Raw genomic sequence first — 69,655 nt, 5'->3', positions numbered from 1 at the left:
ATGTTTCTCCCTGCCCAACTCTCCAGCCTGTCTAAGTCTCTCTGAATGGCAGCACAGCCTTCTGGTGTGTCAGCCACTCCTCCCAGCTTAGTGTCATCAGCAAACTTGCTGAGGGTACATTCTATACCCTCATCCAAGTCGTTGATGAAGATATTGAACAACACCGGTCCCAGTACCGACCCCTGAGGGACTCCACTAGTCACACACCTCCAACCAGATTCTGCCCCATTGACTACAACTCTCTGACTCCTTCCTTTCAACCAGTTCCTGATCCACCTCACTACCTGATCACCAAACCCATACTTGATCAACTTATCTACAAGGATGCTGTGAGAGACGGTGTCAAATGCTTTACTGAAATCAAGATAAACCAAAAATGAGCCCAGCTGAGGTGTGCAATGGCTTTAAAATAGGCAAGATTTTAAAATAGGATGTGGTTCTGAAGCATGGGGTTGTCAGGAATCTCAGGGATCCTTTTCTCTGTCCCTCTCTCCCCAAAGAACAGGGGGGTGGGTGAGTGCTGAGGGTGCTGGCACCTTCCTCTCCTTCCTCTCCTCCTTGGGGGGACCCTCACCCCATCTGATTTCTCAAATTACTTTCAATTTGTCTCATTCTACCAAATCTCACTGAGCTGGCAGTAAGGAACCAGAATCTTTTTTTTTTTGCATTTGCTCTTAAAAAATAAAGAGATTTTGGGTGGGTGATGGTGCCAGGAAGGCACCAAACTTGCTGCTTTTAGTCCAAGCCTGGAAATCTTGTGTTTTCCCCCAAAAGAACCAAGTTTTTTTTCCTATAAAGAAGCAGAACTTCAGCTTCACATCTCCAAGCAGAGAGCTGGTTGCCTACAGCCACCAAACTGTGTTTTACTTAGGACTGAATTTTACTCAGAAACCCATTCAGCCAGGGGGAAAACTCCTCAATTCATGATAAAAAAAGGAGAAGGTTTATTAATTTGGAGGAATTCAAGTCATCTGAGGACATTTGACTCCTCAATTAATGCCCAAAAGGGATCAGCTTTATTAATTTGGAGGAATCTGAGGATGTTTGAGCTGGGTTGATTCGGAATCCAGGCCAAGAAATTCTGTGTGAATCTCTTAGCTGCTTGCAAACCTCTTGGTGCTGAAGCACCCTTCTATGGTGGCTCTTTTCCAGCAGCAAAATGCCCAAAATCAGATGTTTAATCCCTAAATCTGCTGTTCCCAGCCCATCACCTTGGTCTGGTCCCCATGGCAATGGGTTGGAAGGAGCTGAGCTGTAAGGACCCTTCTAACCCAAACCATTCCATGTTCCTATAAAACAAAACCTCTGGATAATTTATCCCTTCAGTGGAAGTGAAGTTAACCTGCAGGTTAGCACAGCCACCTCCTCTGCAAGAGCTGCCTGGAAGTCAGTTGCTAAGGCAACATTTTATTAATTTTTATTTCTTTTCCCCCAAAACTGGGATCTTTGCAGCTCCTCAGCTCATCCCCATCAGCTCAGAGCTCTCCCAAACCAGGTCTGAGCAAGAAAGAGCTCAGCTTTGCTCCCCAACCTCCTGCCAGGGAGGAAAAAGGGCAGATTGTCCCCAGGGCTGATATCCCCAAAGGGCCAGGAGGGTGGCAGAGAGCCCAGGTCCCCAAACCCTGGTGGTGCCACCCATGGGAGAAGTGAGAGCCAAGAGCTGCTGGAATTCAAGGCTCAGGCTCCTCATCTGAGTAAATTCAGGGCTGATTTGGTGTGAAATTCCTGCCTGGAATAAGAAAGGGAGATGGATACTGCACCTGGGAAAGCCAAGTGGTGGATCAAAACTCATTTAGCTCAAATTATCCCTCCTCTCAGGGCTTGGGTTCCAAACATCCTCTGTTTAATAAGTTCCTCCCCAGCACTTTGCAGGCAGCAACTGAGGGAAAGCAATAAAAGGGCTGTGGTTGGAGCCATCCATTCTGCTCTGCAGGCACTGGATGGAGGAGGAGGAGGGAGAAATTGCTGCCTCTGGAAATAGATATTTCTCTTCTAGAGAAAGAATGATCATTTGGTTTGTAGATAAAGCCCCAAGTTTCCTCTTGGTCAGGCCACTGCGTCCAGCTCTGTGTTTGCATGAGGAATGTGCAAGTAAAATGCTCTTCCAGAAAAAACTGGGCTGAAAATCCACTTTTTTCTTACTTTTATTGGTAGGGACAGGTGTCAAGATCTGCCTTGAAGGTTCCCATGGCTTGGGGACTGCTCTGTTAAGGGGTTTTAGCCCCATTTGCAGTTCTTTGGTATTAACATCCCAGGGACTGAAGCAATCCAGGGTTGGTTTTTTTTTTTCCTAAGAAGCAGCTTGTTGTTGGAGACTTCCACAGTCAAACTGTCCAGCTTGACTTCTTCAAACTGTCTTGTTTTGGCTAAAACTACTTTCAAATTGTACACATATTGAAGGAAAACATTCCAGCCAGAGAGATCCTCCAAAACTCTGAGCTTTTTGGAGAGGAGGGAGCAAGGAGAAGCACAGGAGCCCAAATCCTGCACCTTCACTATCTCCAAAGATAATGAACATTTCCAAACCCTTCCATTTCCCAAACCTTGGGTGGGATGTTCTGGTCCTTTTATCCAGGTTGCTGCAAGATCTTTGGCATTTGTGAGTCCCTGGAGTGAGAGCAAAGAGGATGTTAACTTGGGATACAACCCTTGGGATGCAATACCAGAGGAGTGGTTTCCAACTTCATTGTGGAGCTTTAAACCTAATTGTGGAGCTTCAAACTTAATTGTGGAGCTTTTTTTTTTCAGTTTTTGAGGTGGTTTTGTCATTTTTCAGTGTTCTCTGGCATTCTCACCCCCAGCAGCTGCCTGAGGAAATGGGTACAACTCTTGAAATCACCATTTCTGGGTTGGTGTTCCCTTGGGGAACACATATTGAAGGAAAACATCCCAGCCAGAGAGATCCTCCAAAACTCTGAGCTTTTTGGAGAGGAGGGAGCAAGGAGAAGCACAGGAGCCCAAATCCTGCACCTTCACTATCTCCAAAGATAATGAACATTTCCAAAACCTTCCATTTCCCAAACCTTGGGTGGGATGTTCTGGTCCTTTTATCCAGGTTGCTGCAAGATCTTTGGCATTTGTGAGTCCCTGGAGTGAGAGCAAAGAGGATGTTAACTTGGGATACAACCCTTGGGATGCAATACCAGAGGAGTGGTTTCCAACTTCATTGTGGAGCTTTAAACCTAATTGTGGAGCTTCAAACTTAATCGTGGAGCTTTTTTTTTCAGTTTTTGAGGTGGTTTTGTCATTTTTCAGTGTTCTCTGGCATTCTCACCCCCAGCAGCTGCCTGAGGAAATGGGTATAACTCTTGAAATCACCATTTCTGGGTTGGTGTTCCCTTGGGGATCCATTATTTCCCTCTGCTGGAACCCCAGAAGGGACCTGGGAAGGAGAAAGATGGGTCCTGGCTTTAGGAAAAAGGAGAAGGAGGGTTCAGGTTTGGCCAAAGTGGGCTCAGACCCCCTGTAGGAATGGATGCTTCTGCTCCAGGAAGGCTTGGGCTCTTTGCAACACCTTCACAGAGTCTTTTCCCCTGAGCCTGATATATTTTGGAGCAAGGAAATAAAGTGTTCGTTCCAGTACACACTGGCTGTTGTTGCTAGGGAAAGTCCTGTGGTATCTGGCAAAAATAAATAATATTATTGTGAACCATAAAATTGTTAGAAATGTTCACCAAATCCAAAACTGATGGAAAGGCAGCTGTAAAGTTGTCCTGGAATGGAATTCTCTGGAGAACAGCCATGCATGGTGAGGTCTGCCATGTGCCCTCTCTCCTCTTGCAGCATCTTTGGGGCACAATCCAAAATCGCCCTTCCCAGGGTGGGCCCTGCCATGGTTTAGGATTGGACTTGGCAGGGTTAGGGCTTGGATTTGATGCTCCTCAGGGTCTCTTCCAAACAGAATATTTCTGTGGTTCTCTCAGCCCTCCAGCCATGTCAGGATAATCATGATCATAGAATCATAGAATTGTCTAGGTTGGAAGGGACCTCAGAGATCATCGAGTCCAACCCTTGAACCACCGTTGCAGTTCCCAGCCCATGGCACTGAGTGCCACATCCAGGCTCTTTGGAAAGATCTCCAGACACGGAGAATCCACTACTTCCCTGGGCAGCCCATTCCAAGGGCTGATCACCCTCTCCAGAAAGAAATTCTTTCTCATCTCCAACCTAAACCTCCCCTGGCACAACTTGAGACCCTTTGTGCCCTCTTGTCTTGCTGAGAGTTGCCTGGGAAAAGAGCCCAACCCCCCCCTGGCTCCAACCTCCTTTCAGGGAGTTGCAGAGAGTGATGAGGTCTCCCCTGAGCCTCCTCTTCTCCAGCCTCAACACCCCCAGCTCCCTCAGCCCTTCCTTCCTCCCAGGAATTCTGCTGGATCCCTTCCCAGCCTCCTTGCTCTTCTCTGCACCTGCTCCAGCACCTCAAGCTCCTTCCTGAGGGACTTGCTGAGGGGCCCAGAACTGGACACAGGACTCAAGCTGTGGCCTCCCCAGGGCTGAGCACAGGGGCAGAATCCCTTCCCTGGACCTGCTGGCCACGCTCTTCCTCAGCCAGCCCAGGATGCCATTGGCCTTCTTGGCCACCTGGCCACACTGCTGCCTCCTCTTCAGCTTCCTGCCAAGCCAGACTCCCAGCTCCCTTGCTGCAACCACTCCCTGCCCAGCCTGCAGCTCCCCAGGGGCTTCTTGTGGCCAAAGTGCAGGACCCGGCCCTTGGAATCTTCAACCTCATCCCCTTGGGATCAGCCCAACTCTCCAGTCTCTCCAGGTCCCTCTGCAGAGCCCTCCTGCCTTCCAGCTGATCCACACTTCCCCCCAGCTTAGTGTCAGCTGGGAATTTCCTGAGGATGGACTCAATGCCCTCCTCTAAATCCTCCCTCAAGATATTAAACAGCACTGGGCCCAACACTGATCCCTGGGGGACACCACTAGTGACCGGCCGCCATTTTGATGCAGCCCCGTTCAGCACCACTCTCTGGGCCCGGCCCTCCAGCCAGTTCCTAACCCAGCACAGAGTGCTCCTGGCTGAGCCATGGCCTGACAGCTTTTCCAGGAGAATCCTAGGGGAGACGGTGTCAAAGGCCTTGCTGAAGTCCAGGCAGACCACATCCACAGCCTTCCCCTCATCCCCCAGGCAGTCACCCGATGATAAAAGGAGCTCAGGTTGGTCAGGCAGGACCTGCCCTTCCTAACCCCGTGCTGGCTGGGTCTAAATGATATTTCATCTGACAGGCATCAGTGACAGCAAAGAAATAGTTGTTGAGATTTTTAGCATCTTTTAAAGAAACTGTTTAGCATCTTTTAAAGAAATTATTGTAGCATCTTCTCTGCTCCCAGGGCAGCATCACCAGAGCTGCCACTGAGGGGCTCTGCTTGCTGCAGCTTTTTAGTCCTGCTCAGCACTTCACCTCCTCGAGGCTTTGGGGTGTCTAAAATGGAGAGGTGACACTGAAAGTGACATTAAACCAACCTGTACATGCAGCTGGTGGCCTTATCCCCAAAACACACAGCTGGATTTCCATGGGAAGAAGGAGGATGGTAAGGTAAACCAGCAGGAAGAGTTTTTTTACAGCTAAATCCCTTTTTTTCACCTGTATAAAACTGCAGAAAAAGGCAGACAGTTCACCAGAGGCTGCAGCCCCACAACCAACCTGCAGCTCTTCTCTCTGAGGAGCAGCAGGGGGAGGTGGTGGAACTGGAAAACTTGGTTGGAAACAATCCCTTTTCCTTCTAATCCCCACGACACAGCTTTAGTTGAGCCAGCCTCCACTTTCCTGCAGATGGAGATGCTGATCCCAGCTTGCATTCCCAGTTGGATCTTCAGGGGGTGCTCCAGAGGGAGTTTCACAACGTTAGTTGGAAGAGCTTGGAGCAATTAATGCAATTATTAATTTCCTAACTTAGAGCACACCCTAAAATGTGGAAAAGATACCAACCCCTGCTGATGCAAGAAGGTTTTGATGTTAACAATGGATTTCTGTCTGGTTAGAAGGAGGAGGTGATTACTTTGAGGGGAAGGAACCCAAATGATGGAACCCATGATTCCAGGTGGAGATTTGCCTCCTGAAAGAGTCCTGGAATTTGCAGAACCTTTCCCTCTCCAGAAGTTCTCAACTCTTTTAATGTTATTGGTGAAAAATTCTGGGATTTTCAGTAACTTTTCAGTTCTGAAAGCAGACCTCTGCCTCCTTTATGTCCTAAAGTGATGATACGATGCCAGAGTTGTGTGAGGAACCTGAGGAATTCTCTAAGAATCATTTGGCTTTTTAAATCACCAGTTTTAGCTTGCTGGAGGAACAGAATGATCTGGTTTTAGTCTGCTTTGAGGCTCAGGTGACAGGGATGGGATGAGATACCTCATTCCCTGAGCTGGATGAAGCCAGTTTTTATACCCCAATGTTTCCATGGGGGAACAGATGGATTCTTGACTTTCTGCTTCAATCCTCCAGGCTGATTTTTCCCTGTTGTCCTTCATGGCTCTGGAGAAATATCCCACAGGCTCCTAGGGCTCAGCAGCTCCTCACTGGTGTGCAGCAGATGAGGGATGGGGAGGTTCCTAGTGAGCAGGAGGCTCAGGGTTGTCCTAAATCATCCAAACCACTTACTCCAACAACTCCAGCTCCTCCTTCTGCTTCCCCAGACACGTCCCCCCCAGCCCAAGGACATTCCCAGGGCAATGTCTGCTGAGGAACCTCAAACTCTGCTTTTTCTCTTTTCCCAAGCTTTGATTTTATTCTTCCAGGCAAAGCTTTTAAGGAGAAAGAGCCAAGGTGGGAGGCAAGAGGTGGCTGTGAGGAGAGGTTGCTGTGTCCCCACAGCCTCTGCAGGGCTCAAGTAGCCAGAGGGCATCCAGCAGCTCTTCCCAGTGGGCTGTAATTTGAGGATAATCTTGTTAAGATTAATTTTTAGCAGGGATAAAGCACTCCACCTCCTCATCCCTCCCCTCTCTCAGCACCCCAGGCTTGCTCAGCACATTAAGGGCCACTCTGTCTCCAGGTTTTTACAGATTAATTTCATTAAAACCTTTTTAGCCTACGTTAGGATGTGGGTGATAAGAGGCACTTTTGGTGCAAAGAAAGCTTTGGATTTTTTTTCTAATGTGATTCCTGGCTAAAACATCTCCTGTTTGGTGCTCTGGATGGAGTTGATGGCACAAAGCTGGGGTTTTTTTTTGGTGGGGACCAAAAAAATTGCACAAGCCATGGTGCCACCTCCCTGAAGTCCCCCTGTCTCTGTGACTGAGTCCCCAAGTCCCCCTGATTGAACCCCTCTTACTTCAGAGCATCAGTCTTGTGAGAGGTGTTCAGGAGTCTGGAACTTTTATACCATCCCCAGGTTCTCTCTGTTTGGACCTTCCAAGTCCATCCAGTCCAACCCCAGGGCCATCAGAACTGGATCAGGTTGCTCAGAGCCCTGGAATGACCTGGAATGGTTCCAGGGATGGGGCTTCTTCCACCTCTCTGGGAAACCTGGGCCAGGGTCTCACCACCCTCAGCATAAAAAAAATTCTTCCTCACATCTTCTTCTACCTTATCCTTGTGTAGGATTACAATGGGATTCTTTTTCTCCCTTATTCCAGCAGAGATTCATCCCCCAAAAGCCCACCCATCAAACGAGCAGCTCATTTTCCTGTCTTGGAATTAACTTGGTGCCTGAATTGATGGAAAATCCTCCTGTTGCAGCTGATTTGGGAGCCCACAGCCACCACCATGGGAGAGGAGGGGGGAAAAAAAAAGCTGGGTCTTTTCCAGGGTGTTTTCTGAGTTTTAAATTTTAAAGCAGTTTTGCAGCCAGCTTTGTGTCTTGCTCTGCAGAGATGCAGCTGAAGCCTGCACGAAGCATTTCCCCGTTGTGTTTGGGTCTGGTGTTGTTGTCTTGCTGTAGATAACATAAAAATGTCCAGAGGAAACTTGGGGAAAAGGAACCCAGGCAGACAGAGTGTGATAAGCTGTTATAAATCAGCCCAAACCAAGTTAAGATAATGAGAAATCAGTTCAAAATTGAGCTGCTTTTCTTTCTTTTTCTTTTTTTTTTTTTTTTTTTCACCACAGCCCCAGGTATTGAAAAGCAACATTAAAACATTTCCAGCACTTACAAACTGCTGTTTCTGCAGCAAGGGAGAATCACAGGAGACCCAGGCAAAACCAAGGAGCTGAGTACTCCTCAAAAACCAAAAAACCAAGTACCTGGATTTCAGCAAAGCCTTTGACACCGTCTCCCCTAGGATTCTCCTGGAAAAGCTGTCAGGCCATGGCTCAGCCAGGAGCACTCTGTGCTGGGTTAGGAACTGGCTGGAGGGCCGGGCCCAGAGAGTGGTGCTGAACGGGGCTGCATCAAAATGGCGGCCGGTCACTAGTGGTGTCCCCCAGGGATCAGTGTTGGGCCCAGTGCTGTTTAATATCTTGAGGGAGGATTTAGAGGAGGGCATTGAGTCCATCCTCAGGAAATTCCCAGCTGACACTAAGCTGGGGGGAAGTGTGGATCAGCTGGAAGGCAGGAGGGCTCTGCAGAGGGACCTGGAGAGACTGGAGAGTTGGGCTGATCCCAAGGGGATGAGGTTGAAGATTCCAAGGGCCGGGTCCTGCACTTTGGCCACAAGAAGCCCCTGGGGAGCTCCAGGCTGGGCAGGGAGTGGTTGCAGCAAGGGAGCTGGGAGTCTGGCTTGCCAGGAAGCTGCAGAGGAGGCAGCAGTGTGGCCAGGTGGGCAAGAAGGCCAATGGCATCCTGGGCTGGCTGAGGAAGAGCGTGGCCAGCAGGTCCAGGGAAGGGATTCTGCCCCTGTGCTCAGCCCTGGGGAGGCCACAGCTTGAGTCCTGTGTCCAGTTCTGGGCCCCCCAGTTCAGGAAGGATATTGAGGTCCTGGAACAGGTCCAAAGGAGGGCAACCAGGCTGGTGAAGGGACTCGAGCACAGGCCCTATGAGGAGAGGCTGAGGGAGCTGGGGCTATTCAGCCTGAAGAAGAGGAGGCTCAGGGGAGACCTCATTGCTGTCTACAACTCCCTGAAAGGAGGCTGTAGCGAGGTGGGAACTGGACTCTTTTCACAGACGACCTTCAACAAGACAAGAGGACACAGTCTTAAGTTGTGCCAGGGGAGGTTTAGGTTAGATATTAGAAAGAATTTCTTCACGGAGAGGGTGATCAGGCTATGGAATGGACTGCCCGGTGAGGTGGTAGATTCTCCGTCCCTGGAGACATTTAAAAAAAGACTGGATGTGGCACTCAGTGCCATGGTCTAGCAACTGCTCCGGTGGGTCAAGGGTTGGACTAGATGATCTCTGAGGTCCCTTCCAACCCGGCTAATTCTATGATTCTATGAGGAAGCTTGGCAGAGGTTTTGTGCTGCAGCTTTTCCTGCCACAGATAAATGCAGACACACAGAGTTCTTCAGGTGGTGCTGCTCAGTGTCTGCAGCATCAAAGGGATCCTGGTTCCTTTCTGAATGGGTTGGCAGATCAAAGATGACTTAAAGAGATTTAAAGAGTTGTTAACACATGGAATTAACAGCATTTTGAAGTTAAAGAACAGCTGATCTTTAAGAGGGATGCAAAGCACTTGGAATTACAGATTATTTTTGACTAGGCAGAAATAATCAAGGTCATTTGTCTGCTGGTTTTGTCTACGTTCTTTTTTCTTTTTTTTTAGGAAAATAACGTTTTCTGGGTCTGGAAAAAAAAAAATTGGTGCAGCTTCCTAGATGAAAACTGTTTTAATCCTAAAACTTGGTTGCAAGAAATCACTAAGTAGTCAGAGTCTTTTTTTAAACATCATTTTAGGCAGAATAGGACCCTGGTTTCCCAGCAACCTTGCTCATTCCTCCTCTTCTTCACTAATTAGCCCCTGGCTATCAAATAATGATGCAGAAAATGAGTGTAGCCTGTTGAATGATTATTGTTTAGGAAATGTATAATGGATTAAAACCCTTCTTGGCATAAATCTGTGGGGTTTTCTTCAGCTCAGTGGAGTTAACACTGACAAACACTGCAGGTGAGCTCTGTCTCTCTGCATTCAAGAGCAAATATTGGATGAGGCTGGAGCAGGCTGGGACAGGATATTTTAGTGAGAAAACCAAATCAACAATCATATAATACAAAATCTGGGCACCACAGGAACCAGAGCAAGGAGGAACAGGAGCTCCTGGAGACCTGGACCTTCTGTGGGTGCCCAGTCCAGCTGGGAGAGTGCTGGGTGGGAGAGGAGAGGAAGGGGAGAGGAGAGGGAGAGGAGAGGGAGAGGAGAGGGAGAGGAGAGGGAGAGGAGAGGGAGAGGAAGGGGAGAGGAGAGGGAGAGGAAGGGGAGAGGAAGGGGAGAGGAAGGGGAGAGGAAGGGGAGAGGAAGGGGAGAGGAAGGGGAGAGGAAGGGAGAGGAAGGGGAGAGGAAGAGAAGAGGAGAGAAGAGGAGAGGAGAGGAGAGGAGAGGAGAGGAGAGGAGAGGAGAGAACACCAGACAGATGAGACTTCCTCAATAAATAAATAAATCTGCCTTATCTAATGAACTTGTTGGCTTTCTGTAATTAAGTCAGCTGTTTGCTCCAGCTTCACCTGGGTTATATGGCTGCTTTCTGGGCTCTAAGCTAAAGAAGCCTTTGGCAAAAGGACCCAGCAGTCCCCCAGCCCTTGCAGACCCAGCGAGACTGAGACAGATTGGGTGTCTTTGCACGAGGTGTTTGGAGCAGTTTCATGGGGTTGGATATACATTAATTTAGCTTGCATTTAAGATGAAAAATAAGGCTATTAATACCCTGTGAAAAACCACAACTGAGCTCCAAGAACTGGTTTAAGACAGTTCACCTAAAGGCAGACACTGGTTTTGCTGAGACTTAAAACGTTTTAGTTTATTTTTCTCTTCCCTAAGCAGAGCAAGCCTTAAAGGAAAATTTGAATAAGAAATAACTATTGGGGCTAATTAAAGAGGAAAAAAAAACCCAAAAACCAAACAGTTGGCTGCAACTTCTTCCTGGTTGCTGGAGAGGAGTGAAGCTATGCAGAGCTGGGCCAGCTGGTATTTGTTCCTGGTTGTGGGCACAGGGAGAACAGGTGAGAGAACATATTTGCTTTCATTGTGGGGCAGTAGCACAGGTAATGCAAATATACTTGTCCCAGGGAACAGAAATACCACATCCTGCTACTGCTCCACAAGCAGATCCAGCCTCTTTTCTTAAAAAAAAAAAAAAAATCTATCAGGAAATATCTCCCTTTTGTTATGAATTTTGTAGGGTTTTCTCTAATAACTCTGTGAAGTGTTTGGTTATGGTGCTTCACATCATGTCTCTATCTGGGAAGAGCAGGATCCGTGCACATTTCCTGCTCTGGTGAAGAATGGATTTTAATTGTTAGAGAAAGCAGGAGGAAACTGAGGTTACTCAGAAAGCCTTGAGTTGAAGTGACCCAGCAGAGACACAGCTCCCAGAGTTTTAGTTGGCAGCCTGGAGGAGAGAAAAACTTATCTACAAACTGCAAGGGTTTGAGAGAAAGGCTTGTCTGAAACCTTCCATCAGAGCAGCACATTTCCAGTTCCATAAAAAGAGCTGGCAAGCAGCAGAGTTGCTAATTGCCTGGGTGGCTGATTGCAAGCCAATTTCTCCTGGGTGCAAAGTTCTGAGCTGCCAGGCCTCCAAGAAATGTTTGCCAACAGTTTGATCTCCTCTCTCCACCAGCACTGGGAATTTACCAGCAGGGAAAGGGGGGAAAAGCCCAGTGCCAACCCACCAGGGATGGTGACAGCCAGTCCCACTGATCTGGGAGGGAATGATTGCTGTGCCCAGCACCTGGAAAGGGTTTTTTTTCCCAAAAGGATGTCTGCCCCCTCGGGAAAGATGTTTATTTACAAGCCCAAAACGGTGCAGAAAACCTCTTTTTCTTCTGGTTGTGACAACTCTGGTTTGAAATGATGCCAGCAACAAATCCCAGGGAGGGGCAGAAACTGCTTGAACAGCCCTTTTCCTGGCTGGAATTGCTGGAAAGAAGGAATGGGTGCAGGATCTGCAGCTCCTCCCAGCACCATGCCAGCTTTCCTGCAGCCCTCCCTGTTTTGCAGGTATCTCTGGACACAGAGAAATCCAAATTAAAAACAAAACAAACCACCATGGCCAAGGGTTCCTATGTGTTCAAGTAAGGCATGAAGTTCCAACTCCCCTGGTTTTTTGTTCCTCACCAGCTGCTGTGTTCTATTGACCTTCTTTTTTCTTGTGATACCTCAGCACATCTCCCCCATGACCTCACACACAGACAAATGAAATCAAAGAGGAACTATAACTGCACGGTACACTCTGCTGAAATGATAAATCCAAGGATTTGGGTGAAATCACCAGAACCCTCCCTGAACACAGAGCTCTGCTCCCCAAGGGCTTTGCAACCTGCAACCTTGCCAAAATACTTACACAAGGCAACACCAGCCCTTATTTTTCTGTGCTCTTCTCACCCAGCTCTCTCCCTCGCTTGCCTGTTGTGTTCTGCTTTTCAGAGCAGCTATTTTGGGGCCAAACCACGCCAGGACAGAGCGCAAATGTTGTTATTTTTCCACACAAATCCCAAGGTGGGGGATTAGAGAGAGAAGGAGGCTCTGTCAGGCTCCTGCTGTGAGATACCAGAATAATTTCAAGTCGAGGGAAGAGCTGCCCTCGTGTAGCAACAAGTCTGGAGCAGATAAAAACGATGACTGTGCTGTTGGGTTCTTTGAGCTGAAGGCTCTCCAGCCCTAGGATTGCCTTGTGGAAGTGATTGGGAAAGAGCTTTTAGGTACAAAATGTTGGAAGGTTCTATTTTTTTATTTAGTGTTGTTTCAGCAGCACCAATACTGGGTGCTGGTTGGGTTGGACCAAGTGTTGGAGCTCGAGCCTTGGGTTGAGGGTCTGGGCAGCCATCTCAGGTTGAATTTTGGAAAGCAGGAGATAGACAAAAGGGGAGAGATGGAGTTGGTGTGAGGTCAACTTATGGAATTCTTCAGCTGCCTCAAGGGAGGTTGGAGCGAGGAGGGAAGAAGGAGGGAAGAAGGATCCTTAGGACACTGTGAGAGGAGCAGACGGAACAGATGGAAGCTGAACCAGGGGAGGGTTAGGCTGGATGTTAGGAATTATTTTTCACTGAGAGGGTTTTTAGGCATTGGAATGGCCCAGGGCAATGGTGGAATCACCATCCCTGGATACATTTAAAAGGCGTTTGGACCTGGTCCTTCAGGACATGGTTTAGAAGTTGACTGTGGTGTTCATCAAAGGTTGGACTGGATGAGCTTGGAGGTCTCTTCCAACCTAAACACTCTGTGATCCCCTAGCAAGGCTGCCTGAAGAAACCCTTGAACCTTCTTCTCCTTAAGGATTTGAGGAGAGGGAGACAGAATCCTCTCTTTTCCCTGGAGCAGGCCCTGTGCTCTGCCAGAACCGCCGGGAGCACCCCAACTCCATCAGCCCTGGGCAGGGCACAAACTGCGGGCCTGGGCTCGACGCTTCCTGCCCTTCCATGAGGAAAAAGATGGAAAACCTCCAAGGAAAACCAGAGGAAAATGGGGAGGGGGTCTCCCGCCAGACCCCCTTCTTCCCGCTCCCTGAGGGCATCACCCTCCTTCCTTCCTTCCTTCCATCCCTCCTTTGGGGCTTTTCCCCCCAAGGTTCTCTCCCAGACGTTATCCCCCGGAGACACCCATGGAGGGAGCCCGCGGGCAGAGGTGTCTGCGGCTGTGTCTGTACCGGCGGAGGGTGCTTCCCCCTGAGGAGAACCCGCCTCTCACAGCCCGGCCCTTCCCCGCCTCAGCCCCCGGGGCCGAGCGGCTACATCCGTGCGGCGGCCCCGGCTGCTCCAACCCCTCCGCCTCAGCCCAGCCTCGGCTCCTGGGCTCTCCCGCAGAGGGGAGGGACTCCTCGCCTGCCTCCTTCCCCTTCTCCTTCTCGGCGACGACACCCGGGAGAGAGCCGCGGAGCGCCGGGAGAGCAGGTTTCTGACGAGCGGGGAAAAGGGGGAGAACCGGGGAAAGGTGTGGGGGGGACACACACGAGCCTTCCCGCCCCGACAAACGGGGAGAGGAGGCGGGAGGGGACCCCTTGGGACGCGGTGCTTGGAGGGAGAGTAAAATGGAGACCGGGGATGGTGTTGAAATGGGTCGGGGAAAGCGAATGCGGAGCCGCCTTGGGGCCCGGGGCGGCTTTTCAGGAGCTGTGGCAGGGCGGCAATCGGGGGTCCCACCCGCGATATGCAGCCGCTATCGCGACAGTGTTTCCCCCGTGGCAGTGGTGTCACGTCCTGCAGGCTGAGCTGGCAGGTTTAGGAGCGGCCAGGAGCTTGTGGGAAGGGAAGGGAAGGAAAGGGAGGTTTGTAAATCATCTGCTGGCCGGGAGCGGGTGTACACACATGGGGAGTGAATTCGGATCGAGGTGCCCGAATCCGAAGTAATTGTGGTGTGAAGGGTTCTGCACAGCGCTGCTCTGGCTCCTGGGGAATGAGATAAGAATATGATATGAAGCAGATAAAAAGGATCGGCTGCCATGCAAGCAAGAAGGGACTTTTGGGACTGGGGAAGAAATGCCCCCCAACTCTTGTATTGTGATGCTAATATAGGGTTAAAAATTCTGCTTTATACCTCTTAAATGCCATGATGGTGGAGAGGCAAAGCTCCTGGAGCTTTCTGTGCTTCACAGGAATGATGGAAACAGGTTTGGTCCCTAAATTCATGGCCAAGCACAGCTTCTGCAGAGTTTAAATGTCTTTCAGGTGGCTGTGGCAGGGGGTGCAGAAAGCAGCAGGGGAATACTTTGCTTCTTCTCAACTCGATTATCAAAAGTTCTTTTAAAGTAGCTTTGTGCCACGGGCTGGAGGTGGAAAAAATAAAAAAGAAAAAAGCATGCCAAAAGTAAAATGAACTGCATACTTGCAGGGCATATGGGGGGTAAAAAGGCCCCAGTCTTGGCGTTATGCTAATTGCCAGCAGATAGAAGAGAGTGTGACTCCTCTTTGAGGTCTTTAATCAGACTTTGACTCGAAGGAGAAACAGTTTTCCCATGCTGAAAAACTCCTCTCAACAAATCTGGTGGGTTTGGGCTGCGTGTGAAGCCCTCAAGATGGGGTGTGAGGAGTGAAATGCACACAAGTGGAAGCACTTGTTGGCAGCTTTGCAGCCAGCCTGCTTGGAAAGCTCTGCTCCAACATGGTGCTGGGAACTTGGAAGAGCTGCAGAGAAGAGCCCCAGCACCCCTGGTGGGTGCTGATTCTTTGCTTCCCAAGAAAAAAAGGGATGGATTGCAGCCTGCTGAAATGTGTGAACCAGGGAGTAAGCAGCACGCTGCCTCGGAGCCTGCCTGGAAGCTGCTAAGGCTGCCATATGACAGCCTGGTCATTACAGAAATAAAAACATGCTGGCACTGGTTAAAGCTGCCATCACAGCATCTCAAAAAAAAATAATGTTCTGCTCTCCAGAGCCTGTCAGAAAATCCAGCTGTGTGCTGCTTACCTGGAGATCTGCAAGCCCTGCCTGTTGAAAGGCTCCATCTGCACTTTGGAGAACTGGATAGCATTTATATTTTATTTTTTTTTCCGTGGGAGAAGCTTTTTCTCCCTGTTTATGCATCCCAGCCTCAATTTTCCAAGCTGCTTTTCCTGTTAGCATGTGACAGGTGTTTGGTCTCAGCACTGTTGCATAGGGAACTGTAAGTAATGGGTATAGAAATACAAGTATACCTTGCACTGGTTCCCATGAAACCTTTGGGGTTTGGCTCTTTCTTTCACTGAGAGAAACAAAAATAGCCCAGAGGAATTCAGCAAAGTCAACGTTTTGCATTTTGGGCCTTGAAATGTGACATGGGGAAGCAGCATTGGCAGCAGTGTGGTGCAGGAGGCCTGGCTTTGGTTTGGGTGGAGGGATTTAAAAGCAGATGAGGCACTTCAGGACATGCTTCAGTGGGTATCCCCCGGGATCCAAACCACAGCAGGTTCATCAACCAAAGGGTAGTTCTCTGGGAGGACTGACAGGGAGCCCATGTCATCTGGAAATTTCATATCAGGAGAGGAGCTTAAAGCTTTAGTTTTCCTTTTGAATCTGGAATTCCCCGAGGTTATGAAAGGCATTTTTCATCTTCCTTTTGGCAGCTCCTAATTCCCTTCTCATCCTTGCCCTCCAAACCTCTCATTTGCTTGTCTGCCCTTAAACCCCCCTGGGCTGGGGTGAGGATGGCTCTTTCTGGAGAGGGAGAACCAGCTGGCAGGAGAAGTTGGGAGGTGGTGTTTCTGGGGTCTGCCTGCAGAAGGCCCCTGGCCCAGAGAGAGGAGAAGCACAACCCTGGGAAGCTTGCAGGTAACAGGACAGCAGGAGTGATATCCTGAGAGGAGCATCCCAGGGAGAGGAGGAGGCAGGGGTGAGAAGACCCTTCTCTTCTCTAAGAGAGAAATAACCCTTCATTCTGCAGCTTTAAGGGGTTAAAACTTTCTGGAGAACCCATTTGTGATCTCTGGTCCAACCTGAGCTGGAAGAGGGAAATAACCCTTCTCTCTGCAGCTTTAAAGGGTTAAAACTTTCTGGAGAACCCATTTGTGATCTCTGGAGAACCCCTCTGGTCCAGCCTGAGCTGGAGGAGGGAAATAACCCCTTAAAGCTGCAGAGAGAAGGGTTAAAACTTTCTGGAGAACCTTTCTGGTCCAGCCTGAGCTGGAGGAGGGAAATAACCCTTCTCTCTGCAGCTTTAAGGGGTTAGAACTTTCTGGAGAACCCCTCTGATCCAGCCTCAGCTGGAGGAGGGAAATAACCCCTTAAAGCTGCAGAGAGAAGGGTTAAAACTTTCTAGAGAACCCATTTGTGATCTCTGGTCCAACCTGAGCTGGAAGAGGGAAATAACCCTTCTCTCTGCAGCTTTAAAGGGTTAAAACTTTCTGGAGAACCCATTTGTGATCTCTGGAGAACCCCTCTGGTCCAGCCTCAGCTGGAGGAGGGAAATAACCCTTTAAAGCTGCAGAGAGAAGGGTTAAAACTTTCTGGAGAACCTTTCTGGTCCAGCCTGAGCTGGAGGAGGGAAATAACCCTTCTCTCTGCAGCTTTAAAGGGTTAAAACTTTCCTGAGAACCAATTTGTGCCTGAGCAGGGAACTAGACTTTTAATTCCTTTAAACCTTTCATGGCATAATCAGATTGCTTCAGCATTCACAGCAGATTGTCTGCCACAGAAAGGAGCAATGATTTACTGGTTCAAAAGCAGTGATTTAAATGTGTAATAGCCATTAGCTTGTTAGAACTAATGACTTGCTATCTCAAGGAACCTTCTTTAGAGTTTTTGCAGTCCTTAAAGAGCCTCCACTGAATGGGATCAGATGATTTGACAAGCCAAGACATTTTGATCACTGTTGTACATTTTTATTTCAAGGGAATGAATGGTACAGGGGTTGGAAATCTGCCTGCCTGAATGGAGCTGCTGGTAAAAATTATTGCAGCCCTTGCTGGAAGGGAAACTCCCAAGTGTCAGAGCTTCCCAAGCCTGTTGAACCCCAAAAGTGAAGGTGTTTTGGGGGTGAAGGTGCAGGAGGGCTTCTGGGGAAGCACTGATATATTGACCTGTGTAGCATTCCCTGGGATTGGGTGTGAGCTGGGTGTGCAAATAGCAGGGCCTGGCTCTGGACCTTTGAAGAGCCATGGAAAGCTGAACTCCAGCCACTGGAAAACTTCCCTCTTTCCAGGGAAGACTCTGCACTGTCCTGGGTTACAGCCAAGTGAGTTGCCATCTTCATGGAGGGATGGTATTAAAGGAACTGATAAAAACTTAGATTTTGGGGAAAATACAGACCTGTCAAAGGTGCAGCTAGCCAAGAGCTTCAACTACTGTATAACAGCTTTGCTTTTTTATTCACTAAAATGCTGTACTCCTTTGGCAGGTGTGACTGAGAGCTCCCTGGCTGCAGTTGGAGGCAGCAGCAGCAGCAGAGAGCAGGGCTGTCCCTTTCCTGGCTGTCCCTTTCCTGGCTGTCCCCCTGCCCTGGACAAGGCCCAGAGTGACATTTCTGAGGCAGGTCAGCAGTGTCCAGAGGTGGTATCAGCCACAGGGCAGGGCAGGAACAGGGACAACATTGTTCCTTCCTCAGTTTAGTTCCTGCTGGCCTCAGGCTGGCAGGGAGGTACAGGCCACTTGGACAGAATCTGGAACAGAATCTGCTTTGAGGTTAGCTGTTAGAAAGGCTGTCAGTGATGGCCACAGCTTTTTAGAGCTGTAATGGGTGATGCAGCCAGCATGCTCACTGCTTTCTGGCCATTCTCAAACTGCTGTGGCTGGGCTTCCTTTTCTTTTTCCCCTTTTCCCCTCCATCCAGCCCCATTATCTGCAGGCAACACAAAATAGAAACCCCTCTACTCTTCATCTTGATTCAGGCTTTCCATTAGGCACCTCACCCCAAAAGACACCTTTGGGTTGATTTGGGGGATCAATTGGGTCAGGCCCAACTAGCAGGACAGACTTTCTAAGCTGTGGGGTTGACTTTCCTCCCCTTACCCCCTTGCTCTTTACTCCACTGCTAGCTGTTCATCTTGATTCATGCATGCAGCAAGGAGGGGAGTGTTATAAAAAACCAGGAGGAGCTGGCAAACCTTCAGGTCTTTTAGATGTAATCATCCAGCTCAGAGTCTTCATCAGCATAGCAGGGTTTCTAAATTTAAACAGAGATCTGCAGGGAAAAAAAAAACCCCAAACACCAAAACCCAACAGTGTCCCAGTCACGTGCATGGCTGGGCTTTGTCAAAGGAGTTTTCCAAAAGATTTCTGATGAGTTTAGGATTCCAAAGATGGATTTGATAAGGTCAGGGAGAGATGAAGTGTGGCTGATGGCACCGTGCTTCTGCAGCTAAAAGGGAAGTCTAGCCCACTTCATGTCTTTCAGATAACTATATTTGCTCATAAATTTTCATGGAGTTTCTGTGGTTTTTTTTCCCTGACACACAGACAGATCCACAGTGTGATGAGTGGTAGCTTTTGCTTGCCTTAGAAGAGCAGGAGAGACTTTTGGGGGGTTTGAACAGCACCTCAGCATCCCTCCTAGGATCCCCCATGGCTTGGGCTGGTTGGGAAGTGACCCTGGAGTCCCAATACCCCATTTAACCAGAGCACATCCAATCCATGTACAACATTTGGACTTCAAAAATAATATTTATTTTTTTTTATGAGATAGAAAAACTGAAAATTCCTCAACCTGCTTTCCTCCTCCTCACTGCAAGTTCAAGTAGTGAGTGTGCTGGGTTTACTTTTTGAAGTGTGAAGGTTAAATGTGTTTGCCACCTGGGTGATTTTACAGTAGGAGGATTCTGCTGCCTTTGACAAGATCCATCTCTGGCTTGGGTATTTTCCAGGGGTTTTGTCACTGATGATTATTCTCTGGTCAGTAGCAGGGTTGTATTTGTGTAGTCAATCATGTGTGATAGACTGGATTACGTGCTCAACATCCAGCCCTGCTGTGGCCTGGGAAGCCCAGAACTAATTCCTGTACTCACCAAGCAGGTTTTTGAGATGGTGGAGCAGAGGAAAATGTCTTTGGTGTTACAGCTCACCCAGTCCTGTGCTTGTGCTCTGGAGGGAAGAAAGCAGGGGGGGAAATGTGGTGAGAACAGCTTCTGGTAAGGGTTGGCCACCACCCTTGTCCTTGCTGTTTGGTTTTTTATTTTCCTTCCTGCATGTATTTTTCATATTGGTTGGTACTGAAAAGGACTGAATTAGTCACTCTTTCCCCTTGCCCACACAACTGGAAATAGAGATTTTTGTAGTGAGAGAGTTTTTAGGAGGTGGCAGAGCATCTGCTGGAAGGGAAGGGTTCAACGCTGCTTCTCCCCCTCTCTGAGCAGTGCTTGGGAGAGCAGATCCCACACCCTGGGAGGAAAAGACCCCAAAAAGTTGTGGGTATGTGAGCAGAAAGCAGGGATGGATGTGGGTAGCTGGGAGCCTGCTCCTTGGTTTGTTCTAAAAATACCTGTGGGACGTGGGGTGATGTGAGTGGGGTCTGGCTGAGTAACTGGGACCTGTGGGACACGGGGTCTGGCTGAGGAGCTGGGACCTGTGGGACGTGGGGTGATGTGAGTGGGGTCTGGCTGAGGAGCTGGGAGCTGTGGGACATGGGGTCTGGCTGAGGAATTGGGAGCTGTGGGACATGGGGTGATGTGAGTGGGGTCTGGCTGAGAAATTGGGACCTGTGGGACATGGGGTCTGGCTGAGGAGATGGGAGCTGTGGGACATGGGGTCTGGCTGAGGAGCTGGGACCTGTGGACGTGGGGTGATGTGAGTGGGGTCTGGCTGAGGAGATGGGAGCTGTGGGACATGGGGTGATGTGAGTGGGGTCTGGCTGAGGAGATGGGAGCTGTGGGACATGGGGTGGTGTGAGTGGGGTCTGGCTGAGGAGATGGGACCTGAGGGACATGGGGTGATGTGAGTGGGGTCTGGCTGAGGAGATGGGACCTGTGGGACATGGGGTGATGTGAGTGGGGTCTGGCTGAGGAGATGGGAGCTGTGGGACATGGGGTGATGTGAGTGGGGTCTGGCTGAGGAGCTTGGAGCTGTGGGACATGGGGTGATGTGAGTGGGGTCTGGCTGAGGAGATGGGAGCTGTGGGACATGGGGTGATGTGAGTGGGGTCTGGCTGAGGAATTGGGACCTGTGGGACATGGGGTCTGGCTGAGGAAATGGGAGCTGTGGGACATGGGGTGATGTGAGTGGGGTCTGGCTGAGGAGATGGGAGCTGTGGGACATGGGGTGGTGTGAGTGGGGTCTGGCTGAGGAATTGGGAGCTGTGGGACATGGGGTGGTGTGAGTGGGGTCTGGCTGAGGAGATGGGACCTGAGGGACATGGAGTGATGTGAGTGGGGTCTGGCTGAGGAGATGGGAGCTGTGGGACATGGGGTGATGTGAGTGGGGTCTGGCTGAGGAGATGGGAGCTGTGGGACACGGGGTCTGGCTGAGGAGATGGGAGCTGTGGGACATGGGGTGATGTGAGTGGGGTCTGGCTGAGTAACTGGGAGCTGTGGGACATGGGGTGGTGTGAGGGGGGTCTGGCTGAGGAGATGGGAGCTGTGGGACATGGGGTGATGTGAGTGGGGTCTGGCTGAGGAGATGGGAGCTGTGGGACATGGGGTGATGTGAGTGGGGTCTGGCTGAGGAGATGGGAGCTGTGGGACACGGGGTCTGGCTGAGGAGATGGGAGCTGTGGGACATGGGGTGATGTGAGTGGGGTCTGGCTGAGTAACTGGGAGCTGTGGGACATGGGGTGGTGTGAGTGGGGTCTGGCTGAGGAGATGGGAGCTGTGGGACATGGGGTGATGTGAGTGGGGTCTGGCTGAGGAGATGGGAGCTGTGGGACACGGGGTCTGGCTGAGGAGATGGGAGCTGTGGGACATGGGGTGATGTGAGTGGGGTCTGGCTGAGGAATTGGGAGCTGTGGGACATGGGGTGATGTGAGTGGGGTCTGGCTGAGGAACTGGGAGCTGTGGGACATGGGGTGGTGTGAGTGGGGTCTGGCTGAGGAGATGGGACCTGTGGGACATGGGGTGGTGTGAGTGGGGTCTGGCTGAGGAATTGGGACCTGTGGGACATGGGGTCTGGCTGAGGAGATGGGAGCTGTGGGACATGGGGTGATGTGAGTGGGGTCTGGCTGAGGAATTGGGAGCTGTGGGACATGGGGTCTGGCTGAGGAATTGGGAGCTGTGGGACATGGGGTGATGTGAGTGGGGTCTGGCTGAGAAATTGGGACCTGTGGGACATGGGGTGATGTGAGTGGGGTCTGGCTGAGGAATTGGGACCTGTGGGACATGGGGTCTGGCTGAGGAGATGGGAGCTGTGGGACATGGGGTGGTGTGAGTGGGGTCTGGCTGAGGAGATGGGAGCTGTGGGACATGGGGTGATGTGAGTGGGGTCTGGCTGAGGAGATGGGAGCTGTGGGACATGGGGTGATGTGAGGGGGGTCTGGCTGAGGAGATGGGAGCTGTGGGACATGGGGTGATGTGAGGGGGGTCTGGCTGAGGAGATGGGAGCTGTGGGACATGGGGTGATGTGAGTGGGGTCTGGCTGAGGAGATGGGAGCTGTGGGACATGGGGTGGTGTGAGTGGGGTCTGGCTGAGGAGATGGGAGCTGTGGGACATGGGGTGATGTGAGTGGGGTCTGGCTGAGTAACTGGGAGCTGTGGGACATGGGGTGATGTGAGGGGGGTCTGGCTGAGATGGCTGCTGTTCAGTCAGCTTTTCAGAAGAGGTGTTGGGAGGTTTTACTGGGTTTGCTGGTGTGAATGAGTGCTCCCTTCAGGCTTCTCAGGAGGTGAAGGGGGTTTTAAAGTGGGAATTCTGGTGGCTCCTTCTCAGCACACATCTAGCAGTGTGGTAGCCAGCTCATCTTCATCCCCATGGAGCTCTGTTCAGGCTGTGCTCAAATGGGTGAGGTGTTAGTTAAATATTAGATATTTTAAGCACTTCTAAAAGGAAGTGCAGTCTGTATATATATCATTTTTTTTTCATGAAAAAGGGTATCCTTGGCCTATCTAAACCAGACTGGTATATGGCTGTGGCTTGCCAAGAGTCTTTTACAGGCTGAAACTTGAAGCTGTCTGTGCTCAAATGCTGTGTGCCAGAAAGCACCTTCTGATCCTCTGAGGTTTTCCTCTGTAAGGAAGAAAATGAGGGAAGATCTTTCCTTCCACATTGCTGCTGTATTGGTTACCTCTTGTTGCTCTCAGCCTGAGCAGAGAAGCCAGCTTTAATTTCATCTCAGCATAGCTCCAGTGAGTTGTTTGATTTTTGAAGGGGAAAAAAAAAATATTTGGCTTATTCTGGGCCATTTACTTGGCAGCTGTGAGGCTCTCTGCTTTTTTGGCAGGGTGCTGAGAGGATTGGATGGGGTTGCATCTTGCATTCTGTCTCTCCTGTTAGGGAAGGACTTGTGAGGTTGCTTTCTGATAAAGCAATCTTCAGTTTAATCCTCTGTCTGCCCCACTTTGCATTGCAGACAGTCCTGTGTGTTCTCTCTGCTAGGGAAGAGGTGTCTAATGACAAACTCGTTAGCAGAGACATGTTAATCTGGTTGGTGTGGGATTCTCTGATGGATGCTCCATTGGGAAGGGAGGTTGGCCCACAGCAAAACAGGAACAGGTTGTGGGGTTGGAGGGCAACAGGTGAGTGGAGTTGGTTCTTCTCTGGTCTGGTTGTGGTTAGGATCAGGTTAGTAGCTCAGTCAAGATCTTGAGGATGAAAGAAAAGCAAGTTTTCTGGTGTCCCAGCAGAAGGCCAGGAAAGCCCAGAACTAAAGAACTTCAAAGAGCAACCATATCCCAGCTGGATCTTGGGCTGTCTTTCTGCTAGAGCCTGTGGGATTCCTTCTTCAGGAGGACAGGAAGAGCTAGAAATCATGCATTTCAAAAGTCTCCTTACCCAGTGGCTCTGATTTCCAGCAGGAACCTGCTGCTGACAGTGTTTCCCACCTCCTAGAAGTGACTCTGAGAGGAAACCTAACAGGCAGCCTGTCCTCCCACGGATCAGCTTTGCTCTTTTCTTCACTGGGAGTCTCCATGCTGCTCTTTTTTTATCAGGTGGAGCTTTTAGGGATGAGAAGGAGTTTCCTGGGGGAATTGGGGCAATGCTCACCTGTCCTTCATGTTCTTTACAAACCATTTCTAACCATGGGTTGGGGTCATCCCTGCCTGCCACACCTTGGTGACAGGTGCACTTGTCACCTGCAGCCAAGTGCTGACCCTGAAAGGATCTGGAAGCAGGATCTCTGGGATGAAGGGATGATGCCACAATCATTCTGGAAGGTCAGCTTCGTGTAGGCAAAGGCAGAGGATCACACTCAGGCCCTGGGATGCAGGATGGCTCCTGCCATACACTGGAGAAAGTTGAATGGGATCACTCTGTGGTTTTGTAGGGACTATTAGGTGGCTGCTGGGTCCTTGGAACAGCATCCCATTGGATCTGAGCATCCCATTTGGATCAGATAACACCACTTGGAGGTGCCAGGGGCTGATTTGAGGCAGTGAGAGTCACTGTGGCAGTGCCTCTGATCCAGTGCTCCCTTAGGACAGCACCGGGGTGGGGGGGTTTGGTTTGGTTTTGTGGTTTTTTTAAATCTTATTGTTGTTTTCACACTTTTTCTTTAAAAAAACCAACCTTGGATGAATCCTATTTTGCTGCAGAGGGAACAAATCTCTTGCTGCCCAGCTGCTGGGCCAATCTGTTCACTGTTGATTTTTTTCTACCCTGCCTTTTCCAGAGCTAACGTTATCCAGACAACGGTTTTGTGTGTGACACTTTTAACCAGTGCTGTCCCAAGGGAAATAAAACCTTGTTTTCCTGAGCTGCTTTTTCTCTCCCTGCACACCTAATTCTTGTTCCCATTGACTGGTTGCATAACTGGGGAGCTCCTCTGAGCAATTCTCTCCCTTAATGAGAAAATGTTTTATCGAGAAATCGAGCGGAGGGTCTGAAACCTCAAGCCCTGCAAAGTCTGAAACTTAGAAACTGAAACATTCTTCAGTCTTTTCCAATTCTGAGAGGCTAAAAGTAGAACAGACCATTTTTTTTAGGTTAGGTTCCTCAGAGTTTTAGATCATTTAGGGTTTTCTTTGTTTGGTGGGGTTTTTTTACCATAGAACGTATCAAGATGAGAGAATTGAAACCATTTTTCTTCAGACTTTTCTCCCCAGCCCAAAGACTTTTTTTTAAAGAAGCAATTTAGGTTCCAATCCATTGCTTTTCTCCCAGTTTTTAAGGCACAAGCTGTGAATGGAAGAAGAAAACCTGATTTAAAACTTTTCTTCTCTGCTTCTCTTTCTGTGTGGGTCTTCTGGAGCAGTTTGGAGCCTCAGGGTAGAGGTGCAGTGCCCAAGGAGGAGGATTTCCTCTCCTTGTAGGCTATAACTGGATGTCATAAGGTTTAGTTGGTTTTTGTGAAGCCAAATCTCTCCATCAAGAGAACATTTTCTGGAGGATCTGCTGCCAAGTGCCAGATTTTAAATGATCTCTCACACTGTAGTTAGAGAACATTAAATCAGGATGGAACAAAATAATCAATCAAGAAACAAGATGCTGCTTCTGGTCTAGGTGGGAATCTTGTCTGCCAAGAAAGCAGGAAAGTGTTTTTTTTAAATCAGGCTCTGTCTAGATGCACAACCTGGAGGAACAGCATCAAGTTGATCATCCTCTGGCTGCTGGCCATGTTGGCAGAGAGGGTTGGGAGGGATGGTTGGTCAGGAGGCTTGCTTGGGCTTTGGAAAAGCTTCATTGGTGGTAAAAGAGACAGCACCAGCTTCAGAACTGGAGGGCTGGGTTGTTTTGCTTGAACAGTGGGAAGTTGGGGATGGGCTGTGTGGGTGCTACAAGGTTGATTGTGCCCAGTGGGGGAGACCTGGCTGGTCCTGGCTGCTCTGGTTGATTGCTGGTGATGCTCTGGGCTGGTCCTGGCTGCTCTGATTGATTCCTGGTGATGCTCTGGGCTGGTCCTGCCTGCTCTGGTTCCTGGTGATGCTCTGGGCTGGTCCTGGCTGCTCTGGTTCCTGGTGATGCTCTGGGCTGCTCCTGGCTGTTCTGATTTCTGGTGATGCTCTGGGCTGGTCCTGGCTGCTCTGGTTCTTGGTGATGCTCTGGGCTGGTCCTGGCTGTTCTGGTTGATTCCTGGTGATGCTCTGGGCTGGTCCTGGCTGCTCTGGTTGATTGCTAGTGATGCTCTGGGCTGGTCCTGGCTGCTCTGGTTGATTGCTAGTGATGCTCTGGGCTGGTCCTGGCTGCTCTGGTTGATTGCTGGTGATGCTCTGGGATGGTCCTGGCTGCTCTGATTTTTGATGATGCTCTGGGCTGGTCCTGGCTGCTCTGATTGATTCCTGGTGATGCTCTGGGCTGGTCCTGGCTGCTCTGGTTGATTCCTGGTGATGCTCTGGGCTGTTCTGATTTTTGGTGATGCTCTGGGCTGGTCCTGGCTGCTCTGGTTGATTGCTGGTGATGCTCTGGGCTGATCTTGACTGCTCTGATTTTTGATGATGCTCTGGGCTGGTCCTGGCTGCTTGGGTTGATTCCTGGTGATGCTCTGGGCTGGTCCTGGCTGCTCTGGTTGATTGCTGGTGATGCTCTGGGCTGGTCCTGGCTGCTCTGGTTGATTCCTGGTGATGCTCTGGGCTGGTCCTGGCTGCTCTGGTTGATTCCTGGTGATGCTCTGGGCTGGTCCTGGCTGCTCTGGTTGATTCCTGGTGATGCTCTGGGCTGGTCCTGGCTGCTCTGGTTGATTCCTGGTGATGCTCTGGGCTGGTCCTGCCTGCTCTGATTGATTGTTGGTGATGCTCTGGGCTGGTCCTGGCTGCTCTGGTTGATTCCTGGTGATGCTCTGGGCAGGTCCTGGCTGCTCTGATTGATTGTTGGTGATGCTCTGGGCTGGTCCTGGCTGCTCTGGTTGATTCCTGGTGATGCTCTGGGCTGGTCCTGGCTGCTCTGGTTCTTGGTGATGCTCTGGGCTGGTCCTGGCTGCTCTGGTTGATTCCTGGTGATGCTCTGGGCTGGTCCTGGCTGCTCTGGTTGATTCCTGGTGATGCTCTGGGCTGGTCCTGCCTGCTCTGATTGATTGTTGGTGATGCTCTGGGCTGGTCCTGGCTGCTCTGGTTGATTGTTGGTGATGCTCTGGGCTGATCCTGGCTGTTCTGATTTCTGGTGATGCTCTGGGCTGATCCTGGCTGTTCTGGTTCCTGGTGATGCTCTGGGCTGGTCCTTGCTGTTCTGATTGATTCCTGGTGATGCTCTGGGCTGGCCCTGGCTGCTCTGGTTGATTACTGGTGATGCTCTGGGCTGGTCCTGACTGCTCTGATTTCTGGTGATGCTCTGGGCTGGTTCTGGCTGCTCTGATTGATTCCTGGTGATGCTCTGGGCTGGTCCTGGCTGCTCTGGTTGATTCCTGGTGATGCTCTGGGCTGGTCCTGGCTGCTCTGATTTTTGGTGATGCTCTGGGCTGGTCCTGGCTGCTCTGGTTGATTGCTGGTGATGCTCTGGGCTGGTCCTGACTGCTCTGATTTCTGGTGATGCTCTGGGCTGGTCCTGGCTGCTCTGGTTGATTCCTGGTGATGCTCTGGGCTGGTCCTGGTGCTGCTCTGGTTGATTCCTGGTGATGCTCTGGGCTGGTCCTGGCTGCTCTGGTTGATTCCTGGTGATGCTCTGGGCTGGTCCTGGCTGCTCTGGTTGATTGCTGGTGATGCTCTGGGCAGGTCCTGGCTGTTCTGATTTTTGGTGATGCTCTGGGCTGGTCCTGGCTGCTCTGATTGATTCCTGGTGATGCTCTGGGCTGGTCCTGGCTGCTCTGGTTGATTGCTGGTGATGCTCTGGGCAGGTCCTGGCTGTTCTGATTTTTGGTGATGCTCTGGGCTGGTCCTGGCTGCTCTGATTTCTGGTGATGCTCTGGGCTGGTCCTGGCTACTCTGGTTCCTGGTGATGCTCTGGGCTGGTCCTGGCTGCTCTGGTTGATTCCTGGTGATGCTCTGGGCTGGTCCTGGCTGCTCTGGTTGATTCCTGGTGATGCTCTGGGCTGGTCCTGGCTGCTCTGGTTGATTGCTGGTGATGCTCTGGGCTGGTCCTGGCTGCTCTGGTTGATTGTTGGTGATGCTCTGGGCTGATCCTGGCTGTTCTGATTTCTGGTGATGCTCTGGGCTGATCCTGGCTGCTCTGGTTCCTGGTGATGCTCTGGGCTGGTCCTTGCTGTTCTGATTGATTCCTGGTGATGCTCTGGGCTGATCCTGGCTGTTCTGATTTCTGGTGATGCTCTGGGCTGATCCTGGCTGCTCTGGTTCCTGGTGATGCTCTGGGCTGGTCCTGGCTGCTCTGGTTGATTACTGGTGATGCTCTGGGCTGGTCCTGACTGCTCTGATTTCTGGTGATGCTCTGGGCAGGTCCTGGCTGCTCTGATTTCTGGTGATGCTCTGGGCTGGTTCTGGCTGCTCTGATTGATTCCTGGTGATGCTCTGGGCTGGTCCTGGCTGCTCTGGTTGATTCCTGGTGATGCTCTGGGCTGGTCCTGCCTGCTCTGATTTTTGGTGATGCTCTGGGCTGGTCCTGGCTGCTCTGGTTGATTGCTGGTGATGCTCTGGGCTGGTCCTGGCTACTCTGGTTCCTGGTGATGCTCTGGGCTGGTCCTGGCTGCTCTGGTTGATTCCTGGTGATGCAGAAGGATTTAGCCCCAGGTTTCCTAGAGGCCTTACTGTTATCCTCAGACCAAAAAATCAGATTTCTGTCCCAAGCTTCTAGCATTCTAAGCTTCAGTTTTATTTATTTAGAAAAAAAAAAAACAGTGTAAGTTGCATCACCTCCTGGCACTGTGATTTCACTGTTGCTTTTTTCCTACAATCCCTACCACAGGCAGCAGCATTTCCATGACCAAAAATGGGGTTTTGGGCATTATTAAATCAATGTTTTGTTTTTTTTTCTCTTTCCCTAGGTTCCTAAAAATTAGCACTATGACTGATGGAGACTATGATTATCTGATCAAACTCCTGGCCCTTGGAGACTCTGGGGTTGGAAAAACAACATTCCTGTACAGATACACTGACAACAAATTCAATCCCAAATTCATCACAACAGTTGGGATAGATTTTCGGGAAAAGAGAGTGGTAAGTTGTCTCCCATGAAGGAAAACACCTTTTTTCTGGCTTTATTTATTTCTGCTGAGAACAATATTTATTATCTATAGCAATATCTACTGCCTCTCTCCCTGCAGGGTGTAGCATGTGCTGATAATCCTTCTCCTTGGCTTAAAAAACTTGGAATTAGGAACTGGATAAAGGGGAAAAATGCCATTATCCATATCCCAATGTTGGGTTGTGAAATGGTTTATTGCACATTGGTGTTAAATTAAATCTAGGGGATAAATTCAGCTTTCTAATAGGAATCCTTCCAGCTTGCTGAAACAGTTAAACCATAATAAATACAAGATGTTAAACCCCAAGCAGCTCTTGGCATTTCCTTAATAAAAAGACATTCAAATGCTTGCCCAGTTGGAGACTTCTTTAAAATGCTTTCTTATTTAAGCTCCTATTATTTAATTAGAATACAGTGGAAAGATTCACTGCCTGGTCAATGGGGGTTGAGGGATCCCCTGAACTAAAAATAATCTGAATTTTGCCTCAAATTTCTCATCATCAACTTTACTCAAGTTAAATCTGCTGCTCAGGTTGGAGTTGAACCTGGACTATGGGATCACACTGCTATAATTAGAGTAAAATAATAAAACCACAGGTTTTTTGTTGGTTTTTTTTTTCAAGGAAATGTCTGAACATGTAAATTGAGTATTTTTTCCATGGCTGGTCAGGCTCTGATTAACATGTTTTAAAACACAGCTGCTGGATTCATTCCAGAAGGTTGAACATTCCTGCTGAAGGTTGCAGACAGATTTCTGCTGGAATTTTCCACACCTGGACTTTTTGGGGGTTAGTTTTTAAGAAGAGGAGAAACCAGATGGAAATCACCAGCTTTGAGGTGTCCTGAAGGTCTGCCTAATAAATTGCCTTTCAAGAAAGAGGTGCAAAAGGTTAAAATATGCTTTTTGTTGTGTAAAAGTCAGGTTACAAAATGACCCTGTGGGACTCCTTGGTGATCAGGTTAAATATTCCAGGAACATGCACCAGTTTAATGCACAAAAAATGTGGTGCAGTTGATAAACTGATTTTTTTTTCTGCTTTTCAGACCCTAAAGTCTGTATTTTCTTGATCTAAATACAAGGGCAATATTTGCCTGCTTTTAAAATTGCTGTGGGTCTGCTAATTGGATAACAAAACCAGCTCATGCTTATTTGATCCCTTTTTCCTGCACCATTTCCATGCTGCCTCTGTTTAATAAAGGATTCAGCCTCAGCAAAAGGTCACAGTGATTTTTTTTTAATTACTTTTTTTTTTTTTAAAGCACCAAGAGTTTGCAGTTGCAGTCAGTAAGGGAATCATTGATGTCCAATGGAAGTCAGTAAAGCATTTGACACCGTCTCTCACAGCATCCTTGTAGATAAGTTGATCAAGTATGGGTTTGGTGATCAGGTAGTGAGGTGGATCAGGAACTGGTTGAAAGGAAGGAGTCAGAGAGTTGTAGTCAATGGGGCAGAATCTGGTTGGAGGTGTGTGACCAGTGGAGTCCCTCAGGGGTCGGTACTGGGACCGGTGTTGTTCAATATCTTCATCAACGACTTGGATGAGGGTATAGAATGTACCCTCAGCAAGTTTGCTGATGACACTAAGCTGGGAGGAGTGGCTGACACACCAGAAGGCTGTGCTGCCATTCAGAGAGACTTAGACAGGCTGGAGAGTTGGGCAGGGAGAAACATGATGAAATTCAACAAGGGGAAGTGTAGAGTTTTGCATTTGGGGAAGAACAACACGATGGCCCAGTATAGGTTGGGGGCTGACCTGCTGGGGAGCAGTGTAGGTGAAAGAGACCTGGGGGTCCTGGTTGACAAGAAGATGACCATGAGCCAGCAATGTGCCCTTGTGGCCAAGAAGGCCAATGGCATCCTGGGGTGCATTAGAAAGGGGGTGGTTAGTAGGTCAAGAGAGGTTCTCCTCCCCCTCTATTCTGCATTGGTGAGGCCGCACCTGGAGTATTGTGTCCAGTTCTGGGCCCCTCAGTTCAAGAAGGACAGGGAAGTGCTTGAAAGAGTCCAGCGCAGAGCTACTAAGATGATGAAGGGAGTGGAACATCTCCCTTATGAGGAAAGGCTGAGGGAGCTGGATCTCTTTAGTTTGGAGAAAAGGAGACTGAGGGGTGACCTCATCAATGTTTTCAAACATGTAAGGGGTGAGTGTCAGGGAGATGGAGTTAGGCTCTTCTCAGTGGTGACCAGTGATAGGACAAGGGGTAATGGGTGTAAATTGGAGCACAGGAGGTTCAAGTTGAATATCCGGAAACATTTTTTTCCTGTAAGGGTGACAGAGCCCTGGAACAGGCTGCCCAGGGGGGTCGTGGAGTCTCCTTCACTGGAGACATTCAAAACCCTCCTGGACACGTTCCTATGCGAGGTACTCTAGGTGGCCCTGCTCTGGCAGGGGGGGTTGGACTAGATGATCTTTCGAGGTCCCTTCCAACCCCAAGGATTCTATGATTCTATGATATGATTTCTAATAGTGGTTAATCCTGTCAGCCAGCTGTAAATGTTATAAGGGCAGCAATGAAACAGAACACAGGCAGCTTTACAGCTGGGCCAAGCTGTAAAGAATTGGTATCTCATTTGAAGTGCCAAATATCACCAAATTATCTCTTGAAAGTGCAGCTTTCATGGACATTTCCTGTGCCTCCTGGGTTTTTAAATCCTATTTTTATTTTAAGCAGCCCTCTGAAGTGGCTCCTGGAGGTAAGAGTCAGCATTTCCCGAAGGACTGAACTGTTGCTCCTTAATTCTTGCTTGCACAAAATGTCCCAGGCACAGCTCTCAGTGTGGATTTGCCTCTCTCCTTAGGTTTACAACAGCAGAGGACCCAATGGATCTCCAGGAAAAGCCTTCAAGGTGCATCTCCAGCTTTGGGACACAGCTGGACAGGAAAGGTAATAGACTTCAGCTCCTTGGAAAGTAGTTCTGGGTTTTTCTTTTTTGGGTTGTTTTGTCTTGTTATTTTGGCTTCAGGATACTCCTCATCTCCTCTGGAGGATAATATATAAATTAGCCAAATGTCTTATTGTATTTTACATTTTTTTCTGTCAGGCTGGGTGGTAAGGCAGGTGTTGATGAAGGTTATCAAGCCCTGGCACAGGGAGGGGGTTGGATCCCCCCCCCTTGAGGTGTTTCAAAGCCACACAGATGAGATGCTGAGAAATACAGTTTAGCACTGGAGTCAGCAGAATTAGCTTTATGGTGGGACTTGATGATTTTAAAGGCTTTTTCCAACCAGAATGACTCTGAGAAGATGGAAACAGACTTTTTCCTGGCTCACAGCTCCAGGGTGGTGGCCACAAGGGGCAGTAAGGATGTTCCAGTGAGGGGACAGGACCCAAGTGTTGGCTGGAGGAGTGGGGCAGCCCTGGAGCAGGGTTTTTTTGTTTGTTTTTTTTTTTAATCAATCTGGTCATTCCCCATCTGTTCTTTCCACAATTTCCATGACTCCTCCCCACTAAATTTGGGCCTGTTTTTTTTTTTTTTTTTTAAGAGGCAGAAGCATGTGTGGTGCTTTCTGAACCTCCACACTCTGCTTTTGGCTGCCACGAAGAGGGCGAGGTTGCCCTGGGGATGACTTCTTGATGTCATTTGCCAGCAAGGGGAAGACAAAGTGACTCCCACCTTTAGCTGGGTGTGAGGGGAGCTGGAGAGCAGCAGAGCATTTGCCCAGTGGAGAGGAATTCAAGTGGTGATGAAGCAGAGTGAGCAGTGCCATGTGCTGGGTTAGGAACTGGCTGGAGGGCCGGGCCCAGAGAGTGGTGCTGAACGGGGCTGCATCAAAATGGCGGCCGGTCACTAGTGGTGTCCCCCAGGGATCAGTGTTGGGCCCAGTGCTGTTTAATATCTTGAGGGAGGATTTAGAGGAGGGCATTGAGTCCATCCTCAGCAAATTCCCAGCTGACACTAAGCTGGGGGGAAGTGTGGATCAGCTGGAAGGCAGGAGGGCTCTGCAGAGGGACCTGGAGAGACTGGAGAGTTGGGCTGATCCCAAGGGGATGAGGTTGAAGATTCCAAGGGCCGGGTCCTGCACTTTGGCCACAAGAAGCCCCTGGGGAGCTCCAGGCTGGGCAGGGAGTGGTTGCAGCAAGGGAGCTGGGAGTCTGGCTTGCCAGGAAGCTGAAGAGGAGGCAGCAGTGTGGCCAGGTGGCCAAGAAGGCCAATGGCATCCTGGGCTGGCTGAGGAAGAGCGTGGCCAGCAGGTCCAGGGAAGGGATTCTGCCCCTGTGCTCAGCCCTGGGGAGGCCACAGCTTGAGTCCTGTGTCCAGTTCTGGGCCCCCCAGTTCAGGAAGTCCCTCAGGAAGGAGCTTGAGGTGCTGGAGCAGGTGCAGAGAAGAGCAAGGAGGCTGGGAAGGGATCCAGCAGAATTCCTGGGAGGAAGGAAGGGCTGAGGGAGCTGGGGGTGTTGAGGCTGGAGAAGAGGAGGCTCAGGGGAGACCTCATCACTCTCTGCAACTCCCTGAAAGGAGGTTGGAGCCAGGGGGGGGTTGGGCTCTTTTCCCAGGCAACTCTCAGCAAGACAAGAGGGCACAAAGGGTCTCAAGTTGTGCCAGGGGAGGTTTAGGTTGGAGCTGAGAAAGAATTTCTTTCTGGAGAGGGTGATCAGCCCTTGGAATGGGCTGCCCAGGGAAGTAGTGGATTCTCCGTGTCTGGAGATCTTTCCAAAGAGCCTGGATGTGGCACTCAGTGCCATGGGCTGGGAACCACGGGGGGAGTGGATCAAGGGTTGGACTTGATGAGTTCTGAGCTCCCTTCCAACCCAGCCCATTCTATGATTCTGTGATTCTATGATTCTATGTGGCAGGGCTTGCTGATGGATGAAAAGCAGAAGGAAGCTGAGTTTTTGTGGCTGCATCTCTTCCCTTTACCCTCAAGCCCTCTTTGTCTGCACCCCCTCTGCAAGGCATTAAACATTTGGAAGCTACTCTATTTTTATTTTTTCCTGAAAAGAAAGCCTAGAAGCAGTGTCAGGTGTCTTGCCATCTTTCTGTGGAGAGCTTTTTATTTTATTTTATTGCATTTTCATGGCTGTGTGGCATGAAATACCATTTCTGCAAGGTTTGTGCTAGGTGATGCAGTGCTGCTTTGTGCTGTACTAGAACCTTGAAATCCAAGAACCACCAGAGTGCCCCTGCACCATTTTTTCACAGTTCTGATTTGAACAGCTTTGTGACCTTTTGGTTCCAAACAGAATTGCACACCAGGGTTTGGAGTTTCATCCCAGCTCCTTGGCTTTGCAGGAAGCATGAGAACAGTCTCATCAAACCAGCCAAAGGCTTGTAAACAACCCCTTCTCTTCCTTGTTTTCTTTATATTTCTTTAATTTTGATTAGTCCACATCCCTCCAAGATGTCTCATGTCAGCAGGTGAGGCCATGTCTGTCACTGTGATTTGTGAGGCAAGAAATGCTTCAGGATCTTTGGGTTTTTTGGTTTTTTTTTCCTCCTTCTGTCTCTGCCTCAGTGAAATCAGGCAGAATTTGAACTAATAGATTAGTCACTGGCAATGTTTATATTCTCACACAGAAGCTTCCTCTGCTATGTTACTAACAAACTGATTAGTAAGGGCGGCGGAGACGTCCCGGTGCTTGGCGGTTCGGCTTCAACCACCGGTTGAGGTGTGAAGGTAGAGACTGCCCCTCCGCTCCGCGTTGCCTGCAGCACCAGGAGCCTTCTGGGCAGGAGATCCCGGCTGGGGACCGGGGGGGGGGAGGCCAGGCCGGGGCGGGGGGGGCTGCAGTCCTGGGGCTATGGGATCCCGGGGCAGAGACTGCGGTGGGTTTCTCCGGGACAGCGCTGACACGGTGGGAAAAGCTGTTGAAGGAGAGGAGGTGGACGTGGGGAGAGGGTCGGCCTGGTTCCCCTAGGTGGGGAGTCGAGGGTCTGACCTTCGTTTCTCAGGTATACCAGAAATTCCCTGGGAGCTGCCTTTGGGTTTGCAAAGCCCCGGCAAGGTTCTCCAGGAAAAGCTGAGGGGCAGCAGCCTGGGAAGGCCTTTTTTGAGGGTTAATAACTGCCCAAAGTGTGGCAGAGGAGGGGTGGGGTGAATGATGGGTGCTCACAGCAGAGTGAGGTTGTTGCAGAGTTTCACAGCTGTCTCTGATGCTTTTTTAATTTTTTTTTTCTGTATATAGTGATGTGGAGAAGGAAAACTTAATCTTAAATTATTTAGACTAGCTAAACCAGGCAGTGGGAAGTTTTAGGGACCAGATAATATTGAGTTGGCTCAGAGCTAGTGTGATAAACAAGGTACGGTAGCAACGAGCTTAATGAAGGTAGCAAACACCACAGCAATCGGCTTTACATCAGCTTTTACTATTCAGGAAAGGGTTGTTGGTGTCTCAGCAATTGCTCCTTTTGAAACATCACTCCAACACCCTGCCCTAGCCTAAAAAAAAAAAAAAAAAGGTATTTTGGAATTACTTTAAAGGAGGAGAAAGGGTTGGACTCGATGACAAGGGTTGGACTCGATGATCTCTGAGGTCCCTTCCAACCCAGCCAATTCTATGATTCTATGATTCTATGATTAATAAATGTTTGCTGGTAGGATGCATCAGAGCTAAAATGAAAGTCCAGAGTTATTTTATTTTGCTTTTCCTTCCAAGGGAATGCATCAGATTCCACTCTTCAGATTCCAAGATATTTTTTTAAGAGAAATTTAGCATAAGCAGTTCAGAAAAGCATTACTTAATCTGGTTTTTTTTTTCCTGTTTTGTCTTTTTTTTCTTTTTCTTTTCAGATTTCGAAGCCTCACCACAGCATTTTTCAGAGATGCTATGGGCTTTTTACTGATGTTTGATCTCACCAGTCAACAGAGCTTCTTAAATGTCAGAAATTGGATGAGTAAGTAGAACCATGGACTTTTTTATTGGTTGACTTGAAGCTTTCTGGGGGATTTTAGTCACCTGGGTTTTATGTGTGAGCTGGAAAATGCCCAGGGAAGGTCCTTGGAGCCTGGAATTTGGGGTGAAAGCTTCATCACATTGGAAAAAGGTCCCAGGATATTTTTTAATTTATTTTTTTTTTTGTACAGTAAACTCTTTTGGGTATATTCCTGACAATCTTGTTTGGATTTGGTACAATTTGAGTAAAATCTCTTGTCTCTTAAAACATTCCTTGCATGTGACACTTCCTTGGCCATACCCTATAGCTGAGATGATAAAGAGGGGCTTGGAAACTGGAGTTTGGGTATCACCACTATCTTTATGGTGTTTTTTTCTGTTTGAAAAGCAGAATGTGATTCCTTTTTGTCTGCTTTGAGGCTTAATTCAAATGAAGATGGGGCTTTGTGGGTTTGGTTTGAAAGAGCATGGTGTTTGCTGGTTTCCCTTCAGCTACACTCAAAGTGAAACTAAGGTTAAATTCTTTTAATTTGGTTTTAATTGAGGGTATTTAAGGTGATGGAAGGGCAGAGACCAGTATTTTTATTTTTTTTTAGCTATTTTCCAGCTGAAGCAGGGATAAGAATCCAGACAGCTTGGTGAAAACAGCTCTGTCTTCTTCAGGGATTCCTTTTGCATTAAAACTGCATTTAAACCTTTAAATATATCCAAAATGCTTGAGGATTTTGTCCTAAACTTCTGAAGTTTATTGCAGGTGATGGTGGTGGAGGTTCTCCTCTGCTAAAGCACTGTGTTTAATGCACCTCCTTGCACTGAACTCTTGTTACATGTTGGTAAAATAAATACTGGAATTAATTTTCTGCTACCATTTCTACTTCCTGCTCTGAAAAATTCCCCTTAGCAAGGAAATGTCTAACAAGAAATGTGGTTGGTATGAAGTTATGGGCTGGTTAGTCCAGGACCTTTTAAGGTGGGGAGCCAGAAAGGTATTTTGAATTGTTTTGTCAACAGTTTTGGTTTCTAAAACCATTTTCTTACCTCATGGTTTTGGTTTTTTCTTTTTGCTTTTAGGTCAGCTGCAAGCCAATGCATATTGTGAGAACCCAGATATAGTCTTAATTGGTAATAAAGCTGATTTATCAGACCAAAGGGAGGTGAATGAAAGGCAAGCAAAAGATCTGGCAGATAAATATGGGTAAGTAAATTCTGAGGGAAGTTAAATTTAGTCTCAAAGTGGTGTAAATGTAGCTGGTGGCTCCCTAGTGATACTTGCAAGTAAACTTGAAGCCTGGTAGATGTGGTATCTCCTACACCTATACTAATACCCACCTTGTTACACCTTCTTTGAGCAGAAAATATATAGAATGAAAGACATTTTTGTGCTGTTTGGCTGAAATGAAACACTCTTCCTAGAAAAGCCCATTTTGGGGTTGTTGGCTTGGCCCAGGAATTCAGGACAGGGTACACCAAAGGCTGATGAATGCTCAGTGAATTAAATAACTAACAATATTTATAGTTTGCTTTTCTAATTAGTTTGGAAACAGAGATATACCTGTGGATTTTGGTCAGGTTCTAAGTGTGCAGAGGCACTGAATTTCTTGGCTTTCTTTTCCTTGGTGGGTGTTACCTGAGAGGCTTTTTCAGCCAACTTTGTGCTGCTGCCGCTCTTAGGGCAATCTGAACTCAAAAGGCCAGGGTACATTTTCTAAATTAACAAATCTGTCATCGTGTCACCAGATTCTAGGATCAGGAGTTTGGGTTCTGCCCAGCAAGGAAAAAATCCCAAGAATTTTGTCCCATTCTTTCTTGGTGCCACTAAGTTTCCAGCTCACGCAGAGCGTTGCAAAGAGCTGAGTCCGGGGTGCCTCGCAAAGTCTCTCCAGCAAACTTAGGGCAATCTGAACTCAAAAGGCCAGGGTACATTTTGTAAATTAACAAATCTGTCAGTGTACCACCAGATTCTAGAATCAGGAGTTTGGGTTCTGCCCAGCAAGGAAAAAATCCCAAGAATTTTGTCCCATTCTTTCTTGGTGCCACTAAATTTCCAGCTCCACGCAGAGCGTTGCAAAGAGCTGAGTCCGGGATGCCTCGCAAAGTCTCTCCAGCAAACTTAGGGCAATCTGAACTCAAAAGGCCAGGGTACATTTTCTAAATTAACAAATTTGTTATCATGCCACCAGATTCTAGGATCAGGAGTTTGGGTTCTGCCCAGCAAGGAAAAAAAATCCCAAGAATTTTGTCCCATTCTTATTTGGTGTCACTAAGTTTCCAGCTCCACACAGAGCGTTGCAAAGAGCTGAGTCCAGGGTGCCTTGCAAAGTCTCTCCAGCAAACTTAGGGCAATCTGAACTCAAAAGGCCAAGGTATATTTTGTAAATTAACAAATCTGTCATCGTGCCACCAGATTCTAGAATCAGGAGTTTGGGTTCTGCCCAGCAAGGAAAAAAAGTCCCAAGAATTTTTGGTGCCACTAAGTTTCCAGCTCCACACAGAGCGTTGCAAAGAGCTGAGTCCGGGGTGCCTCGCCAAGTCTCTCCAGCAAACTTAGGGCAATCTGAACTCAAAAGGCCAGGGTACATTTTCTAAATTAACAAATTTGTTATCATGCCACCAGATCCCAAGAATTTTGTCCCATTCTTTCTTGTTGCCACTAAGTTTCCAGCTCCACACAGAGCATTGCAAAGAGCTGAGTCCGGGGTGCCTCGCAAAGTCTCTCCAGCAAACTTAGGGCAATCTGAACTCAAAAGGCCAGGGTACATTTTGTAAATTAACAAATCTGTCATCGTGTCACCAGATTCTAGAATCAGGAGTTTGGGTTCTGCCCAGCAAGGAAAAAAAGTCCCAAGAATTTTTGGTGCCACTAAGTTTCCAGCTCCACACAGAGCGTTGCAAAGAGCTGAGTCCGGGGTGCCTCGCAAAGTCTCTCCAGCAAACTTTCTCCTTTCCTTGCAGCATCCCCTACTTTGAAACGAGTGCTGCTACTGGACAGAACGTGGAGAAGGCTGTGGACAAACTCCTGGACTTGATAATGAAGAGGATGGAGCAGTGTGTGGACAAGACCCAGGTCTCTGACACAGCCAACGGAGGGAGCTCGGGGAAGCTCGAGCCGGCCAAACCGGAGGAGAAAAAGTGTGCCTGCTAAAAACATCATCTCTAAACTGTGACAACCAGTGAAAAAGATGTCATCAGAACACACCTGACCTACCACCAAGGCTCTGGTGAGCCCTGCACAGAAGCAAAGTCACATTGTTTTCTTGGGATTGTGCATTTTTTTTTCTCCAAAGAACTGGTTTCAAACTAAAAGCTGTGTTTCCGTGAGACGCTTGTGCTGAAGTGATCCTTCCTGATGTGGTGCCATCTCCATGGGAAACTCTCCCACCTCTCCTTCTCCCCCCTCTTTTCCCCCTACCCCTCATCTTTATTTTTCATGTGATCAGGAGACTGAATAGAGGAAAGTAGCTTTATTTTTTTAAAAAGGGAGGGAAAGAACCTTTTGTCTGCATACACTGGGTATTGAAATTAAAATGGAGGTGGGTGGTTTTCTAGGTCTGTGCCATTTTTTCCAGAGAATCCTGTTTCTTTCTAGTTCTTAATCTGCATCAGGGACTGTGTGTTTTCTAAGGCAGAGATAGAAAAGATTTTAGGTGGCTTATTAAGAAAAACTTAAGAGGAAGGAATGCTGTGAATTATGTCCTGCTTGAATCACCGAGAAGGGGTTGGGGGGGGGGGTGTGGTTTGGGGGCAAGAAGTAGGGCATTTAGTTAAAAATAATTTTAAAAAGTAATTAATAATTATCAGGGAATTGTGCAGCATTGTTTGTGTTGCAAATAATCCAAGCAGGGATTGGAGGAAAAAATATGGAGAGGGGTTCTGAAGCTGCAGGGATAGTTTTTAAAAGAGAGTGTAATGTATGGGAGCAGAAACTGTGTTTTATGAAATGACTTAGCAAAACAATATTCTCCTTTTTCTTCTGTGTCTCTGGGTGACTGAGCTACACTGCTGTGCTGAGAGAACCTCTGAGTGAGGGAAAAACATGGCATGGGGACTTGGAATGCCTGAATTCCAGCATCTGGGACTGAGGAGGTAGAAAGGTGCTGAGGAGCTTGCAGGTGGCTCAGCTCAAAGAGTGGAAGTTGCTCTGTTGGTGCAGTGTAAAAGGTGTGAAAGTTGTAGTGAACTTCTTTGTCTTTTCTTCAAGTTCTAGTGAAATAAAAAGGTCACAAATATAGAGGAAAAACTGAAAGAAAAATACTATATTTATAAGTACAGAGCATTTTCTAAGCAGAGTTACAGCATATTTATTATCTACCCTGTCCTTTTTTTCCTTTTGGAGAATAACCATTCTGATTTTATACATCTGGTAGCTAAACTTCTGGTTTTATTGTACTTTAAGCTACTTTAACACCACTTGGGAGAGTGCAGATTTGGGGGAAAGGGAGCAGATCTCTTTACAACTCAATCTTAATTGGGTTGGCTGGACTGCAGGCTTTCATGTGTTTAATTTTTTTCATCTTTGCTTGACTCCAAGCTGCAAACCTGTTGAACAGCAAGCTTATCACTGCTGAAAAAAGAGGTTTGGTTCTTTTTTTCTGCCCAGCTCCTGAGCTGATGTTTTATCTGATGATTTGGCATGGCAATGGGGCAGATGGTGCACCCCTAGGAGGTGAGTAACCAAATATCTCTGATTCCCAGGACAGAGACACCACTTGCAAGCTGGGAAGATTCTAAAAGTGCTGGGCTAGACCTAAAGACTAGATAAATAGTGAATATTAGAGGTTATAAATAGCCCTGACACCTCAAGAGGGGGAAATGTGGTTGTCAGCAAGTGGTTTCCTGGGCAGAAGATGTAAGGTGATAGCAAGCAGGGTGATGTTCAGATAGATAAGTGAGATAAAGTTGATTAGAAGCTGTTTTTTCTTTAAAGTTGTATTGCTTTTTAATTCATAGCATGAAATGGATGCATAAAATATATTTATAGATATATACACACCAAAAAGCAAAAAACAACACCAAAAAACCCCACTGCCTGTCTTGAATCCCTGAAAATGATGAGCTGAGAGATCTCTGCTTTGGTGGCACTGGATTTTTGCCTCTTGGAGAGGAGGGAAAGGTGTTGCTAAGAATTCCCAGCAGTCATCCCAAGGCTGTTTCCCAGGGCAGCTGGAGTTCAGCTTGGCTGAAAAAGCTCTGAGTGAGCTGCAGGAGCAGCCAGATGATTCATGGCAAGGTGTGGAAAATCCCAAGCCTCTGGCACTGCTTCAGAGCACCTCAAGTGAAGCTCAGTTGCTTCTGTTTATCCCTCCACCTCTTGAAATTAAAATAATAATTATTTTCTTTAAAAGCAGTGAGACCCAGAGCAGTGTTGCTCAAGGGGTCTCTTCAAGAATGAAATGGAAATGACTGTGGTAAAAATTCCATTGCCTGCTTTGTGTTTCTCTAGTTGTTAATACAACAAACTGATGATTATTCTGTGGTTTTTTCTTTTAAAAAGAAGCTCCCTGAATGCATGTGAAACACCCATCCTTAAAGGATTTTGCCATCAAATCTTTGTTTGGAGGAGAGGAGGAGAAGTTGCTGTGTGTTTGCTTTCCTGGTAGGTGATAGAGTAGCTCTCAGGTTTTAAATGAAGACAAGAGGAACACACTAAGTGATTCTGAATGAAAGTGATTCTTTGTTTTTATCAGGTCACCTCTCTGTGCAAAGAACTGAATGAACTCTGACTAAAAATCACCTTCTGGCCCCTCTCCATCTTCATTAGACTCTTGTTCCATTTTTCTTTGAGGTTCTGTGTGTTTCCAGCTTCCTGCAGAGCATCCTGGGCTGCTCTTTGGGGTTTTTTTTTGGAAAGGAAACCTGCTGTCAAGTGGGGTAATTCTTATTTTTTCTTTTCAGTGCACAGGTTGAAAGCACAGCGTGCCTTAGGTAAAAGCTGTCAGCCCACAGCTTGGACAGGAGAACCCTGTGCTGGGTTAGGAACTGGCTGGAGGGCCGGGCCCAGAGAGTGGTGCTGAACGGGGCTGCATCAAAATGGCGGCCGGTCACTAGTGGTGTCCCCCAGGGATCAGTGTTGGGCCCAGTGCTGTTTAATATCTTGAGGGAGGATTTAGAGGAGGGCATTGAGTCCATCCTCAGGAAATTCCCAGCTGACACTAAGCTGGGGGGAAGTGTGGATCAGCTGGAAGGCAGGAGGGCTCTGCAGAGGGACCTGGAGAGACTGGAGAGTTGGGCTGATCCCAAGGGGATGAGGTTGAAGATTCCAAGGGCCGGGTCCTGCACTTTGGCCACAAGAAGCCCCTGGGGAGCTCCAGGCTGGGCAGGGAGTGGTTGCAGCAAGGGAGCTGGGAGTCTGGCTTGCCAGGAAGCTGAAGAGGAGGCAGCAGTGTGGCCAGGTGGCCAAGAAGGCCAATGGCATCCTGGCCTGTATCAGAAACAGCGTCACCAGCAGGTCCAGGGAGGTGATTCTGCCCCTGTACTCAGTGCTGGTGAGGCCACACCTCGAGTCCTGTGTCCAGTTCTGGGCCCCTCAGTTTAAGAAGGATGTAGAGGTCCTGGAACAGGTCCAAAGGAGGGCAACCAGGCTGGTGAAGGGACTCGAGCACAGGCCCTATGAGGAGAGGCTGAGAGAGCTGGGGCTGTTCAGCCTGAAGAAGAGGAGGCTCAGGGGAGACCTCATTGCTGTCTACAACTCCCTGAAAGGAGGCTGTAGCGAGGTGGGAACTGGACTCTTTTCACAGACGACCTTCAACAAGACAAGAGGACACAGTCTTAAGTTGTGCCAGGGGAGGTTTAGGTTAGATATTAGAAAGAATTTCTTCACGGAGAGGGTGATCAGGCTATGGAATGGACTGCCCGGTGAGGTGGTAGATTCTCCGTCCCTGGAGACATTTAAAAAAAGACTGGATGTGGCACTCAGTGCCATGGTCTAGCAACTGCTCCGGTGGGTCAAGGGTTGGACTAGATGATCTCTGAGGTCCCTTCCAACCCGGCTAATTCTGTGATTCTGTGAATTTTCTTCAGTGCCCACTTTTTAGGTGCTTGAGCAGCTCCTCTCCAGCAGCTCCAAGCTTTGATGCTGACAGGGAGGGTTAAAAAAGGCTGAGGGCCAGGAGATAAAGTGTGGCACATCACATATTTCAGGCTGCACAATAAGCTGATGCTTTCACTATAGATTTTTTTTTTTTTTTTTTGGTCTGTGATGTGTGGTGGTTTTTTTATTTTCAGTTTTCCTTCTTCCAGTGACTCACTTCCAAATAAAAGCATTTGGCAGGGTGTGCCTCTCCACTCATCCTCATTTCTTAGCCCTTCAGAAAGACTCTTTGTCTGGTTTTTTCTAACCTTTGCCTCCTGGGGCTTTTCCCAGATGTTTGCAAGAAGGGTTTGGGTGCCTGTAATGTGTTTTTTTTTAATTAGTTTTTTTTTTTAAAGAGGAGGTAAGATCATGCAGGGCTGGGTGATTTGCTGACTGCTGTAGCAGAAGAGACTTGAGAGCAGCTGCCTCTTCCTTGCTGTCTTGGTAACTCTATAAAAACTTAATTGCCTTAAGTGTTATTTAACATTCCAAATGTCTAAAGGGTTGCTGTACACAGGTTTACATTCTTAGAGGACTGTCTCAAGTAAGAAAGTTGATTAAAAGCTATACAAGATGTGATTTTATTTTTTTTTTTGGTGACTCTTTGGTGACTGGTTCAAGGTAAGAGGTTTTCTCTCCTAGAACTGAGGTTTTTTTCAACCTAAACTTAAAGAAAATGTCTATAAATCTGGAGCTGCTACTTTAAAATCTGTATTTATGGCACAAACTGAAGAGAAGATGCAAAAATAACCTTGAGTGAGTCCTGCTTTTGTACAGGTGTGACCCCTGGAGGAGTTTTCCAGACCATACTCTGATTTTCCTTACAAAAAGGAGATAAAAAAAAAGTGTTGGGACTGAGGTGAGGCTGCAAAAAGGACTTGATTTTTATCTGATTATTTAAAGAGAAAGCCAAATTTCTCCCACTTCTTTCTGTCTTAATAATTTTCCTACTTTAACCCTAAATTCCCCCCCAAAAAGCCCCCCACAGCCATACAGAACATTTAGGTCATTTATTTCCAGAGGATGTTGTTGGCTTGGGATCTTTCTGTCTTAATAATTTGCCTACTTTAACCCTAAATTCCCCCCTAAAAAACCCCACAGCTATACAGAACATTTAGGTCATTTCTTTCCAGAGGATGTTGTTGGTTTGGGATCTTTCTGTCTTAATAATTTGCCTACTTTAACCCTAAATTCCCCCCTAAAAAACCCCCACACAGCCATACAGAGATTTTAGGTCATTTCTTTCCAGAGGATGTTGTTGGCTTGGGATCTTTCTGTCTTAATAATTTTCCTACTTTAACCCTAAATTCCCCCCTAAAAAGACCCCACACAGCCATACAGAGATTTTAGGTCATTTCTTTCCAGAGGATGTTGTTGGTTTGGGATTATTCTCTTTGCTGCTGGGCAGATCTGTTTCTAATTCATTCTTATTATTTCTAAAACTAATGTCTAAAAAGAGTTCAAGGCAACCCAGGAACTGTTTGCTCTCTGCTTTTTGGGCCATAGTTACCCAGTTAAAAAAGCCAGATCCTGAAGTTGTCCATCCTCATTATGCCATTTTCATGGAAAACCTGTATATTAGAAGAATCCTGGTGTGTTTTACTCATTTTATGGAAGTTCAGTGGTTTTTCTTTGTATTTCTCTTTCACCTCCCAGGTAACCACTGAGCATCCTGCATCACTTGACCTTTTGGGTGTTTCTGTAAGCATGGTTTTCTGTTTGTCCCCAACAGATCTGTGCTTTGCCTAGTGCTATGAGTGTGATTGAAACTTGAAGACAAATAGCCTATTTTTTATTTTCTTTTTCTTTTTTGATTGATTTCATGATAGGTGCCCCTTGCTCTGTTGTACTCTGTTGCACCCAAGTACCTTGTGGCTTCAAAAAAAATGTACTGTCACCTGAGTCCCTGCTGCCTGGGTTTGTGTCATCCAGCTGAGGAATGTAGCCTGTGGCTCAGTTTCTGCACTGTTATTTTCAGAATAAAAGGACATTTTTCAGTCTGGTCTCTCAGCTGGGGTTTTTTTGAGGGGTTTTGTTTGTTATTTTGGGTGGGGGTAAGGGGAAAAAGCAGAGTTTTTTCTCAATACCCAGCAAGTGGAGACCTTTTCTTAGCAGGTGGGGGAAAAAGAGGGAAGAGAGAAAAGGTTTTGAGGGTTGCTTGGGGTGTTTTTGCAGATCTTGCACCTCAGTATCCCTGGCACCTCAGCACCAGCCCCTGGCCTCAAGCTGAGCTCAGTTTCTCCCAGAAAGGGATGGAAAAAAGCCTGACCAGCAGCTCCTTGCCCTCTCTTGCCAGGGAACTGGTCCAGTTTACAAAGCTCCAGCCTTCACCCTTTGCTCCAGCAGCCAGGGAAGTGGCAACTCCACCAAGGTGCCAGGTAGCCAAAGGTTTATTTGATGATCTGACCTAAAGGAGTCCCAGGTAAACTGAGTCTGCTGGAGGTGGGAGCTCCTTGGGACAGGGGACAGGCCCAGGGCTGGTCCCAGTTTGCTTGGCCTGAGCTCCTCACCTCCCTCCTCAGCTCTTGCCTTGTTTCCAGGTTTTTTCTTGGCTCCATGGTTTCTGTTCCAGGTGCCTGGCATCACCAAGGAGGCTGCAGGTTGTCCCGGAGAGGATGAGTCCTTCTGAGAAAGGCAGAAGACAAAGATCCAGGCTTTCCTTTAGCTCTCTTGCCTCCTTATCCTGGGGAGCAGCAGGGAAGAGGGGGCTCCAAAAACTCGTGGGGTGCTGAGGAGGGAAGCACAAGAAAGTAGAGAGCTTGCCCAAGCCAGGCTTGAACCCACCCCAAGAAAATAGAAAGGAAAAGGTTAGAACTAAGGCTCTGGAGAGGGAGAAGTTGACTTCCAAGTGCCTGTCCTGCTAACTGAGAGCTGAAAATCCCTTCCCCAGCAAAGGGCTGGAGCATCCCCTGAGAAATGTCACCCCATTTAATCTTAAATGTACAGTTTTCTGCAGGTGGCTTTGGCTGAGCTGGGCACCACCCCATCAACTCTTCAACTGGAAGCAGAGCTGATGTTTTCCCACTCTTACAGAGAGGATAATCCCTGCAGGATGGAATCTGGTTCACTCCAACCCCTGTAAGGACACCAGGAATGAGCTGTCAGGAGGGTGAGGACCCCAGGCCACCTCCCAAGGTACCTACTCTGTCCAGACAGCTTTGGAGACTTGAGTCTTGGGCTGGCCAGACCAGAACTCCAGTTGCTCTTTCAGTTCTTGGTTCTGCAAGGAAAAAAGAAAAAAAAAAACCTCTCAGAATAACAGAGCAGACAAGAAACCAGCAGGGATGTCAGCTAGGACCTGTCACTCCTCCAGAAAAGTTTTTTGGGGGATTTTTGGTGAGGTTTGGGTTGGTTTTCTTTAAACTGAGTGAAAGATGCAGTGCCAAAAAGCACCACCCAAGAGTGCTGGACTGAGAGCAGCCCAGCAGGAGAGGAGCCCCTTTCAATACAACTTTTTCCTCTCCAGCCTTACCTGTGTCTCCAGGGTGCTCAGCTTCTCTGTCAGCTTTTCTATTCTTGCATCTTGGCTCTTGAGTTTGTTTTTCAACACCTCTGCCTGAGAAACAGGAGAGAAAAGGGGTTTGTGTTTTGGTTATGATTATTTTTTAGAGTTTTGAAACCTTAATTCATCAAAAAATGGGTTTTGTGTTGACCAAAAGCACAGAATTTGATGAGGTCTGCCCAAAATTGCTTCCTCCTCCACAATAATCCCATTTTTAGGGATATCTGTTCCATCTGGATGGGGAAACCACACTGGGATGCCTGGCAGGGCCTGGCATGATGAGCAAACTGCTCCTGCTCCCCACAGCCACAGAGGACAGGACCTGTACCATCCCAGTACCTCCCAGTTCTTTTCCCAAGCCCTTCCCAGTGCCTGACCTCCTGGATGATGCCACGCAGGCCATGGTGCTGCCTCTGGATCAGGTGTTGGAGGTGGGAAATCTGCTCCTGCAGGGTGGCAATTTGTCCCTGGAGATCCAGGCACCTGTGGGCAAGAGCAAAGCACCTCAGTTTCATCCCCAAGGGCTCCAGGACCTTTCCCACCTCAGGAGCAGCTCTAGAGCTGCTTCCTAGCAAGGATGTGCCTGAGGATAGCTGGCTGGAATGACAGGAATCCCAGGATTTGGACAGAACTACACATAGAAAGGGTTTTTACTGAGCAGAAGCAATCAAACCAGAGTTGCAGACAAATATGGCTTGGTAGGACCATCCTTAGGAGCTGGTGATAACTGAGTTTAGAAATGATGGATCAGGAAAGGGAAGCATGCAAGGAAAATCCTAGGAATTCAGCAGAATCAACAGCTAAGAGCTGTAGGACATTAAGCATGGTAAATCAGGGTTTAACAGTCACTTCCATCCCTAATGATTTTATCCCCAAGTGATTGCTTGGTGCTCTGCATGAAATAAAGCCCCCAAAAGGCAGAACAACCCCTGCAGCACATGCATTTCCTCACCCTCTGCCATCTTCTTCTCTTGCCATCATCTGCTGGAGCCTCTCTTCAAACGACTTCTTCCTCTCTAGCAGAGTTTTCTTTTCCTAAGGAAGAGAAATCCCAGTGAGATAAAAACTCTGACAGCCCCTGCCAAGAGGAGTTGGGCTGCACCTTCCATGCAGGTGCCACCACTTCTTCCAACTCAACTAAAACCACCCCAAAAACTTCACAGTCCAGGAGAAGGCATTTTCTGCAAGGTCCTGCACAATCAGTGGGGATTTGCTGGGATTTTCAAGCTGATTTTCTGGGATTTCAGAAGGCTTTAGGATAGTGGAAGAGCTTCCAAGGGTGGAAGCAGAACTCAGGAAAGTTGGACAGGACCTCTGAGGTCACCAAATCCACCTCTCCAACCCAACCCAATCCAAATCAACCCAACACCACCAGCCAAATAACCCATATCCTCAATTTCTCCATCAATATCTTGTTTGGAACCCCCCCAAGCAGTGGGGGAAGGTGAAAAAGCAGCTACTCAGGAGCAGAAACAATTCAGAGTCACACACCAAGACTTCTCCAGCAAGTTCTGAAACAACTGAAGAGAAAGCTCCAATTGCACACTTGATTTCTGAGAGCTTCTCAGACACCTTTTTACTCCCAATCCCAAATCCTGAAGGAGATGAACCCCTCTTCCAAAGCCCCAGAATTCCCAAGACAGCTGGACATACCTCCTGCATCCTTTGGAGGCGATCCTCCATCTCCTGGATGCAAGAAGATTTTTCCTGGAGGCTTTCAGCCAGGTGGTTGGTGGTTTCTCTGCTTTCCTGGAGCTTCTTTTCTTGTTGGAGTCTGAAAACCTGGGAGCAAGAAGGGAATGGATACTGGGAGCCCAGTATTATACTGGTTTGCTCAGCACATGGATAGAAACAGGGCTGCAGCAAAGGCTTGAGGCATTCTGAGCCAACTCCACCACCCCCTCAAGCCCAAGAATGAGCAAGAAAACCAAAATAATTTTAAATTATCCTCTTTACTTCCCCCTTCTCCTAGCAGGAGAGACTTGGGAGCTCCCAGTTCAATATGTTGATGGTGATGCCCACCCAGGGAGGGGGAAATCTGTACCTGGATTTGCTGCTTCTCATGCTCGTGGCTTTTTTTCAGCCCTTCTGACTTAGTCTGGTAATTCTCAGCCAGTTTCTGGGAGGAGGATCTGAGAACCTGGGCACCAGCTTCCCTCAAGGCTTCCAGCTAGAAAGAGACATTGTTACATTTCCAGCGTTTTTGCACATTTACAGCTTTCAAACAAAAATAAAGGGGATGCTAGAATCACACACAGAAAAAAATCAGCCCTCTCTACAAGGTCCAATGTCAGCATTTACCCCTTTTAAAAAGAAAATAATAAATAAAAAGAAAGAAAGGAACCAAAACACCTGTGGGCAACATCAACCAGGCAGTTTGGTTTCCAAAGAAATGAGGAATTATTCAGTACTGAGCAACCCCCCCATGAAAACCAAACAAAAAGGGATGGCTTAAAAGAAGAGAGGCACTTCCACTGCTTATAAATACACCTGCTGGCACCTTCTGACAGAGCTGGCTCACTGGCCACAAATGGGATTTTTTTCCTTATTTTTCCTTTTTTTTCCCTGCTTCCCAAAATCAGATTTCACCATGAATTTTGCTGCCCCATCCCCAAAGGAAAAGCTTCAGGTGGGATCACTGAGCAGGCACTGGGCTGCAGCAGCTCTCACTGGGCTGCAAGACACTCCTATCCCTCTGAAACATAAAAAAGAAATAAAAAACCCACCCCAAACTCACCTTGATCCTCAGCACTTGGTTTTCCTTGCTCACCAACAGCAGCTGCTCCTCTGTTTCCTTCAGTGTCCTCACAACGGGGCTGTGGCTCCAGTCCCTGCTCTGAGAGCCTGAGAGCTGAGGAAGCTGCTAAAGGAAAAAGCAGGGAGAAATTATTATTATTATTATTTTTAAAAGCTAGGAAACCAGCTGGGAGAAATTATTATTTTTATTTTTTTTTTAAAGATTAGGAAACCAGCTGCCTCTGCTCCTGGGGCAGCTCCTCCACCTCCCTGAACTCATGGACACGAAGATACTCCCGGTGCTCAGCTCTCCATGGGAAAGCATCTGCATGCTGATTCTGATTAATCATAGAATCATAGAATCATAGAATCATAGAATCCTAGGGGTTGGAAGGGACCTCGAAAGATCATCTAGTCCAACCCCCCCTGCCAGAGCAGGGCCACCTAGAGCACTTCGCATAGGAACGTGTCCAGGCGGGTTTTGAATGTCTCCAGTGAAGGAGACTCCACAACCCCCCTGGGCAGCCTGTTCCAGGGCTCTGTCACCCTTACAGGAAAAAATGTTTCCAGATATTCAACTTGAACCTCCTGTGCTCCAATTTACACCCATTACCCCTTGTCCTATCACTGGTCACCACTGAGAAGAGCCTAACTCCATCTCCTTGACACTCACCCCTTACATGTTTGAAAACATTGATGAGGTCACCCCTCAGTCTCCTTTTCTCCAAACTAAAGAGACCCAGCTCCCTCAGCCTTTCCTCATAAGGGAGATGTTCCACTCCCTTCATCATCTTAGTAGCTCTGCGCTGGACTCTTTCAAGCACTTCCCTGTCCTTCTTGAACTGAGGGGCCCAGAACTGGACACAATACTCCAGGTGCGGCCTCACCAATGCAGAATAGAGGGGGAGGAGAACCTCTCTTGACCTACTAACCACCCCCTTTCTAATGCACCCCAGGATGCCATTGGCCTTCTTGGCCACAAGGGCACATTGCTGGCTCATGGTCATCTTCTTGTCAACCAGGACCCCCAGGTCTCTTTCACCTCCACTGCTCTCCAGCAGGTCAGCCCCCAACCTATACTGGGCCATCGTGTTGTTCTTCCCCAAATGCAAGACTCTCCACTTCCCCTTGTTGAATTTCATCATGTTTCTCCCTGCCCAACTCTCCAGCCTGTCTAAGTCTCTCTGAATGGCAGCACAGCCTTCTGGTGTGTCAGCCACTCCTCCCAGCTTAGTGTCATCAGCAAACTTGCTGAGGGTACATTCTATACCCTCATCCAAGTCGTTGATGAAGATATTGAACAACACCGGTCCCAGTACCGACCCCTGAGGGACTCCACTAGTCACACACCTCCAACCAGATTCTGCTCCTTTGCCACTCTTCCTTGCCTTCCTCCTCCTCCTCCTCCCTTCTCCCAGCCCCCCAGCCCATCCTGCAGTTAATCCCAGGATACCTTTTGCACATATTCAGCTTCCTCAGTGATTTGGGAAGAGGAGGATCCATAAAGGACAAAATTCCCCTCTGGGCCATGGTCTTCTCTTGTCAGCTGCTTGGTGAGCAGCAGGGTGGTCACCACGATGCGTGGGGTCCTCTGTTCTGGGGCAGGGAGAGAAGAGGGAAAGAACTGATTTTGGCTTACAAAGAGGGGCAAAAACTCCATTATTTCATCCTATTTCATTCTAGTTCAGCCTCAAGGATGTGCTGGAGCCACTGAGACACCAAACATGACAAAAAAAAAAAAAATATATATATGTGAATATGCAATATGACTTTTTTTTAATAGATTCCCATCTAATAATCTAATAGCTAATAATATCATATAATATATAATCTAATATATAATAATATAATCTAATATCTAATAATAATTAGATATTCACTAATTATTTCCATCCAGGATTCCACTTACTTCTGACTTGCAACCTACACCCCCCTCCTCTGTTCCAGAGGTGCCAAGCAGATACCTGGCAAAGGATTTGGGAAGTTTACAAACAGAACAAAACTGTTTCCATTCACCCCAGGGAAGGTTTGAAACCAAACCAAATTACACAGCACCCCCCAGAGAATTGCCCCCACATCCCTCTACCAGCACAGGACTGGATTTACTCAGGTTCAGGAGGATTCCTGAGAGAGAAGGAGCAGCACGAGGCTGGGATGCTGGCCTCATTCCCAGGATAAACCCAAAAACTCCCCAAGGGGTGGATGGGGGAGAGGAGAAAAACTTTTTTTCTCTCTGTATCCCAAATCCCAAAACTTTTTTTCTCTCTGTATCCTCCAGCTGGGTTTGTGCTGTGCAATGGTGACATCCAGTGTCAGCTGAGCTCCAGATGCTCACTGCCAGCCCTGCAACCAACCTCATCTTTTTCCAAGTCATTGGGAATGTCTGGAAGCACTTCAGGTGAAAACAGAGGAATAATAAAAGCCACTTGGGGAGCAGGGAAGGTGAGGAGGGGCTCCCAGTGGAAGTGGCAAAAAGTGTTTTGCACTTCCCAAAGCTGACAGAGAATTCAGTGGTGCTGAACGGGGCTGCATCAAAATGGCGGCCGGTCACTAGTGGTGTCCCCCAGGGATCAGTGTTGGGCCCAGTGCTGTTTAATATCTTGAGGGAGGATTTAGAGGAGGGGATTTAGGGAGGGGACACTTTGGATGCCATCAGGGCTTGGGGAAAGGGTCCTGGGGGTGCCACCAGGGCTTGAGGAGGGGGCTTTAGGGGGTGCCACCAGGATTTAGGGAGGGGACACTTTGGATGCCACCAGGGCTCGGGGAGGGGGCTCTGGGGGTGCCACCTGGGCTTGGGGAAGGGGCTCTAGGGGATGTCACCAGGATTTAGGGAGAGGACACTTTGGATGCCACCAGGGCTTGGGAAAGGAGCTTTCTGGGTGCCACCAGGGCTTAGGGAAAGGGTCCTGGGGGTGCCACCAGGGCTCAGGGAGGGGGCTCTGGGGGTGCCACCAGGATTTAGGGAGGGGACACTTCGGATGCCACCAGGGCTCGGGGAGGGGGCTCTGGGGTTGCCACCTGGGCTTGGGGAAGGGGCTTTAGGGGGTGCCACCAGGATTTAGGGAGGGGACACTTTGGATGCCACCAGGGCTCGGGGAGGGGGCTTTGGGGTTGCCACTAGAGCTCTCTGGGTGCCACCAGGGCTCAGGGAAGGGGCTCTAGGGGATGTCACCAGGATTTAGGGAGAGGACACTTTGGATGCCACCAGGGCTTGGGAAAGGAGCTTTCTGGGTGCCACCAGGGCTTAGGGAGGGGACACTGCAGATGCCACCAGGGCTTAGGGAGGGGACACTTCAGATGCCACCAGGGCTTAGGGAGAGGGCCCTGGGGGTGCCACCAGGGGTTAGAGAAGGGCCACCTGGGCTCGGGGAAGGGGTCCTGGGGGTGCCACCAGGGCTTAGGGAGGGGTCTCTGGGGGTGCCACCAGGATTTAGGGAGGGGACACTTTGGGTGCCACCAGGATTTAGGGAGGGGGACACCAGGGTTCAGAAAGGAGCTTTCTGGGTGCCACCAGGGCTTAGGGAGGGGACACTTCAGATGCCACCAGGGCTCGGGGAGGGGGCTCTGGGGCTGCCACCAGGGGTTAGAGAAGGGCCACCTGGGCTCGGGGAAGGGGTCCTGGGAGTGCCACCAAGGTTTAGGGAGGGGGCTTTAGGGGGTGCCACCAGGATTTAGGGAGGGGACACTTTGGGTGCCACCAGGGCTCAGGGAGGGGGACACCAGGGTTCAGAAAGGAGCTTTCTGGGTGCCACAAGGTCTTAGGGAGAGGACACTTCAGATGCCACCAGGCTCAGGGAAGGGGCCCTGGGGGTGCCACCAAGGTTTAGGGAGGTGCCAGCAGGATTTAGGGAGGGGACACTTCGGATGCCACCAAGGTTTAGGGAGAGGGCTCTGGGGGTGCCACCAGGGTTTAGAAAGGAGCTTTCTGGGTGCCACCCTTAGGGAGGGGACACTTCAGATGCCACCAGAGCTCGGGGAAGGGGTCCTGGGGGTGCCACCAGGGCTTGGGGAGGGGGCTCTGGGGGTGCCACCAAGGGTCGGGGAGGTACCGCTTTGGGTGCCACCGGGACTGGGGAGGGGAAAGGGCTTTTTGGGTGCCACCGGGGCTCAGGGAGAGGACTCCGGGTGTGCCACCGGGGTTCGTGGGAGGAAAAGCCACTGCCACCCCCCAGGGGACACTACCCCCTGGCCAAGCCCCAGCCGAGACTCACCTTTGGGGACAGCAGCCATCCTCCCGGCCCGGCCCGTTCGCTCCCCGTTCCGGTACCGGGTGTGGGTCCCGCCTCACTCAGCGCCCCTCCCCGCCGGTCTCGCCCACGTCTGGCCAGCAATTAGTTAATTGGTTAATTAATGCCGTTCATTCAGCACTTGGGATGCTTTAACGCTGCCTCCTTCCTGCGGGATCCCTCTCCCATCCCTGCGCTGCTCGGGGCACCCAGGGGGGCACCCAGGGGTGCTGCACACCGGGCTCTGCCCTGCTATAGACACCCTCCTATAGGTGCCCTGCATTATGGACTCTGTAAGTTCCCTGCCATAGGGACCCTGATTTATGTGCCCTCCATATGTACCCTGCCATATGGCCCCTGCCACCTGCCTTCCATACATACCCTGCCATACATCCTCCAGAAGTCCCCTGCCATATGTCCCTTGCTCTACACACCCTCCATACATCCCCTGATATATGTCCCCTGCTCTACACACCCTCCATACGTCCCCTATGTCCCCTGCTCTACCTGCCCTCCATATGTCCCCTGATATATGAACCCTCTTATATATATGCTTTCTATACGTCCCCTGCCTTATGTCCCCTGCTCTCCACACCCTCCTTGTGTCCCCTGACACCCATACCCTGCTCTACTTGCCCTCCACATGTCCCCTGACATATGTGCCCTGTTATATATATGCCTTCCATATGTCCCCTGACATATAAACCCTCTTATATATATGCTTTCTATACGTCCCCTGCCATATGTCCCCTGCTCTCCACTCCCTCCTTGTGTCCCCTGACACCCATACCCTGCCCTACATGCCCTCCATATGTCCCCTGACATATGTGCCCTGTTATATATATGCCTTCCATACATCCCCTGACATATGAACCCTCTTATATATGCCTTCTATATGTCCCCTGCCATGTCCCCTGCTCTCCACACCCTCCTTGTGTCCCCTGACACCCATACCCTGCTCTACTTGCCCTCCATACCTCCCCTGACATATGAACCCTCTTATATATATGCCTTCTATACATCCCCTGCCATATGTCCCCTGCTCTACATGCCCTCCATACATCCCCTACCATATAACCCTGTTATATATATGCCTTCCATACATCCCCTGCCATATGTACCCTGCTCTCCACTCCCTCCTTGTGTCCCCTGACACCCATACCCTGCCCTACTTGCCCTCCATATGTCCCCTGACATATGTGCCCTGTTATATATATGCCTTCCATACATCCCCTGACATATGAACCCTCTTATATATGCCTTCTATACATCCCCTGCCATATGTCCCCTGCTCTCCACACCCTCCTTGTGTCCCCTGACACCCATACCCTGCCCTACATGTTCTCCATATGTCCCCTGATATATGAACCCTCTTATATATATGCCTTCTATACGTCCCCTGCCATGTCCCCTGCTCTCCACTCCCTCCTTGTGTCCCCTGACACCCATACCCTGCCCTACATGCTCTCCATATGTCCCCTGACATACGAACCCTCTTATATATGCCTTCTATACGTCTCCTGCCATATGTCCCCTGCTCTACCTGCCCTCCATACATCCCCTACCATATAACCCTGTTATATATATGCCTTCCATACATCCCCTGCCATATGTACCCTGCTCTACACACCCTCCATACATCCCCTGCCATATGTCCCCTGCTCTCCACTCCCTCCTGGTGTCCCCTGACACCCATACGCTGCCCTATGTGCCCTCCATATGTCCCCTGATATATGAACCCTTTTATATATATGCTTTCTATACGTCCCCTGCCATGTCCCCTGCTCTCCACACCCTCCTTGTGTCCCCTGACACCCATACCCTGCCCTACATGCCCTCCATACCTCCCCTGACATATGAACCCTCTTATATATGCTTTCTATACGTCCCCTGCCATATGTCCCCTGCTCTACATGCCCTCCATACATCCCCTACCATATAACCGTGTTATATATATGCTTTCTATACATCCCCTGCCATATATACCCTGCTCCACATCCCCTGCCATACACCCCCTCCATGCACACCTCGACACATGGCCCCTGCCATACAGACCCTGCCATACGTCCCCTCCATGCACACCTTGACACATGGCCCCTGCCATACAGACCCTGCCATATGTGCCCTCCATACATAACCTAAGAGGGCTTTTCCTAGTCATGGGTGATATAGAATAAATAAATAAACACATAAATAAATAAATCTTGGGTTTTTACCTCCTGCCTGGGAAGTTTTGCCCCTCTCTCCTCTCCCCAAGGACCTGGAGGGCAAAGTGTTAGGGAAGAGCAGGATGGATCCAAGCTGCTTCCTGGGATGCAAAGGAGCTGCCAGCCCTGTCCCCACCTCACCCCCCCTGTGCCACAGCTCACCCCAGGCCAGGTTTTTCCTCCTCAGTTGGCAAAAAGGAGCCCAGAGGTGGTTTTGCTTCTTATCAGAGCCATGAGATCCAACCAAGCCCAGCTGGTTAATCTTTAGCAGGTTCCAAGGGTTTCTCAGCAGGGCTGGATGCATTTGTGTTTATTGCTGAGGGAAAAGGAGAGCAAAGTTTTACCTGAGAGCTCTGAAGCCATCCAGAAAAACATTGTTTGGAGTTTTCAGTGGGAAATCTCCAAGGGTTTCTTTCAGTTTCAGCCTCAACCACCTGAATTTTACCTGCAGAAAAGCCCAATTCCATCCCCAGACTTAGGAAAAAGAGAAGGAAGTTAAGACACTGTTAGAGGTTTGCCCTCAAAACTTTGTTCCAAATTGCTGGGATCTATCCCAAAACCTGCTGGATGCAAGAAAAGGAACTTTGTGAAGGAAAGTGCTGAAAAACACCCAGTCATTCAGCTGCACCCCTTTTCTCGGCTGTAGGGGTGGCAGCAGAGCCCTGGCCAGCTCCAGAAGCCTCATTGCCTCCTCAGCTCCTGTCTGTCCAGGCATTTCCTTGGTGGGATGGTTCCTGATTAATAAAGCCCTTAGACATTCCTCTTTGGGAACCAGTTTGCCCTGCCACGTGTTTCTCCAGCTCTTCCCAGTGTCCTGCCTGGAAAAGTGCTGCCTGGATCTACTGGCACCCTGTACCCCACTCCCTGCTCCCAGGAGGCTTCCAAGAGCAAGGAATGCTGGCAGAGAAGCTTTAGGGATTGGTTAAGAGATTCCAAGCACAGCTCCCCATCCAATAGGGACAGGCTGGTGGGAGCCCATGGAAAGGGGGTGGAATTGGATCAGCTTTAAGGTCCTGTCCGACCCCAACCAGTCCAGGATGCTAAGAGAAGTAGAAGTAATGTTTTTAAAACACTTCCCATACTCAACCTCAGGAAGCAGGTCTGTAAAAAAAGCAGGTTTTCAGTTCATTTATGGTTGAGCTCAGAACCTCAGAGCACATTTTGCCAGCCCCAGCAGCTCCATAAATAAATAAACCCCATGAATCACTTGTTTGCTGCCTGCCCTGAGTCACCCTGTCCCAGGAGCTGGGATGCCAAACACCCAGGGCCACTTCACCAGGGCCAAAGTCACCCTGGACCCACCTGGGCAATGCCCTCCAGGTGTTTTCCTCCATTTAATCCACCTCTGAAGTATCCTTGGGACAAAAATCACCCCTAAAATCCATGGGGATTCCCAGCTCAGGGAGGAGCAAAGCTCCCTTGAGGTGTCCCCAAACATCACAGGCTTTGTGGCCACCTTGGAGCTGGTCTCAAAACTAAGTGCTCAAGTGTTTAGTAGTCACCAGGGGAGCCTGGTAATTAATTTCTTGCTTTAATTAGCCAGCCTGTTAACTGTTCCTGTCAACTCTTTTTTTTTTTTTTTAAGATAAGAGTTTTCTTGCATGAGCAGTTTGGGCAAGAAGAAAGAGTTGGTTCTTATCTCTGCTGAGGAGGCTGCAAGCAGAAGAGCAGCAGGAGAACAAAGCCCTGCTCCTCCTGCACCTTGTAGAGATGTTGGGAAAGCATCTCCCCAAAAGCAGGGGAGGGCTCCTTCCTCCTGACTAAATAGTCCTAAAGCTCTGGTGTTGGGAAAACCAACCACTGATTGGAATTAAAGAAGAGTTTGGGATTTGTTCCTTCTCTTTTCTCCCCACACAAAGAGCTCACAAAGTGCAGAGCTTGTAATTTCTCTCTCTATATTTATATATTATTTTTTTTTACCTTTCCAAATAAATCATTTATTCTAACAAAACCTCTCCCTATAAAACTGGCTGGAATTAAAACCAGGGGTGATTATTAGGGATTTTGATGCCCTGGTGGGACTCCCTAACTTGGTTTTCCTAAGAAGTCCTGGATAATTAGCCAGTTGCATATTGGAATGGGTGCTGTCACTCCCCTGGGAGCTTGGTGACAGATTTTGGTCATGGAAAGACTTTTTCCCAGTTGCCTTTCCCAGGATGCTGAGCAGTGAGAGGGACAAGGAGGGTACAGAGGGGTGGGCATGGTCCTGGTCTGGCTGGAGAGCTGGGATTAAGGATTAACACCCTGAGGATTGACACCCTGAGGATTAACACCCTGAGGATTAACACCCCCTCTAGACACCTCCCTCTCCTACAAACCATTTTCAGGTCCAATTTCTGCTCTGCACTTCCCTAAACCAGAGAAAAATCCTTCTGCTGTCCCAAGGCCACCAGTGGGGCATCCAGTGGTATTTACCTAATTCCTGGCCAGAAACTGGAGAGGGGGGCTCTGGTTTGGGATCCCTTGGGATCCCTTGGGATGTGCATGTCCATCCATCTGATCAGAAAGGGGGATTCTCCTGGGTGTTTGGGCACACCCAAGGGCTGGCACCCATCCCTCTGGAAGTGTTTCCAGCTGGCTCCATCCCAGCAGATCCACCCAAGGAGCTTCAGTGGGTGAGATAAACAGGGCAGGGCTTAATCCTACACTCCAAACGTAGCTGAGAGATGAGTGAGGGGGCTGGGGGGGCAGCAGCAATCCCTGGGGGTTTATCTAGCAGGAGGAACACCTGGGATTCAGGGTGCTGAGGATGTGTGGTCAGGCTCGGGTGAGACACTTCATTCCTTGAGGCATTTTCCTGCCTGGAAGCAGAGGGAATAAAAAAAATCCCATTTCTCTGAGCATCAGTCAGGTGCTGGAGAAGTGTGGCCAGGAGAGGTGCAGGCTAAGGCTGGAGGTGGTGTGGAATTGGGTTGGGAAAGACCAAATCATCATCAGAACCACAGAGCAACTGGCTATGAGACAGATTTGGACCCTTTCTTACCCTCCTTATGGATTTCAGGTACTCTGCAGTCCATACATTGGGAATTCCTGGATTTAGACTCCATTCCTCATGTTCTTGTTGAAGAAGGAGTTGATCCACCAGCATCTTTTCCCTGCTTGGAGCTGCTTTGCCTTCACACCTTGGCATTACGTGCCAAGTCCTCCTGCCAGGCAAGCTGGTGCCAGATGGGAGAGGAGAAAACTGCTCCAAAAACTTGCAGAAAAAAAAGAAAAAAAAAAGAAACTGAGCTGTTTAAAAATATCATTTCCCTTGTGTTTTGATAGTAATCCCATTTATATTTTGATTGGGTTGCCATCCAGAGAGGAAATGAGATGGGCTGAAGCTTCATGGGCACTCCCTAGCAGCCAGCCAAAGTGAGAGAACCAACTTCAAACACTCAGCATCTCACCCTGGAGGGATTTTCCCTGCCAAAAAAAAGGGTTAAAAGCCACTGCTCAGGTCGGGCTGGATCTTAAGGTGAGCATCAGCCCAGGGTTGGGGTATCCCCCAGGTGGGTTGAACCCCTGGGGGTTTGGAGAAGCTCCTGAAGAGGGAGATGGGATTTTAATGCCCATGAGCCAGCAAGGTTTGCTGGAAGCCCCCAAACCAACCAGAGGGAATGAGGGGGTCCTACCTGAGACCTTACCTGATGTGTTCTGCCCAGCATCACCAGAAGGAGATGGAGGGGTTGGAACAGGTCCAGAGGAACTCATGGAGATGCTGGGAGAGTTGGGAGTGTTCAACCTGGAGAAGAGAAGGTTCCAGGGAGACCTCAGGGCACCTTCCAGTACTGAGGGGGCTCCAGGAAAGCTGGGGAGGGATTTGGGATGAGGATGGAGGGATGGGATGAGAGGACTGTGAGGCAATGGCACTTCAGGATGGAGTCCCCAGGGATTGCTCAGCTTTCCAGCAGGGACATGTGGGAGAAGGATGTGTGGGCCCCACAATTAGTGAGGAGTTTCCCTCCGGGAAGTGATACAATTCCCACAGACCTCAGGTTGCACCAAGGGAGGTTTAGATTGGATTTGAGGAGCAATTTCTTCCCAAAAACCCAAGGCGGGGTGGAGTCCCCATCATCTCTGGAGGGATCTTCAAGCCCTGGAGATGTGGGGACAGTGGTGGCCTTGGAAGTGCTGGGATAAGGGTTGGAGTGGGTGATCTTCTCCAGCCCGAACCATTCGGTGATTCCAGGATGATGGAATTGGAGTTGGAAGGGAGCTGAAAGCGGAGGATGCGCGGATCGGGATGCGCGGGTGGGGATGCGCGGGGTGACACCGCCACCTAGTGCTGGCTGCCCGCAAGTGCAGCCCCGCGGTGGGGACACGGAGGGACACAGGGACACAGGGAGGGACACACAGGGGACACAGGGGGGACACACGAGGGGACACGAGAGGACACAGGGAGGGACACACGGGGATCACAGGGACACAGGGGGACACACGAGGGGACATGGAGGGACACGGGGAGGGACACAGGAACACATGGGGGACACAGGGGGGGACACGGGGGAACACAGGGAGGGAGACAGGGACACACGGGGGACACAGGGACACACGGGGGGACACAGGGAGGGACAGTGGGAGAGACACACGGGGGACACAGGGAGGGACACATAGGGGGACACAGGGAGGGACACACGGGGATCACAGGGACACACGGGGGGACAGAGGGACAGACGGGGGACACAGGGACACACGGGGGGACACACGAGGGGACACGAGAGGACACAGGAACACATGGGGGACACAGGGGGGACACGGGGGACACAGGGAGGGACACACGGGGGACACAGGGGGGACACGGGGGACAGGGAGGGACAGTGGGAGAGACACACGGGGGACACAGGGAGGGACACACAGGGGGACATAGGGACACGGGGACAGGGACACGGGGGACACGGGGGACACGGGGACAGGGACACGAGGGGACACAGGGAGGGACACACGGGGATCACAGGGACACAGGGAGGGACACGGGGAGGAACACACAGGGGGACACACGGGGGGACACACGAGGGGTCACAGGGACACACGGGGGGACACGGGAGGGACAGTGGAAGACAACACGGGACACAGGGAGGGGGCACAGGGAGGGACACACGGGGGGACACAGGGGGGACACAGGGAGGGAGACAGGGACACACAGGGGGACAGAGGGACACACGGGGGGGACAGAGGGACACACGGGGGACACAGGGAGGGACAGTGGGAGAGACACACGGGGGACACAGGGAGGGACACATAGGGGGACACAGGGAGGGACACACGGGGATCACAGGGACACGGGGGGACAGAGGGACAGACGGGGGACACAGGGACACACGGGGGACACACGAGGGGACACGAGAGGACACAGGGAGGGACACACGGGATCACAGGGACACAGGAGGGACACAGGGAGGAACACAAGGGGACACACGAGAGGACAGGGGGGGACACAGGGACACACGAGGGGACATGGAGGGACACAGGAACACATGGGGGACACAGGGGGGACACGGGGGACACAGGGAGGGACACAGGGGGACACAGGGGGACACGGGGACACAGGGAGGGACAGTGGGAGAGACACACGGGGGGACACAGGGAGGGACACACAGGGGGACACACGAGGGGACACGGGGGGACACAGGGACACACGGGGGACACAGGGACAACGGGGGGACACACGAGGGGACACGAGGGGACACAGGAGGGACACACGGGGATCACAGGGACACAGGAGGGACACGGGGAGGACACAGGGGACACGGGGGGACACACGAGGGGTCACAGGGACAACGGGGGACACAGGGAGGACAGTGGAGAGACACACGGGGACACAGGGAGGGGACACAGGGAGGGACACACGGGGGAACACAGAGGGGGACACAGGGAGGGAGACAGGGACACACGGGGGGTCACAGGGACACACGGGGGGACAGAGGGACACACGGGGGACACAGGGACACACGGGGGACACAGGGAGGGACAGTGGGAGAGACACACGGGGGACACAGGGAGGGACACACGGGGACACAGGGACACACGGGGGACACAGGGACACACGGGGACACAGGGACACCGGGAGGACACACGAGGGACACAGGGAGGGACACAGGGAGGGACACGAGAGGACACAGGGAGGGACACACGGGGATCACAGGGACACAGGGAGGAACACACAGGGGGACACACGAGAGGACACGGGGGAACACAGAGGGGGACACAGGGAGGGAGACGGGGACACACGGGGGGGACAGAGGGACACACGAGGGACACAGGGACACACGGGGACACAGGGACACACGGGGGGACATGGAGGGACACGGGGAGGGACACAGGAACACAGGGGGGACACGGGGGAACACAGAGGAGGACAGAGGGACTCATCCCAGGGGGGAGGAAGGGACATTTGGGATCAATGGCAGGAATTCCTTTGCTGGGACCCCTTGAGATGGATGCCACAAGAGTGGAGCAAGGGACAGGTTGTGGCTGGCCGTCGTCCCCTGAGCATCACAGTGTGGATTTAGTGCACAAACATAAATCTCACCCCAAAATCCATCCAGGGGATCCCTTGCAGCTCCTGGGAGCAGATGGGGAGCCAGAGGCTGCCATTTCAGGCTGATTTCCATCCCGCAGCTTGATTGCCTCCAAGTTTCCAGGTTTGGAAATGGTGCTAATCAAGAAATTGGGGCACGTTCCAGCCTCTGGCTCCAACACTCTGATCCCAAGGAAAGTGCCACCTCTGCTCTTGGGACCTCCAGCTCCAGCCGTTCCCTGCATTCATTTTTCTCCTTATTTGAAACCATCCCACTTTGATTACTGCTTTTTTTGTTTGATTTCCTTCTCGACTTAATGACACCGCGAGTTTCTCCATTAGGGAAATGTTGGGAAGGGTTTCTCTTTGTTCTCCTCCATCCCTCTCCTGATGCCTCCCGAGCTGGATTTGTAACAGATGAGAGCTCAGGAAAGTAGCCTTGAAACAGACCCTAAATAAAGCAGGGAGTAATAACCCCTTCCTTTTCACTCGGGATCCCAGCAAATGGCCCTGCTCCTCCCATCCATCGCTGCCAGGATTCCTGGGAAGCCAAGCTACTTAAGAGAAGAGGAGCCTCAGCAGGGGTTAAATGAGTTTCCTGCAGGTTTGGAAGATTTCTTGGCTCGGAAGTGGGGTGCTCGAGCAGTTTGGTAATGAAAAAAATGGATTTTTTTCAGCTGCTACACAAGTGCTGCTCAGCGGACCCCAACGCCGCTGCCCCTCGCGGTGATGCTCCAGATGCTCCTCTCCTCCCAGCCTCCCATTCCTTGGCTTTTTAAGGGAGTTTGTGCCTTCTGGGTTGTGCTTTAAGCACCCAGATATTTCCTTCCCGAGGAGAAACTGGGTTGGGAATCAGGTCCCCAAATCCCACCTTCCCGTGGCCCTCCAGAGACACGGCGCATCCCCGAGGAATCTGATCCAGAAGTTCCTCCTCCAAAAAAATCATTAAAAAAAGGACTTTTTCCAGCATCTTTGCTGCCAAAACAAACCAGACACAAACAATAAGCTCTTCCCTTCAAGGCTCAGCCCAGATGGGGCATTAATTGTTGGATTTGTCTCCTGGGGCTTTGGCATCAAGGCTGGGATGGAACCATTTGGAGCAACCGAGCCGGTGGGAGCTGGGGGACAAGGGTTGAGATGGGGGGTTCACACCTGAGGAGCCTTCCTGGGGCTCTGGGACTCTTCCACATCTCCTTCCCAAAATAAAAGAGCCCAAGTTGTTGTTTCCCAACTTGAGTTCAATTAAGATTATGTACAAAATTATTATTATTTTTTTTTAATGGGAAATGCTCACACGTATCGAGTCTCTCTATAATATCATGAAAATTAGTGTAATTAGCAGCTCAATTGGAATAGAGAAGCCATTTCCTTCCCCCAACCCTCTTTTACCCATTTTGTTGTTTGTTTTTAGGTTTGGTTGTTTGCTTGGTTTTTTTTTTTCCTCTCAAAACCCTAAATTAATTCCGGGAAACTGATGAGAAATTTTCCAACTAGAAATAAATGTCTCCAATAAATCAAGGGATAAAAGAAGAGGCAGAGATTATTCTGCAATTAAAGTTTACAGAATTAATTCCCCTCTTAAAATCCGTGGAGTTTAATGTGATAAAGTCTGCATCTTCTGGTTGGTTTGGTTTTGGGGGGTTGGGGAAGGAGCATTTCCTAAACCTGGGAGGGAGATGAGCTGAGTGGCAGCAGCTCCAGTAATCTATTCCCTCATCCAAAGAGGTTTCAGAGCTTCCCACCCTCGTTTTGGAGATTCAGAATTCTGAATAAACATCATCAGGCTCAGCAGCCATCAGCAAAGATGGGGATCAGACCCAGCCAGCATGGGTTTAGGAAGGGCAGGTCCTGTCTGACCAACCTGAGCTCCTTTTATGATCAGGTGACCCGCCTGGTGGATGAGGGGAAGGCTGTGGATGTGGTCTGCCTGGACTTCAGCAAGGCCTTTGACACCGTCTCCCCTAGGATTCTCCTGGAAAAGCTGTCAGGCCATGGCTCAGCAGGAGCACTCTGTGCTGGTTAGGAACTGGCTGGAGGGCCGGGCCCAGAGAGTGGTGCTGAACGGGGCTGCATCAAAATGGCGGCCGGTCACTAGTGGTGTCCCCCAGGGATCAGTGTTGGGCCCAGTTTCTGTTCAATATCTTCATTGATGACTTGGATGAGGGGATTGAGTCCATCATCAGCAAGTTTGCCGATGAACACCAAGCTGGGGAGAAGTGTTGATCACAGCTGGAAGGCAGGAGGGCTCTGCAGAGGGACCTGGACAGACTGGAGAGATTGGGCTGACTCCAATGGGATGAGCTTCAACAAGGCCAAGTGCCGGGTCCTGCACTTTGGCCACAAGAAGCCCCATGCAGCGCTACAAGCTGGGGACAGAGTGGTTGGAGAGCAGCCAGGCAGAAAAGGGACCTGGAGTCTGGATTGAGGAAGTGAGAGGAGCCAGCAGTGTGCCCAGGTCCAAGAAGAAGGCCAATGGCATCCTGGCCTGTATCAAGAAACAGCGTCACCAGCAGTCCAGGGAGGTGATTCTGCCCCTGTACTCAGCGCTGGTGAGGCCACACCATCAGATCCTGTGTAGTTGGGCCCTCAGTTTAAAGAAGGATTGTAGAGGTCCTGAACAGGTTCCAAAAGGAGGGCAACCAGGCTGGTGAAGGGACTCGAGCACAGGCCCTATGAGGAGAGGCTGAGGAGCTGGGGGCTGTTCAGCCTGAGAGAAGAGGAGGCTCAGGGAGACCTCATTGCTCTCTACAACTCCCTGAAAGGAGGTTGGAGCCAGGCAGGGGTTGGTCTCTTTTCCCAGGCAACTCTCAATAAGACAAGAGGGCAGGGTCTTAAATTGTGCCGGGGGAAGTTCAGATTGGATATTAGAAAGAATTTTTTCACGGAAAGGGTGATCAGACATTGGAACGGGCTGCCTGGGGAGGTGGTGGACTCTTCGTCCCTGGAGACATTTAAAAAGCGACTCGATATGGCACTCAGTGCCATAGTCTAGTGACTGTGGCGGTAGCTGATCAAGGGTTGGACTCGATGATCTCTGAGGTCCCTTCCAACCCAGCCTATTCTATGATTCTATGATTCAAAGTGATTGGAAAGTTGGCCAGGTGATGGGAAGTTGAATGGGAATATTTGTTTTCTTTTTCTTTTTTTTTTTTTTTTTTTCCCTCGCCCAAATGAATGTAAATTTCATTAGTTGCTAATTAAAAGGAAATTATGCAGGCATGACAATTACTGCCAATGGCATAAATGATGAAGCTCTATGGCAAAACAATTTAGGAATTCACATTGCAGTTCTTATTGTTGTCAAGTTGGTTACCAAAGAAACCAGGAATAATAATAATAACTCAGTCGCTATGCAAATGAAGCCTTGATGTCTTGCTAGGCTGTTAGAGCTAATGTCATTGTATAAAACAATAATGTTAAACATTATTAGTTTTTTAATTATGTCAGTTCATTAGAATTGTTCCTGTTAATTGCCTATGATTCATCTCCAGAAGGATAAATGTACAGCTTGCAGCTTTGGGGAGGTCTCACCTCCAAAAGGAATCAGAGGTTGGTGCTGAATATTCCAGTTTCTCAGGTGCTGAGCCCTGGGATGTCCTGGGAATTCGGAGAGGTTGAAGGGATGGAAGGGGTGAAAGGGATGGGGACGTTGGGGTGATGCCTGAACTCTGCTTCATGCTGAGGACAAAGGGACATGGTCCAAAAACACCTGCCCAGGACCCAAAAAACCCAGAAAAGTGATAACCAGGGCTGTGATGAGACCCAATTATTTTGCTAAGCAAGAAGGAGCCCTGGGAAAAGGGAGAATTCACCAGAAAGGACTGGCAGGCTCTCACTTTTTTTTTTTTAGGTGGGATTCTTACACCTGGGCCCATTTTTGACATTCCCTCCAGCAGGGATGCTCCTCGGATGATTCCTCCTCCTTGGAGGCTGAGAGAAAGGGAGATGCCCACAGCCATCAGGTGGCACAACCCCTAAATACTAATTAAACATTTGCTTTAGCAGATGGCTTTTAGATGGCTTTTTTTGAGGCTGTGGATGTGGTCTGCATGGACTTCAGCAAGGCCTTTGACACCGTCTCCCCTAGGATTCTCCTGGAAAAGCTGTCAGGCCATGGCTCAGCCAGGAGCACTCTGTGCTGGGTTAGGAACTGGCTGGAGGCTGGGCCCAGAGAGTGGTGCTGAACGGGGCTGCATCAAAATGGCGGCCGGTCACTAGTGGTGTCCCCCAGGGATCAGTGTTGGGCCCAGTGCTGTTTAATATCTTGAGGGAGGATTTAGAGGAGGGCATTGAGTCCATCCTCAGGAAATTCCAGCTGACACTAAGCTGGGGGAAGTGTGGATCAGCTGGAAGGCAGGAGGGCTCTGCAGAGGGACCTGGAGAGACTGGAGAGTTGGGCTGATCCCAAGGGGATGAGGTTGAAGATTCCAAGGGCCGGGTCCTGCACTTTGGCCACAAGAAGCCCCTGGGGAGCTCCAGGCTGGGCAGGGAGTGGTTGCAGCAAGGGAGCTGGGAGTCTGGCTTGCAGGAAGCTGAAGAGGAGGCAGGCAGTGTGGCCAGGTGGGCAAGAAGGCCAATGGCATCCTGGGCTGGCTGAGGAAGAGCGTGGCCAGCAGGTCCAGGGAAGGGATTCTGCCCCTGTGCTCAGCCCTGGGGAGGCCACAGCTTGAGTCCTGTGTCCAGTTCTGGGCCCTCAGCAAGTTGAGGAAGGAGCTTGAGGTGGTGGAGCAGGTGCAGAGAAGAGCAAGGAGGCTGGGAAGGGATCCAGCAGAATTCCTGGGAGGAAGGAAGGGCTGAGGAGCTGGGGGTGTTGAGGCTGGAGAAGAGGAGGCTCAGGGGAGACCTCATCACTCTCTGCAACTCCCTGAAAGGAGGTTGGAGCCAGGGGGGGAGTTGGGCTCTTTTCCCAGGCAACTCTCAGCAAGACAAGAGGGCACAAAGGGTCTCAAGTTGTGCCAGGGGAGGTTTAGGTTGGAGATGAGAAAGAATTTCTTTCTGGAGAGGGTGATCAGCCCTTGGAATGGGCTGCCCAGGGAAGTAGTGGATTCTCCGTGTCTGGAGATCTTTCCAAAGAGCCTGGATGTGGCACTGAGTGCCATGGGCTGGGAACCACGGGGGGAGTGGATCAAGGGTTGGACTTGATGAGCTCTGAGCTCCCTTCCAACCCAGCCAATTCCATGATTCTATGATTCATAGCACACGAACTTTTCAGCTGACTTATTTTCAAAGGGCTGCAAATATAGATAATACCCCCACCCCCTCTCTTTTTGATGGGTACAAAACAAGGGGTTTTTATAGGGCTGCTTCTCTGTGTAATTACAGAATTATTAAAACCACAGCAGTGAAGTAGGAGCTTTTATCCAGATATTCAAATTCAGTCTCATCACTGCCTGCTTGACTAAGGACCACATGGATGCAACTGTAAAAAGCTCATTAAATATATATTTTTTTTTTAAATTTAATTACTGAGGAACTTCTTCAGAGGATAATGATTGGGGGGGATCATAATTAGGGTCTTTGTTTCTGCTTGGGTTTCGCCTGAAAGGTAGAAAGAGGAGGAGAGGGGGGGGAAAGAAAGAGGAGAAATTGCAGATCCAACATTTGGGGCTCAAAAAATGAAATTAAATCTGTCAAAGCCTGGTTCCCATCGACTCCTCTGTTAGAGGTTTCACCTCCAGCATCCTCAACCTTGGCCCCTTCCTAATTTTTCAGGCCCAACTTTGTGCAGCGCAGAGAAATAGAGAAGCAATTCCTGAAGCAGCTTTCCCTGGGACTCACTCCTACTCCATGCTATGATTTAGAAAGTCATTTTTGCTCATTATAAAAGGAAAAAAAAAAAATAATAGCAAAGCTTTTCAGGTCTGTTTCTAGCCTGTGCTGAGGCTCAGAGTAGCAGTTTGCACTGCTTGAGTTTCCTAAGGAGGTTTTAATAATAGTGGCACAAGTCATTTGCTCTGCTACAAAACTCCATCCAAGTGACATTATCCAGGAGATAATTAAATAGGAAAAATTTTCCTGCAACTCAGAGTTTTCAATCAAAGCTGCAGGTGACTCCCTAAACATCTTTTTTATTATTTTATTTTCTTATTCCCCCTTCTCCATGTGGTTATTGTGCATCTCCCACCCTTTGGGGGAGGTGGCTGCTCCTGGAAAGGAGGAGAGATAGCGCTGGCTGTAGGGATTTGAATCCCTTTCACTTGGAAAAAAACTCCTATCCCAATGGGAATTCCTCTCCCTGGTGAAATCCTGCCTGGGGATTATACCCCTGGGAGGTCAGGAGAACACCCCAAAGCTGTCCTGGTGCTTATTCCCATTTTTTTCTGCCTTAGGATCATAGTAAAAAGGTGCTTCCAATTTTATTTTATTTTTAACCTCAGTTAAGAGGGGGGTTTAAGAGAATAAAACCTCAGCGACCTGCTGAGTGAGCCCAAACTTGCTGAACTACTGGAACATTAATGAGCACGAGATCTTAATTAATCGTTTGCAATTAGCTTTCCCAGAGTTTTAAAAAAAAAAAAAACTAAACTAAAAAGATGGAAATCTTGTGGGTGTGAACCACCTGCCAAGTGCTGGTCCTGCTCCTTGGGGGAGGGAAGATGTGGGGTGGGATGGGAATGGCCAGGATGGAATTTATGGCTCCAAGAGGAACTTTGGGCCTCAAGTTGTGCCTGGGGAGGTTGAGGTTGGAGCTTGGGAACAATTATTCCCTGGAAAGGGTTGGCAGAGCCTGGAGTCCCCATCATTCCTGGAGGGATTTCCAAGCCCTGGAGATGCTGAGAGCCATGGGGCAGTGGTGGCCTTGGCAGTGCTGGGTTAAGGGTTGGATGTAGGGAGCTGAAAGGGCTTTTCCAACCTAAATAATTCCCTTATTCTAACCCTCCACCTTCAGAATGAGAAGATTCAAGGTGCTGGGCTGAGATTCCTTGAAAAAACTTAGAGCTAAAACCCACAGAGGAGCTGGGACCCTCTGAGCATCCCTTGTCCCTTTGGCACCCAGCAGAGGAGCTGGGACCCTCTGAGCATCCCTTGTCCCTTTGCCACCCAGCAGAGGAGCTGGGACCCTCTGAGCATCCCTTGTCCCTTTGGCACCCAGCAGAGGAGCTGGGACCCTCTGAGCATCCCTTGTCCCTTTGGCACCCAGCAGAGGAGCTGGGACCCTCTGAGCATCCCTTGTCCCTTTGCCACCCAGCAGAAGAGCTGGGACCCTCTGAGCATCCCTTGTCCCTTGGCCACCCAGCAGAGGAGCTGGGACCCTCTGAGCATCCCTTGTCCCTTTGGCACCCAGCAGAGGAGCTGGGACCCTCTGAGCATCCTTGTCCCTTTGGCACCAGCAGAGGAGCTGGACCTCTGAGCATCCCTTGTCCCTTTGGCACCCAGCAGAGGAGCTGGGACCTCTGAGCATCCCTTGTCCCTTTGGCACCCAGCAGAGGAGCTGGGACCCTCTGAGCATCCCTTGTCCCTTTGGCACCCAGCAGAGGAGCTGGGACCCTCTGAGCATCCCTTGTCCCTTTGCCACCCGGCGGAGGAGCTGGGACCCTCTGAGCTGGGACCCTTTGCCACCCAGCAGAGGAGCACAAACCATGGCAGGAAGGAAATTCCCCCCTGGCCTGGAGGATGCCCTTTGATTTCCATTTCTTCTTCTTCCCTGCCATCATTTTTGGGGCTTTTCCTTTCAGCTTCCTGCCATCATTTTGGGGTTTTTTTTCTTTCAGCAGCTTCTTCTCTGGCTGCCTTTTACTCTTTTTTTCTGTGGCTTTTCTGGCTTTCATGTCCCATCTACCCATCCCTACCTGCTCCCCCTCTCCTCATTCCTGCTCTGCAAACCAGCCTTGAGTTATTAATTAATATTAGGGTGTAATTTCTTTATTTTATTTTATTTTATTTTTGATCCCAGCATCTCCACCACATTTCTGGCCACAAGGTGCTGGAAGTGCTGCAACCAGCTGCTTTTTCAGACCCTAATGGATCCTTTCTGTCTTTAGCTGGCTGGGACAGTTCCT

General features: G+C 49.6%; 2 protein-coding genes across 2 annotated transcripts; one reads left to right on the top strand and one right to left on the bottom strand.

Moving 5' to 3' along the window:
• Positions 1–13,724: 13,724 nt before the first annotated feature.
• Positions 13,725–39,108, top strand: RAB27B (RAB27B, member RAS oncogene family). Its single transcript, XM_030467443.1, has 6 exons — positions 13,725–13,920; positions 28,380–28,551; positions 31,380–31,465; positions 35,311–35,414; positions 36,485–36,608; positions 38,366–39,108. The coding sequence occupies exons 2-6, from the start codon at positions 28,399–28,401 to the stop codon at positions 38,553–38,555; spliced, it is 657 nt and encodes a 218-aa protein (XP_030323303.1). The 5' UTR covers positions 13,725–13,920; positions 28,380–28,398; the 3' UTR covers positions 38,556–39,108.
• Positions 39,109–44,865: 5,757 nt separating this feature from the next.
• CCDC68 (coiled-coil domain containing 68) lies at positions 44,866–52,981 on the bottom strand. The gene is made up of 10 exons (XM_030467708.1): positions 52,932–52,981; positions 50,174–50,316; positions 48,722–48,844; positions 48,029–48,154; positions 47,638–47,766; positions 46,937–47,019; positions 46,362–46,467; positions 45,955–46,038; positions 45,626–45,702; positions 44,866–45,210 (listed from the first exon to the last, which is right to left on the bottom strand). Exons 1-10 carry the CDS (start codon positions 52,948–52,950, stop codon positions 45,144–45,146), a joined length of 957 nt encoding a protein of 318 aa, XP_030323568.1. The 5' UTR covers positions 52,951–52,981; the 3' UTR covers positions 44,866–45,143.
• Positions 52,982–69,655: the final 16,674 nt, after the last annotated feature.

Source organism: Calypte anna, chromosome Z, assembly GCF_003957555.1.
Source record: "Calypte anna isolate BGI_N300 chromosome Z, bCalAnn1_v1.p, whole genome shotgun sequence".
In the NCBI taxonomy this organism is placed as follows: domain Eukaryota; kingdom Metazoa; phylum Chordata; class Aves; order Apodiformes; family Trochilidae; genus Calypte; species Calypte anna.
The sequence above is the reverse complement of the archived record's forward strand: the minus strand, read 5'-3'. Positions and strand labels throughout refer to the sequence as shown.

What these genes read in the sequence shown, in the direction of transcription:
- RAB27B (XM_030467443.1), top strand. Translation starts at nt 28,399, where the DNA reads ATGACTGATGGAGACTATGATTATCTGATCAAACTCCTGGCCCTTGGA. An exon ending in GACACAGCTGGACAGGAAAG is followed by an intron (nt 31,466 to 35,310) that starts GTAATAGACTTC and finishes TTTTCTTTTCAG; the next exon opens with ATTTCGAAGCCTCACCACAG. An exon ending in AAATGTCAGAAATTGGATGA is followed by an intron (nt 35,415 to 36,484) that starts GTAAGTAGAACC and finishes TTTTGCTTTTAG; the next exon opens with GTCAGCTGCAAGCCAATGCA.
- CCDC68 (XM_030467708.1), bottom strand. An exon ending in GCCTCCAAAGGATGCAGGAG is followed by an intron (nt 47,020 to 47,637) that starts GTATGTCCAGCT and finishes TCTCTTCCTTAG; the next exon opens with GAAAAGAAAACTCTGCTAGA. An exon ending in TGCGTGGCATCATCCAGGAG is followed by an intron (nt 46,039 to 46,361) that starts GTCAGGCACTGG and finishes CCTGTTTCTCAG; the next exon opens with GCAGAGGTGTTGAAAAACAA.